At 38.5% G+C, this 72,089-nt stretch overlaps 1 protein-coding gene across 1 annotated transcript; it reads right to left on the bottom strand.

Moving 5' to 3' along the window:
• Nucleotides 1–8,681: 8,681 nt before the first annotated feature.
• Nucleotides 8,682–33,588, bottom strand: LOC150092032 (uncharacterized). The gene is made up of 2 exons (XM_090371067.1): nucleotides 33,383–33,588; nucleotides 8,682–8,946 (listed from the first exon to the last, which is right to left on the bottom strand). Exons 1-2 carry the CDS (start codon nucleotides 33,586–33,588, stop codon nucleotides 8,682–8,684), a joined length of 471 nt encoding a protein of 156 aa, XP_090227193.1.
• Nucleotides 33,589–72,089: the final 38,501 nt, after the last annotated feature.

A 72,089-nucleotide genomic window follows, 5' to 3' on the forward strand; every position in this document is an offset into this window, starting at 1 on the left:
AAATATACCAAGGGCACATCAACTCCAACAGTGCCTTGAGTAACAAAATTTTGGAAACCACTGTTTAAACACGTTGATATTTGTACATAAGCACAGAACACTCCTTTTGTAATAATGCTTAGTTCATTCTAAACATTTTTAATGTATTATACAGGTGTTTGGAACAAACACTGAGGGGCTGGTTTATTAAGTCCACTAATCTAATAGCGAGCAGTGCCTCCTCCTTTAGCCTTCATGACATGGACTCACTGAAGTCACAAAAACATTGCTCAAAGATGCTAGCCTATACGAACTACACTGCAATCTGTACCAGATTGGGTGGAAGCAGGCCAGTGAAGCATGATAAAGCCATTCTCTCGCTCCTGGAACCATACCCAAATTTGTGACATGGAATTTTCATTATCCTGCTGAAAGTAACTGTTATCAGATGGAATAACTTGTTATCATATAACTGGTAAGCAATTGTTCAATTTTACTGTGGCATACAGGCAGTGAACCACTGATACACTAGACTCTCGATTTTCCAGGATAGATAGTTAAAAAAAAAAAAAAAAACACCCGGATAATCAATTTTATGGTTAATCCAAAAATACAGAAATCCCTGACATGTGTAAAAGATACATTCCAGGACTTTTTACGTAAGTCGAGTTTTACTTAACTCAGGAATGACTAATAACATATTCTACTATATTATTATTGACAAATCTGAATTCAGTGTGATACTTCTTCAGAAAGGCCTCTAAGGTACATATCCAAAATTTAAAACAAATACACCAACCGTTTAACTATAATGGTTTAATACTGAAAATTATAAAATGTACCAAACAATACTACACTGTAAAATAATATATGCAAAAAACTGATTTACAAAATAAAATATGTGATAAAAATTTTAATATACAATACAATATAAATAAAATATTTAAAATACAATAAAATTAAAAGCGATAAAACATTGACTGAAGCTTTCGGAGGCTTCCGCCTCCTTTCTCAACAACGATGTTTACGCAACACATCCTTAAGTATTTTATATTTTATTTATATTTTATTGTATATTAAAATTTTTATCGCATATTTTATTTTGTAAATCAGTTTTTTGCATATGTTATTTTACAGTGTAGTATCATTTGGTACATTTTATCATTTTCAGTATTAAACCATTATAGTTAAACGGTTGGGGTATTTGTTTTAAATTTTGGAGAAGTGCGATACTTGTTAATGTTTGACCATACTGTGGATTTTAGTGTTTTGCACCAACCTTGCGTAGAAATAAAACAAAGGAAACTGGACTTTTAATAACTGTGTTTATAATAAATTATAATAACCTGTATTTACAATAAATTTAACTTTACGATAAACTATACATATAAAATATTAAAATCTGCTACATTATGAACAATAAAATGCATTAAAATATACTAAGTTAAAAGCGATAAAAAACCATAGCTTTCAAAGGCTCCAGCCTTCTTCTTCAGCGGTATTTTCTTATTCTGCAGTACATCTTTAAATATCAGCAGGTTTATGTTACTCATCACGTGTTTCATTCTCACGTGTTCCGTTCTCTTGCGTTGTGGAACCGGAAGTGGCTCGAGCGGGAGTCATACGGAACCGTTCATCCCTTCTGAGGATAGTGGCCTCAAAGAGGGGATGAATCCGCGTACCTCTATCTCTATTAATGTTGATTGTAGAACAGATCCGCAAACTCTCGAGCCACTTACGGTCCCAGAACTTATGCACCCGATCGGTGATGATAGCATCGTCTGGGGAGATCTGGTGCTGCTTCTCCCAAAAATGCTCGGCCACGGCGGACTTGCCATACTCCGCATTTCTTATTGCCTTAGTGTGTTCCCCCAGACGATCTTTGAGATGGCGTTTTGTTTCCCCTACATAACATTCCCCACAATCCGGGCATCTAATGCTATATACGACCCCACTTGTGTTCTCTTTTTGAATGGGGTCCTTAACCTGAGACACGATTGTGTGCAGCCTCCGCCCCGGAAGCTGCACACAACGTGTCTGGTACTTTCTTAGTATTCTGGCTATATGATCAGTCAGACCCGGATAATAGGGAATGTATGCAGTGGATGTCGGTGTAAAAGACTCGCCTCTCCTCTGGTTTCCTTTAACATATTTTTCTATAATCCTCTGGGGGTAGCCACATTTTGCAAGATCCGTCGTGACACGTTCATACTCTAATTTCCTATCATCGGAGGTACTGCAATGTGATTTTGCTCTATCAACTAATGTTCTTATCACACTGTTCCTATGATGGTTGGTCTGAGCTGAGCTGTAGTGCGAATACTGCCCTTTACACATGGATTTCCTATATACCTTAGTCTTTAGCTGTCGATCTTCCCTACAGACCAACACATCTAGGAACGGCAAAACTCCTCCTTCTTCTGCCTCCGATGTAAACTGTATGAATGGGGAGAAGCCATTTAAGATGTTTAACACCTGATCTTCACTCCCCTTCCGAATAATTGAAAACGTATCATCTACGTACCTTTTCCAGGGGCGCATAGGGAGAACACTAACATTAAATATTCTGGCCTCGAGCTCCTCCATAGCTAAATTAGGGGTTATGTAGGGGAAACAAAACGCCGTCTCAAAAATCGTCTGGGGGAACACACTAAGGCAATAAGAAATGCGGAGTATGGCAAGTCCGCCGTGGCCGAGCATTTTTGGGAGAAGCAGCACCAGATCTCCCCGGACGATGCTATCATCACCGATCGGGCGCATAAGTTCTGGGACCGTAAGTGGCTCGAGAGTTTGCGGATCTGTTCTACAATCAACATTAATAGTGATAGAGGTACGCGGATTCATCCCCTCTTTGAGGCCACTATCCTCAGAAGGGATGAACGGTTCCGTATGACTCCCGCTCGAGCCACTTCCGGTTCCACAACGCAAGAGAACGGAACACGTGATGAGTAACATAAACCTGCTGATATTTAAAGATGTACTGCAGAATAAGAAAATACTGCTGAGGAAGAAGGCTGGAGCCTTTGAAAGCTATGGTTTTTTATCGCTTTTATCTTAGTATATTTTAATGCATTTTATTGTTCATAATGTAGCAGATTTTAATATTTTATATGTATAGTTTATCGTAAAGTTAAATTTATTGTAAATACAGGTTATTATAATTTATTATAAACACAGTTATTAAAAGTCCAGTTTCCTTTGTTTTATCTCTACGCAAGGTTGGTGCAAAACACTAAAATCCACAGTATGAATATACCCAACCTCAGAGGCCTGTTTGAGGAATGTTTGACCATTTTTCATACTTATTTTGCATTTTTTTGCTTGTTACTCCGTATTTCACTTGTGCAATTTGTGTGTGCCATGAGCATCGCTATTTATTGCTTTTTTTTTTCTCTATTTTGTTTGTTTTAAATTTTACAATCCTAAAAGAAGAAAAAAAAAATTGAGTGAAAAATTATAAAAAAACTTGCCACGCACTACTCACATGTCCAACACGATGCTTCCCTTTATTTTTTACGATGTTGTGTATGGTTTGGTCACCAACATCATAATGGTTCATTAGAGATTTAACGGATGCACCGTTTTCAAACTTTGAATAATTTCAAGTTTCTGTTTAACTGAAAGCGCAACTCTTTTGTGTTTACCCATCATTTTCGTGATCCCTGACATAAATAATGAAACAAAATTTGTTATTTATTTAAAACTTGCAAAACATCTGTTTGTACCTATTCTAGTTATTACTTGAATTTTATGATTTTGGTTGATTTTTTTTTTTTTTTTTAAATTTGGAGCCTTGAACTGTCCCGGTAAATCGAGAGTCTGCAGTATTATTAAATGTAATGTGCCACTAAAACACTCCCTGTACCATTCATCACACTACCACCAAACAAAATAGGTCCATTGTTTAGTTGTTGTTACACCCTTATTCTGATGTCAATATGAGCAACCAGAACTGGAATTTATTGGACTGGACAACCTTTATCCATCCCTCACATGGTCAATGTTGATGTTCCTGTACACAGTGTACCTGCAGCCAACAAGAGTGGAACGTGCAGATATTCTCATATGTCTGCTGCTCATGTTCATCTGCTTTTTATTGTGATCACAGCACAAGGAGCTCATCACTAGGCCAACCTTAAAGTTATTCCAGTAAAATTAACATCTGTTATATCCCCAAATGTGACGGGATCTGATGCACTACACATTCTGATATACCACCTTGCACATCACTGTTGTACTGTGCCGTTATTTCACTGTGAGTAGCTAATCTATTAGAATGCATGACATTTCTTACCCTTTGTCAGCCTCTCACATCAACAAGCTCACTCCAGCCATAGGGCTGCCTTTATCCAGATATTTTCTGGGGTCGATGGCCCATTCTCTGTATAGACGTCATGTGCAAACACTCCACAAGAATATCAGTGTCATAGTGGACATAGTGTGTTTGTTATATGGTGTGAGTGGTTCCCACAAAACTGCACTTTGTGGTACTGAAAATGCAAGACTGCAAAGCCAGATGAGTGAGTTGTGTTGGGTACTGTGAGTAATGTTTGTCTGTTGTTTGTGTTTTTCATCTGGCCACTTAGTTACCAGGAAGCATAATCACCAAAGAAGTCCCTCCTAGCATCCATCCATGACACAAGGAGCCAGGCCAAGACAGAAGAGGGACATTTACAAGGCTGGCCAGGACAAGAGCAGAGGTAACCTAATGAAAGGCATAAAACATAGAGAAGAACTGATAAGGTAGAGGAGAATGATGATAGAGAAGGCATTCTCCTGGTGAGTGTGGAGTTTGAACCAAAATAGGTGGGAGCCATGAAAACAGCAGGATAGGGTGCAAAGAAAAGCAGAATGCCAGTAAAGAGAAGAAAAGCTGTTAAGGGAAACAGTATATACATCTTGTTTTGAATTTGCAATTTCTTTGTGATAAAATTATTATGCACCATGTGTGAATGCATGACGTCTTGAAGACTGAAGCTATGGTTCTGTTCCATAAATTTAATAACCATTTCAATGGACTTTTCTGCAGTAGACCAAGATATCTTTTCTTCTTCAACTTTGTCATTTTCTTCACCAGATTCTTCTGAATAATTCTTTTCTATCTTATCAGGAGTTATGCTTTGAATAATTTCTTGATCAGTGAAAGTTGCTGCAACTTCAACATCATCTTCAATGCAGATCCACTCTTCTATGTCATCAGCATTAAGTTTGCATAGAGGGTTGTCTTCCATACATAAATTAACAGTTTCCATCAGTTCTTTCACTTCAGATACCTTCACAGCTTTATGTGAAATTCTTCAAAATCTTTGTTTCGATCAGATTGTAGATCTGCAAACATCATGTTAGGCCATAACTTTCGCCATGCTCTTAAAAGAGTTACAGGCTTGACTGCACTGCATGCAGTCGCGAGCAAAACTGTTGCATCTTTGATTGTAAAACTGCATTGAAATTCTGAAGTGTCCACATTCTTATGCATCATTTCATCATAAAATCATTTTTATAGTGATTTTTAAAGTTTCTAGACTCCTTGATCCATGGGTTGAACAGTTGTCGCGAAGTAGCAGGCACTTTGTATTTGCAGGCTTTCCCAATTTTCTCAAGTTTTGACAAACTGATGGAATAAAATCATGAAAACAACAATTGCGAAATATACCTTTGTCCATCCAAGCATTCTTTTGGGCTTTATAGATCACAGGTAAGTGCACAATTCCTTTAAAGGCCCGTGGGTGCTGAATTTGCCAATCACCAAAAGCTTAATTTTATGCTGACCCGAAGCATTAGCACACATAAGAACGGTTACTCTTTCCTTATTAGGCTTAAACCCTGTTGCATTTCGTTCTTGGTTTCCAGCCAAAGTTTTTGTGGGCAGACACTTCCAGTAAACTGCCGTTTCATCAGCATTATAAATTTGATCAGCTGTAAGGTCATAGATACAATTTTTTCAAATGTTGCACTATATTCTGTTGCTGCTTGTGTATTAGCCAACTGTCTTTCTCCAGCAATATCTATGTAATACCATGAAGAGTTGAAATTCCTAAGCCATTCATCACTAAATGCGCACTCTGATTGAATGTTCATTTGCTCCTTAAAAGACCTTGCTTTGGCAATAAACATTGGCCCAGAAATTGCCATACCTTCCGGTTGTTTTAACAAAAACCATTCCTACAACACTTTATCGAGATTCTCTTAATTTTGGCTGATGTAAACTTTTTCTCTCAGCAATTTTATTGTAAGGCTCAGGTGAATTCTAGAATTTTATTCTTTGCCTTTTTTATATCATAAATTGTAGACTTTCCGATGTATGTTTCCATTAGAACAGCACTAAAAACGAAACTAGAAAGTGGTGTGAGCACTGCTCACACCACTTTCTAGTTTCGTTTCTTAATTATTTTGAGTTTGCCACTCAATTTCAGTGTGTTCTTTCTCTTCACACCATGAAATTTATTTTAGGAGCCATTATAATGGGCTTGTAAATGGAAAGAGTAGGACAAAAATTATATCGTTGCCACGGTTTGATTGCTCATTTCAAAATGGCAACCATAAGCTCGCTTGTTGTCGCTGGGCATCTGTGGTGCTTACGCATGTACACACACAAACGTCCACTGAATTTAAAAAGTTTGTGAGTTTTCGAAAAGTCTGGATTTCTGGCATCCGGATTTTTGGACTTTCACTGTAGTTGCAACTGACTTTTTTTAAATTTGAGTCATATGATTAAAATAGATGGAGATAAAACAAAATTAATCACATGATGGAGATAATTAAAACAAAATGGAGTTCCAATTCTAATTACAAAAATTCCAGTTCAAATTCTGAAAGAGGTGAAATCAATGATAAAAGAGAGGCAGAGAGTCATTGCATACAGTTCCTGATGGCAATTTAATTTTATTGGCATTAACTTTATAGACAAACACACATTTTTTTTTTAGAAAATTGTGTAAAGATTTTCTTTTTATTTTACAGTAAAAAAAAGGTAAGGGTATAGTTTGGGCTCAGATAGATTAAGTCTGCTTGTTATAGATATCAGTTTAAAAAGGCTATATACATGTATTTGTTTCATTACTTTAACACATCCACTGCCAGAACACAAACTTGTATCAAAATGAACTGCATTTCAGTGCCTTAATGCAAATATCCATTCAATTGCAGTCAGTAAATGGATGCCTAAAAGGAGAGGCATGTGAAATGAACAACTAAGCAATATCAGCACAATGACTGAACCATGGGCTATTGCATTATGGCTAGGATTTTGCTTATCAATCACACTGTCTGTAGAACACTATAAAAGCCAATGTTGTATCCAGGTATAATCGTAAGTGGGGCATGACAGCCAGGTTTTTGAGTGTTTTTTATTTTTAGCTAGACCTAGGAACACTTTACACATGGTTAAGGGGGTTTATGCCCCCTGCCTTCCCCTGAATATGTCCCTGATAAAAGCTGTATACTTGATTCACAGTTCATATGTTCTTTGCTTATATTGAAATTATTTTATCTTTAGTTTTTTCCACAAGAAGAAAATGAAAGTTTTTGAAGATTATGCTTTAAAATTTTTTATATTTATTTATATATATACAGACCTTTCACACACAGGGCACATAGACCCTAAATAACAGTGAGAATGCCGAGAGTTACAGAATCAATACAAAACTAGAATTAAAATATATACAAAATTTAGATTAAGAAAACAGAGTAAGGAACAAATTCTTGTACTTAGATGGATTAAGTGTAAAATCTTCAGGTATTAGTATTAAATAATTTTATAATTATTCAATATCTGAAGGAAACAAAACAGGACTACCAAGTAAGCATTGAGTATGAGGAACAGGCAGTGAGAAATTAGTTTTGTAAAAGAATTCAAACGGGGTACAGTGAAAGGTATTTGTTCAAGATGGAGAACTGATAACAGAATTTGATATTGTAGACAGTATTCTAAAGGATTGTCATAATGGATCCAAAATGAATTTGTTGATGTTAGAACACAACACTACAAACAACAGATTCCAGCATTACTTGGAGTAATCTTTTCTTCACAGATGAAATCCATTTACTAAAAAAAAGTGCCTATTTCTTTCATTTCATTTTTAGCCAATTAATGCATCAATGATTATGTATGGGAAAACATAATCCACAATTATGGATTAAAGGTATACATAACTTTTGTATGTGCCTAATTGTAATTTTTTTTTTCTTTTCTATACACCATTTGGCTGATTACTTAGATTTCACATATATTCACCAGTCAGAATAAGTTTGCAAAGAAAAGCTACCCTGTGATCTGGTGAGAGACCAGTAAGTCTTACTATTGGTAGTGGCAAATAAAGCAAGGGTGCTACAAAAAAAAAAAAAAAAAAAAAACTTTCTGTCATCTGTCCATCTTCTCTAATAATTTATCTGATTCGTCTCTAACTTATTCAAACTATACACTTCCACAACATCAGATGGTAGTTTGTTCCAACAATCATTCACTCTCTGGCTGAAAGCAAATTTTCACATATTTATCCTGTGATTACCTTCCTTAATTAAATTTACGTTTCCTCATGTGTGTTATCCAAAGGAAGGATACTATCAATAATTAGTTTACTTAATTCATTTAAAGCCTCAAAAACTTCAATATATCCCACCCCCACAACTTTAATACATATTTTATTTTAATTTTAGTTATATGAATTTTTCACTTTATTAAATGGATTCAGTTAGCCCTACTATTAGTGCATATTCTTATATTCACATACAAGTATGAAAACCATACCATATGAACTAAGTTTCTTAAATTGTACAATTATAAAAATATATATGGAACTTATTGGCAGTATCATGCAAGTTAGCAGGATATTATTGTAATTATTTGTCATGGTGTTTTTGCACTGTTTGAAGGCACATATCTTCCTTTTCTTCTTCCTCAACTCTGTCATTTGTTTCTTTATTTCTTTCACTTCTCTTCTTTGGATGAAAGTAGATGTAATACATTCTCTAAAGAAAAACGAAATAATTTAAAAGATATAATTAACCAAAAATTAATATTATACAGGTAGCCACACTGTACAATAATTCACTTTTACACTTCATTTATACATTTTTTATTTTTGCCCATTGCAGCAAAAGCCTGTGGCTTCCTTGCATATTAATAAAGAAAAAAAAATATTTATTTTTTAAAAGAACAAAATTTTTCTTGTATATTATAAGCTAAGAAGAATTTTTTAAAATTTGATTTTGTATCTCCTTTTGTTATTTATAATTGAATAAATCTTGCTGTCAAGAATTAGGTTTTTTGCTGTCTGTGATTACATACTCAATGCAATGCCAAATTTAGGCAGTCTGGAGCACAAATTTTCAGAAGCCCCAAAAGATAATGTCCATTCATTCAGATCTATGCTCTCACCAGTACAGTAGAGGATGAAGAAATTTAAAACTTTTATCAAGATCTTTACACAGCAATAGACACCATTCCAAAGGATATTACAATCATCCAAGGTGACCTCAATACAAAAATAGGAGAGACAAAGCATGATAGTCGCATAAGAAATGTGATCGTAAAATTCAGGCACTTTGATAACAAAAAAAAAAAAATTTATATAGCAAACACAATTTTCAAGCATCACCCAAGAAGACTGGAGCTGACTGCAATTCAGATCAACTGCTCATAGCAGATTTAAAAATTCACCTTAAAATCATCAAAGATCATCGATATTGAGATTTGACATAAATAGAATAAACAATGAATTCATAGCTGAAACAGAAAATAAATTCAGAGAATTAACTAATACAGCAGACAAAACTATTCCTAAAAGGAATAGAAGAGTTAGCTGATGGATATCATCAAATACAGTTAGTCCTCGTATAGCACGATAGTTGTGTTCCCAGAAACCCTCGTGCAATGCAAAATCATGCAATATAAACAACAGGCCCTATGGAAAAAATAGGGTTAGGTGCCGACCACCCAAGATTGAACGCACATTTGTAACCAAAACATTACCAAACACAATAAATAATCGTAATAAAATACGTATTTTATTACGTAATAAAATATTGCTAATGCTTTTATCGTAAGCAAACTTGATTTTTGTTTGATTTTCTATCCAAACAGATGACAGCAGTTCCATCTCTTCCAATTCTTTGTGTCTTAATCTAATGAATTTTAATTACACTTTGAGTTGAAATGAAAGTTGTTTTTATTTTCTCTGCATTCTTTCTAATTCTCGGAGTTGCCTCATTTAGATCTGTAGCACATTAATATCACATGGTCTTTCATTTCACTCAAAGCGTTTCACAATTTCATATTTTTTCTCAATCGACAGACGGCCATAAGCCTTACCGAGGAAACCCCGGTGGGCCGGCGCGTGATTTTGGCCATAAACCATAGTATGAGGCCACTATAAAAATTTTCCCGGGTAAGAATTTTTGACCCAGTCCGCCTCTGTTTATCGATATTGCTTTTCTTTTTCTCTCTGAATCTGCAGTGTCTTCACTAGGATGCTTCCTTTTCAAACATTTTAAGTATTTTACTCATTTTTAGGGAATAAAGAACAATTACAAAACAAGGAGGCACGCTTGATACACATAAACAAAGCTGCACTCGTGTAGCAAGTGAATAAACAACACCGTAAAAGCAGAGATACACTATTAACACCTCACATTTTACTAAAGCACATTTCTGGGGGTTACTACCATAAAACAATAAAAACAATTTCCAGTTTCGTTTCTGCTAGTGGAATCTGTTATAAACTGGTAGTAAACTCGATCTAATTGCATTTGCGATTATACCGATAGCTGGAATTGTGTTGGTTTTTACGTTATTATGGTGAAATGTGTTTCCCCTTCACTGATATAAAACACAAATACGTTTTCAGAATCTTCTCTTCATTCCTATCGTGTTGCGTTCGGTTGGGGTGATTCTGCGTTCGACTGCCATTTCTTGTAAACACAAAGGCGAATCGTGCGTAAGCGAATTCGGTTCGTGTTATATAAGATATCATTCCCCTATTTATAAATCGTGTATGATCCAATTCGTGTAATGTAAACACATGTTATACGAGGACTGACTGTTCACTGAACACAATCAAGAAAAGAAAGATGGTAAAAGATGCTACTGACATCTTCAATTGGAACCAGACATCAATAATAAAAATAAGAAAAGCCATAACAAAACTATGGACAGGAAAAGCCCAAATCTGATGATACATGTGCAGAAATCTTAAGACATTTGGGTAATGTAGAGCTAAACACAATTCATAATCAACGTAACAAAATCTGGAGAACTGGATCTTAGCCTGATGACTGGACCAAATCCATATTTATCCCAATACACAAAAAAAGGAGATGAAAACGAACGCACTAATTATCAAAAAATTGCCTTTATCACATGCAAGCAAAATCCTACTTAACATATAAAGGACAGGATTACATATAAAGGATCCATAAATACACTGATGCTCAGCTGCCCAAAGAACAGGCTAGGTTCAAGCTCAGAAGGGGATCAAGACAGCAAACATCAGATATTTGATTAAAAAGGCAAGAGAATTTAACATGCCTTTTCATATGTGTTTTGTTGATTACACCAAGGCTTTTGATTTTGTGAGATGGGGCATTCTTTGGGTTGGAAACTATGACCAACATGGGCATCCCAGCTCACTTGGTGAATCTAATTAGGCAACTCTATGACGACAACAACAGCACTTAGGACAGAAAACTCATTCTGAATGGTTCAAAACAGAAAGAGGCATCAGACAGGGTTGCATCCTCGTTCCAGGACTACAATCTGTATGGAGAAAGCATCATGAGGAAGGCTTTAAGTTGGACTGGAGGTGTAAACATCAACCAAAGGTAATCACAAATTTGAAATAAGCAGATGACACGGTCTTAAATGGTAAGACCATATCATCTGCATATCTCAGATTTGTAATTACTTTCTGGTCAAAGGTGACCAAGAACTAAAGTCTTTACTTGACAGGGTAGAATGGGAAAGCATTTTACCCTGTTAAGTAAAGGGTAGAATGGGAAAGCATCACTTATAGCCTCAGAATTAACTGAAATAATATGAGATGTATGAGAATTAACTGCAGAGTAAATCACCTAGCTGGCATTGACATAATGGATGTGGATCATTTTGTGTAGCGAGGGGTGATGATCGACAGCAAAGGAAGATGCCAAAAGGAAATCTCAAGGCTCTCCATGGGGAGATGAGCCATGACTGACCTACAAAAAATAGTAGTAGTGGTGGTGGTGGTAAATGATGCAAGAAAGCAAGCTTATATAGCATCAACCAAAAAAAAAAAAAAAAAAAACCGCTTCATCCATCCATAACCTCCAAGAATTTGTCTAATTCTTCCCTGAACTTCCACACATCTGGCCACCAATCATCCTTCCTCAACTTAAATTTGTCCCTCTCATGTGCATAGTCTCAGCAAGAGGAAGAATGCCATCAATATATAACTTAATTCTTTCAAGGCCTTAAACACCTCAGTCAGATTTTCCCCGCAGGTGCCTAGTCTCCTGATGACATGGTCTTGGTCATATCTGCTGACACCAGAAGGCAACTTGAAATGAAATCTGTGCTAATCAAGTACTCAGTACACTCCAAAGCTGGGCCAACGTACACAGGCTCCTGATTTCAAAAGAAAAGACAGTCAATCCTCCTCAAGGGTCCCAGATAACTAAATTTCCAACCATCAAGACTGCCAACATACCTATCAGGAAATCAAATTTCTTGGTATAACCATTGATACGAAGCAAATCTTTTATCCACTTTTACTAAGATCAAAAAATATGCTACAATGATAGGATAAGTCCAGCAGACGGGCCTCAAGTGGAGGGCACTGGCCCTAATATACAAAGCCATTTTTCTACTTATAGTATGGTGCATTAATGCCATCCTGGTTAGAAATAAGCTGAAATTAGACTTGATACAGTGGGACAATGCTTCTTACTGTAATGAGAGCCTGCCGCACTGTGAGCATGCCCGCTCTCCAAATACCAGCAGGTTTGATGCTGCTACATTTTCAAGTAGTCAAAAGGGGTCTATACCGTCTAAAAAAGAAATTGAAACAGAGATCTTGCAAATCCATTTGGACATAGCAAATGATTTAAAAAGAAGGATAGCTGAGAAGCTCTGAGATAACTGGCAAGGGTCATGAAAGTCCACAAAAAAGGTGAAATCACTAAAAAAAAAAAATTCATACCAGCAGTTGCATATACCATCCCTAAGCCCCCCCCCCCTCCCGGGACTCCATATCACCTTCCTACTAACAGGGCATGGTCCCTTCAAGCAAAAGTTAATATCCTTGGGCGTTGAGAAAAACTCACTCTGTATGTAGTGAGTCAGAAAGCTGGGACCATGTCATGTATTCCTGCCCTGACACAAGTTTTGACTCAGAATAATAACAAAAATGCAGGATCACCCCAACATCGTGAGTACCTCTACTTACAGGACAACCTCAATTAATAACGCCTTTGGTAAATTCACCCAAGCTGTGTTCTTACATAGACAAGCTTGCAGAAACAATGTAGGGAAGGCTGAAGCACTTAGTCCTCCAGTGGGTAAAACCTACTGTGTTACACTGCCAATAAATCATCTTTGCTTGAGCTCTCAGTTCAGAATCTATATATAACTTCTGACTTGGACTTGACAATTTCACCAACTTCACAATCATGTGACTGTAGGCAGAATTTAGAGACTCAACTATTGCTTCTATTGACACTATGGCACTACTGGACTTGCCACCCCTGAATAGTGAGAATGACATTTCTACCTTGATAAGTAAGACACTAATCTAAACCATACTAATTATGATGAACCACTGGCACTAACTCAGTAGTGTGAGATCCTTTTGCATAGTCAACTTTTGGAGTATACATAAGGACCCCTGCTCCCTGACTCCCCCGGGCATATGCTGAAAACCCACTAACCCCTCTTTGCCCCAACATAAGAGTGAACCATCTTCCCTGCAGCCCGCTTTTAATTACTCATTCTGACACCCATCTTCACTATATATCCCTGATTCCTCAGTTCGATAGAAACTTTTTTGTCTCCATCCAGGAAGCACAGGTGACACTGGCAGAGACTACAGGTGACTCTAGCAGAGAATGCCTTTCCCTACTGCCTGACTCATCTCCACGTGGTGATGGATGGGCAATGTGGGGTCACTATTAGGGGGCCTGCAGCCAATTAACCAGAAAAACAACAAACCAACACACCATACAAATTACACATATTTCTGGCATTTACAGAGATCTTTTTCTCTACAAGAGTAGTGGAAGACCACTGGTTCTGCCCTATCCTCACAACTATACACTACATAAGCATGTGTGGTACCTGTTTTTTCTCCTGATAACCCTAACAGAACCCATATACTTTCTTGTCCCGTGAGAAGCCCCCAGTAGTCACTGTAATCCCCCCACACCATGCTCTACATATCAATAGAAGCACTAAAGAATCAGTCAGCTCTGCTTGTGGCTGCTGCTAAACTATTAGTCTGTGTATCCCACAACACTAACCTAACCTAATTTATTCAAACTGTTAGCCTCAACTACCTGCAAGGGCAACTTGTTCCAGTTATCAATGACTTGCTGGCTAAAATAAAACTTCCTACAATATGATCTAAACCAAAAGCCAGGTAATTTGAATTTATGACCTAGTTCTGGAATTCTTTAGAACAGTGAGAATTCCACCTTCATTTGTTTTACTAATCCCTTTCAGAGCTTTATAAACCTTAATCAGGTCTTCAGACCTCATATATTGAATCCCACAGACCTTATAAACCTGATTGAGGTTTATATTGAGATTTATAATTGTAGTCTTTCCTCATACGGTCATCATTCTTCCTATTTCACCATTTCGAGTTGCCATCTTTGGACCCTTTTAAAGAAGCGTGAGGTCTTTTTTCAGATGACCATACTTGAATACAGTATTCCAAATGAGGTCTTACAATTGCCTTATATAGTGGGATTATGACCTCCCTATTTTTACAGGACAGCATTCGATAAATCATTGACAGGACACAATGGACTTGTCTGGCTGCCTGTTTACACTGTTCAGAAAACTTCATATCTGCCCATATTGTAACTCCCATTACCAATCAGTGCACCTTCAGGAGTGCTGATTAGCAAGGTCATTAACAACTCTGCCAATCGATACGTCATCTGCAAATTTTGACATCATGCCTTCTATCCCTGTGTTAATGTCATTTATTAAAATGAGAAACAACAGTGGTCCAAGAACCAATACTTGAGGGACTTCACCCCTGACATTACACTAATCTGAAGAATATCTATTAATCACAACCTTCTGCCCTGCAGCCACCCAGCAATCCATAATAGGTTTAGTTAGTTTAGAAATAAAAACACTAAGTTGTACTTATGTGTATTTATTCATAGGTAACAAAACAATTGGAACACTTATGTATAGGCCTTTAATGAAAATAATTTATTTTTTGCTGCACTACAAATTTACTACACCATTTTCGAACTTCATTTCTTTGTTGCCAGATCACTCACTCTTTTCAGCAAGAGTAGTTGAGTTGGACAGCATTTAATTTTTAGCTCGTAACTAGCCTTTGTGGGTAGCACAGTTGGTAGAATCACCATCCTCACCACCCTGAGTGTAAAAGACCTGAGTTCGAGTCCCATCGATGACAAGAGGAATTTATGGGCCTTTTTCACATGGCTGAGTTAGTCGGTATGTCTCCCGGAAACGCGTTTTTTTTTTTTTTTTTTTTCATCCAGCAAACAGAAAATTGACCACAGAACACACAATTTACAGATAGCACAAACGGAGCAATATGGCCTTAGTCACTGATGCTCCCAGAACCCAACTATAACAATGACAAACAGCATATTCGAGGGATGGGTCATTAGCTGTTCTCATAGTGTTTCTTATTTTTTTGCACCATCATCTGAATCTAGTTTCAATGCAAACTTTGAAATTTTCTCGTTTTTAATTTCTGTTATGGTTGACTTTCCAACCTCATAAAATCTTGCTAACTCCCTTTAAAAGTCTGTTTAAAATCTCAATCTTCAATTTAATTATTAAAAATTTCTGCTTCTTTTTAAAATAGGAAGACCATAACTACAGTATGGTAAAATAAAACTCTGTAAATGTTCAAAATCTCTTCATTCCTATATCTAAACTTCATAAACTTTTTACTCCTCTATACCTCACTTGCGTATATTGCATTCGTTGCAATTTCTGCGTGCCACATTCTTTGTTATTGATTGACACTAGAGTCGGACTGGGTCAAAAATTCTTACCGGAGAAAACTTGTAGCGGCTTCATACTAGTGTTATGGCCATATGATATTGAAAATCACACTGGCCTCTGGCCCAATGGGGTTTCCCAGGTAAGTCTTATGGCCAGTCCACTTCTGATTGACACATCTTTTTTTACTGTTTTAGATTTTACAACAAAAAAAAAAAAAAAAAAGTCAGTGAACAGAACAAAGTAAGCATATATTTATTTCTATTTTGCTAAACTGTGGATAATATTCTCCTGATTTTCATGTATCATTTAATTTTGTTAATTGGCAAGGTAAAATAAAAGTATAAATTTGTGCTTTATGTCTTCATTTTTATAGCCTGTGGATAATATTCCTCCGATTTTTGCTTATTACAATTGCCATTTAATAGAATCAAAATTCAATTTGCAAACACGATCACAATAACCAGCACTTATTGTAATTATTTTATGGCACCAGTATAAAAAACATAAATGCCGTCTCATTCAGATTATTGAAGTTTGGATTGCGAAGCTCTACTTGTATATTGAAATTATTCGCTAAATCCAGCTCGTGAGTAACTGTGTTAAAATAGCCTACTAAGTTAGTTAAGCATGATTTACCCTTTTCAGATAATTGACGTTGCTGTACTTCCTCATAATAAAGTAATTTAATTTTAACATAAATATAACAGATTTTATTAAAAGAAGTTTGATCATTTCTAAATTAGCCCACTAATGAATGGTTCACTTTAATCAGAAATAAAAATGAACTTAAGTTTCAGACCTCCAACATGAAAGAACATACCATCATGATCAATCCGATACCATAGAGTGAAACACACACTGCTGGTACCCAGTTTCTGTACCATATACAAGGATCAGAGTACATAAACCACACCACCATTAGGCCAAAATTCTCCACAGTTATTATGCAATAAAATGTGCATAGTCTGCATCTAGTTTCACCATCTTTGGGATTAATGAAGCAAAATATAAATATTTCTGCAAGAATAATATTGTAGAATACTTCCAAGCATCTGCAAAAAAATAAAAAAATAATAAACAAACACACATTAAATGATAGGAGAGAAAACAATGATTTATTTACAAATATAATTAAATGTACTTGATAAAGGTATGGGGGTTTTATGTACATAATTAGTCTTGAAATAGCTGTCATGGCAGTAAATTTGAATTGTTAAAAGACCAGTGGACTTGCCTCCTTTGGAAATGCTATTCATTTTAATTAATATTCCTAATTTTATGAGGGCTCGATAAATTGTGTGTCCCACAGAAATTTAGAATGCTACTGGCAAATAACAATTTTAAAATCAAAATGTGAGTTGATAGAAGTTAATGAAGGTTGATGTTTTCAATTATTGGACATCCCAAAAAATTCAAGTAGTTAATATGTTGTTTAAAGGCTGGCATTTTCTGTAGATTGTACCCTTGAGGAGGAAGATACAATGAGAAGAAAGTGTCATCATTTTTGATTTAAAAAAAAAAAAAAAAAATTATAAATATCTGTGCTTAAGAATAATTTTCAAAAAGGCTAATAATAATCTGGAGATATGAATATAAATTTTCCAATGAAGGTAGTAAGCCAAAGTTCAGACTATATTAAACAAAGTAGGGTGGAGATGTCTAAGAAAGCCTATATGATAGGAGGAATTCATTTTGCAGTGTATACATTTCAATAGAGAAGCTGCTGCTTCAGAAGGGAACTTTAAGGAAGTTCAATGAAACCATTAGTGTGTATGGGGGGAAGTTGAGAGAATATATAAAACTGGTTAAATGACAAGAGTAAAAATCATATTTCCACTCTCCTTGAGAGTTTGAGTGAGAGGCTTCCAGAGTCCAAGGATGAATAACAAAAGTCCACAGATCAGTCATCATTTAATTATGTAAAAGAATTGATGAAACCAAGATATGACAGTATAACTGCATAAAATGTTGCAGTGATTAAAAGGGGTGTATAGTGTTGGCCCCTTGTGAGTAGCACAGTTGGTAGGATCACTATCCTCCCTATAGAGTGGGCCAGTAAATCAGAGAGTCTTATAATGGGGGATTTTAATTTCCCAGATATAGACTGGAATTTGGGGGCTGGTCACTCACACAGTAGCAAGGCTTTTGTGGATTTATTGGATGATTGTTTTCTACATCAGCATGTTCGGGAGGCAACTAGAGGGAGTAATACTCTTGATTTGATTATCAGTAGTGATTCTTCATGCATTAAGAATCTGCAGATAAATGAACCACTTGGTGGCAGTGATCACAGTGTGCTGAAGTGGGAGTTACTCAAAGAGGTAACTACCATTAGGGGTAAAGGGAAGGGGTATTGCTTTCGTAAAGGCGACTACAATGGACTGAGACAATATTTAAATTCTATACAGTGGGATCAACTGATGATATTGCCAACAGCAAGTTCAAAATGGGAAGCATTCAAAGAACTTATCGTGGAAGCTACTAGGCTTTACATACCAACTAAGAAATATTGTTCAAGGTTTAGGCCTAAATGGTTGTCAGATGAACTAATGAGGCATATGGCAGAGAAGAAAAATGCATGGGATACATACAAATTAACACGTGACACGGACGCCTATGATAGATACAAGTTGATCTGTAACCAAGTTACAAAGGAGGTTAGGCAGGCGAAGGCAGATTACGAGAGATCCTTGGCAAGGGATGCGAAGAAAAACAGCAAAGAGTTCTTTACTTATGTAAACTCTAGAAGGAAGGGGATGAATCAGATTGGTCCACTTGAGATCGATGGGTCAACTGTTGATGACCCTGCTCGGGTAGCTAACAAACTAAATGAATATTTTGCATCGACATTCACACATGAGGAGTTATTCAGCGAGGGGAATGCCAGAGGTGTATTCAAATCTAGCAGTAAGCTAGAGAATCTTGTAATAACTGAGAGCAAAGTGGAGGAGAAATTGTTGAAGATAAACACAAGAAAGGCACCTGGGGTGGATGGGATCTATCCAGTTATATTAAAGGAGGCAGCAAAGGAGGTAAGCAAACCCTTAGCCATAATTATGAGAGCTTCCTTGGACTCAGGGGAGGTACCCATTGACTGGAGATGTGCAAATGTGACCCCAATTCACAAAGGGGGATCAAAGGCTGACACAAGTAATTATAGACCTGTGAGTTTAACTTCTGTTCCCGGAAAATTAATGGAGGCACTGGTGAAAGAAGCACTGCAGGATCATCTAGACAAGACTTCAGTTATAGCTAGGACACAGCATGGTTTTGTTAAGGGGAAGTCTTGCCTGACCAATTTGATTGGATACTATGATGCAGTCACAAAAGAACTGGATGCAGGGAATAACTTTGATATTATATACTTGGATCTTAGAAAGGCTTTTGATACTGTTGCACATGGAAGACTGCTGCACAAATTGGAGCAGTGTGGCATTGGAGGCAAGTTGCTGCTATGGATAAAGGGGTGGTTGAGGGGGAGAAGACAGAGAGTGGTAATCAATGGACACTGCTCATCGTGGACTAATGTTATTAGTGGAGTCCCTCAGGGTTCAGTATTGGGGCCTTTATTGTTTTCTGTATTTATAAATGATATTGATGATGGTATATCAGGCTTAATGTCCAAGTTTGCAGACGATACGAAGGTTGGCAGGGTTGTCAAGGACACTACTGACACTATGCTGCTGCAACAGGATTTGGAAAGGTTGAGCAGATGGGCTTCGAGGTGGCAAATGAAGTTTAACATTGACAAATGTAAAGTACTACATATGGGAAACGGCAACCCCAGAGCAACGTATCAACTCTGTGGTACTACACTGACAGTGGTAGAGAATGAAAGGGACCTGGGGGTGGTGGTGCAGGCAGATATGAAGTTCTCTGAGCAGTGCAGACGAGCTGCAAGAGTAGCTCATGGTGTATTGTCAATGATATATAGGAATTTTTCTAGCAGGGATAAGGAGGTGATTATTCCCTTGTATAAGGCAATGGTCAGGCCACACCTAGAGTACTGTATACAGGCCTGGAGGCCTCATTTCAGGAAGGATGTAGAGCTGCTGGAACGAGTACAGAGAAGGGCAACTAGATTGGTGAATGGGACAAAGGGGTTCTCTTACGAAGAAAGGCTTAAGTTTTGCAAATTACAATGTCTGGAAACTAGGCACCAGCGGGGTGATCTGATAGAGGTGTACAAAGCCTTGAATGGTTTGAGCATGCTCAATGCTGATGGGATTCTTCCTCTAGCTCAGAAAAATCACCTGAGAGGGCATAAATTCAAATTGAGGAAAGACAGATGTAGGATAGATGTGCGGAAATTTGCCTTTAGCCAGCGGGTGGTTGGTGGGTGGAACAGACTTCCATCCCTTGTCGTGGAAGTTGATAGTCTAAATAAGTTTAAGGCTCAGCTGGACAGGTATTTCGAACGAACAGAGGGGTGAAGTGGAAGTGGTTATTTTTATTTATTTATGTTACTTTTTTTTTTTTTTTTTTTTTTTTCTTTTTTTTTTTGGCTGATGCTGCATAAGCTTGCTTTCTTGCATCAAATGCCTCTACTAATGCTAATGCTAATGCTAATGCTAATACCAGGTGGAAAAGACCTGTATTCAAATCCTGTTGATGACGAGAGGAATTTTTATGGACCTTTTTCATAATGTGGCTGAGTTAGTCGGTCTCAGATGAGGGTAGCATGGTATTTTATCATGGAAACTTGGGTTTTTGTCCGAAAACTGACCTCAGAACACAAGCAATTTAAATGGAGCAATATGGCCTTAGTCACTGACGCTCCTTAAACCATACTACTACATACTGTTTTGTTCGGATTTTTTTTTTTTTTTTTTTTTTTTTTGGCTGGTGCAGCATAAGCCATAGGCTTTCTTGCACCATACGGCCGTTACTAATACTAATACTAATACCATGGAGGAGGGAGCAGTATCACTTAACAATCAACACCTCCCCAACTTGTATACTGTGTCGCAGTACAAACTCTGTAAAAGCCAAAGACAGTGTGAGTACAGTGGACCCCTGCTTTACGATATTAATTCATTCGAGATAGATACCATCATATTGTGAAAATATCATAATGTGAACTCAATAACACACTGGTTTTTGATAATTCGTTCCACGTCCTCAAAAGTTAAAATTTTCGCTATATAATTAAGCTATTTATCTCTCTAAAAGGCGATTTTTATAATGGAAATTGTATTCTTTTTTATATACAATGCTGAATACTGTATTTTCCAGTGTATACCACACACTTTTTATTTAAAAAAAACTTGCCTTAAAATTGTGGTGATCTTATACACCAGAATAAGCAGTAGAACATGATACAAATTTAAAAAAAGAAAAAAAGATAAAAAAATGCTGATGGTGCCACATTTCTGCTTATTCTCCTTCCCCCGAAACTGTTGTTTAAAATGATAATTGATAATTATAAACATTAAAAAAACAAGAATGGTCATTTTCATTTAACTTACACTGGAAAAGCTGTTTCAATGGTGGTGTGGTGATGGAGTACACTGTGATCACTATCACCTAGTGGTTCCTTTATTTGCAAATTCTTAATGCACGGATAATCACTGATAATCAGATCAGGAGTCTTACTTGTTCTGGTTGCCCCTTGAACATGTTGCTGTAGGATTGTGGAAACCCGACCTTCTGTGTACAAGAGATGGTTCACTGTTCCTTCTCGATCCCCAGATAGTAGACATGGGGCAAGATCTTCTGATTTGTCATTGTATGAAGAAAAATAAATATAAATATAACTTAAGTCTCAAAGAAGCAATAGCCCAGGAATTTGGTAGATAGCCTATTGTCTCTACAATAACCTTATCGTATAAGGGTGTCTGGTGCAAGACTTCGGCATCACTACTTCAAGTAATGGGCATTACCACTACCTTAAAGATAATTGCAGTCAGGGCACTTCAGGAGACACCGAGCTGCTGGGGAGGCTCATCAGTGGATGACTACTACAGTCTGCTGTTGATGGCCTCTCATGTCGGTAGGTTGAAAGGTACCTATGTAATATTTAAACCTTCTACAATAAGTAAGGGGATAAAGTAATCTATATATAAAAGAATATTTTGCTTTTTCAGGTGCACACTTTTTGATTTCGCAAGGCGGGGCTAACTGCTCTTGCATCATACTACAAAGTGATTGACAGGCCTGTCTCAAAGACACTTTTACAAACTTAATTTTTTATAGTCTTTAAATTTTTCTATATATAAAAGAATATTTATAGTGTTTATAAAAGAATATTTATGTCTCACGGCAACAATTCAATTTTTTCAAAAGTTGTTTCAGCTATTAGCAATGTTGTTAATAATGGCAGAAATAGAAAACAGAAAGATTGTATCACAAAGGCTAAGAAGAAAAGAAAAGATCCTGAGTATGAAGCAGCACTTAAAAATCCTGATATCAAAGAAAATGAATTATTGAAAAATATGAAAATAATCAGTTAAAGGCTTCACAATTAAGAAAGGAAAGATACAAAAAATGAAAGACTACTTTTATATCATAGGACTACGTGTAGGGGAAATAGGGAAGAAATGTTTGGTTTGTGAACATGTCACAGATGACAGAGCTGGATCGAAAGCATATATTCTATGGATTCATATGTATTCAAATGAAGGGGAATATAACTTTGTTTTTCAGCGAACACAGTTTCTTGTGAAATTGGCTTTTAGTATGACAATAAATAAAAGTCAAGGTCAAACATTGAGCCAGACATGTTCAAAACCGCTAAGTGGATTTTTCTTATTTATTGATTTGAAATTATTGTTTTTCTAAAAACTTTTGATTTAAATTTAGTAGTATAGCATTATTTTGTGATTTTCTGATTAATCTGGTGTATTTATTCTTTACTCGGCCTTGTAATTGCATAAAAGTATCGGTAAGGGTATCAAATCCACGTGTTATAAGTTGCAACTCCACTGAACGAGAAGTTTATTAGCCATATTTAGCCACTTTATTCAATATTTTTTACATCAAATTATTTTCTGTAAGTAGCTTATAGACCTAGTAAGGATTGTTAGTTTATTCTGAATTGAGACAGTGAGATTTGAAAGTTAATTAATACTTAAGTGTCCGTAGATTTACCGTTCGTAACTTGCCACCTTTGTCATACGATACGTTATATACCGAACTAGATAGCATTAGTATAGTATAGGTTATAATATTGTCAGTTGATCGGTAGACTCTATTAAACTTGTTGAACTTCGTTGTCAATTAAATTGTACTTTTAACTAAATACATATAACAACTTAGATTACAAACGTAACATAATTAATTAATACATAACTGATACGGAAGTTATATAAAGGGAACTCTTAGATAATTAATACTTGACACTGAAAAATATATATACCGTTATAACTGTGTAGGGATACAAGTTTAGGGTTATAATTTTGAACTGAAATTAATAGAAATCATGACTCAGACCAGAGCAGCAAAGCAAAAGGCTCAAGCTAATGAAAGTACTGTGGCTTAGAGGAGAACCGAGAGGGGGGGGCAGTTGCCTTCTGAATCACAGCCTTTTGAAATGCACTGCTTGCATGATGTTTGTGAAGCAATCAGGTATGGGACAAAATATTGCCATTGGGGATGTCTTTGTGTGTGCGCGATGCAAGGAGTGTATCAAAATCAGACAACAACTCAGCGTTGTTATGGGCCTATATGAGAGCTTGAAGGACAGGGTGGATGCACTCGAAGGAACTAAATTGAGGGGCCCATCAGGCTCTCAGCTGCCCACATCAACGCCAGAGCTTGCACTAAGTCATCACGCAACACAGCGGAAACCACCAAGGCAGAATGCACTGGTCCCACAGGAACTAGTAGTTGTTGGTGACTCTATTGTCAGGGAAACAAAGAACATACTTTGTAAAAAGGATAGGTGGAACAGGACCAGGGTATGTCTGCCAGGGGCAAAGGCTGATGACGTTGAAGAGCGGTATCATCTTTTAAGGACACAAATGGTGATATAGTTGTACATGTTGGCACTAATGATATCAAGAGTAGGAGACCGGCAGAATTACTTAACAAGTACAGGTCATTGTTGAAAAAAAGTCGTGAACTAGGGTTGAATTTGAAAGTGTCTGCAATTCTGACCAGACACAATAGGAGGGAGTATATGATGAGAGCCTTGTTGATCAATTCGACCCTGCAAAGATTGTGCAAGGCTCAAGGGGTAGAATTTTTTTTCAGCCTGGTCTGTACTTGTTAACAGGAGAGACAGCTTCTACAGGGATGGGATACACTTAAATAGAAAGGGTGCAAGAATATTTGCTGATGCTATCGAGGCAGTGTTAGGTGGGTCAGAAAACTACTAGCTTGGGGGGAGACAAAGACTAATAGATTAACAGTAGCCACTGGCAGAGGTGAAAGAGATTCTTGCACTGCTTATATTCGAATGAGCAGCAGCCTCAAAAACAAGATGCAGGATATTTCAGAGACTGCTGGGAGTCATTGCGGTACAAGTAAACACATGGGTTGTTAGGGTAGCTAAGAATAGCAACAGGTGCATGTATACTTGTGAGTACACCAATGCTAGGAGATTAGTAAATAAATTTGATGAATTTGACTTATTGCTCAAAACATCAAAGGCAGATATTGTTGGGATATCAGAGACGTGGTGTCACACAGATATAAGGAATGCAGAACTGGAATTTGGGGAGTACAACGTCTACAGAAAGGATACACAGGATAGGAAGGGAGGAGGGGTTATGCTATTAGTTAAGAAACACATAAAATCCAAGGAAGTGAAGCCAGTTGACATCGCTGGACAGTGCAGTGTCGAGTCAGTTTGGTGTGACATAAGCATAGGTAAATCGAAATTGAGAGTAGGAGTGTGCTATAGGCCTAATGACTCTGATGAGTATAATAAGAAACTGTACGGGGAAATAGAGTGGCCAGTAAATCACAGAGTCTTATAATGGGGGATTTTAATTTCCCAGATATTGACTGGAATTTGGGGGCTGGTCACTCACACACTAGCAAGGCTTTTGTGGATTTATTGAATGATTGTTTTCTACATCAGCATGTTCGGGAGGCAACTAGAGGGAGTAATACTCTTGATTTGATTATCAGTAGTCATTCTTCATGCATTAAGAATCTGCAGATACAGGAACCACTAGGTGGTGGTGATCACAGTGCGTTGAAGTGGGATTTACTCAAAGAGGTAACTACCATCAGGGGTAAAGGAAGGGTTATTGCTTCCGTAAAGGCGACTATGACGGACTGAGACGGTATTTAAATTCTATACAGTGGGACCAACTAATGATGTTACCAACAGCAAATTCAAAATGGGAAGCATTCAAAGAACTTATCTTGGAAGCTACTCGGCTTTACATACCAACTAAGAAATACTGTTCAAGGTTTAAGCCTAAAGGGATGTCAGATGAACTAATGAGACATATGGCAGAGAAGAAAAATGCATGGGATACATACAAATTAACACGTGACACAGAAGCCTATGATAGATACAAGTTGATCCGTAACCAAGTTACAAAGGAGGTTAGGCAGGCGAAGACAGATTACGAGAAATCTTTGGCAAGGGATGCAAAGAAACACAGCAAAGAGGTCTTTACTTATGTAAACTCTAGAAGGAAAGGGGATGAATCAGATTGGTCCACTTGATATCGATGGGTCAACTGTTGATGATCCTGCTCAGGTAGCTAACAAACTAAATGAATATTTTGCATCGACATTCACACATGAGGAGTTATTCAGCGAGGGGAATGCCAGAGGTGTATTCAACTCTGGCAGTAAGCTAGAGAATCTTGTAATAACTGAGAGTAAAGTGGAAGAGAAATTGTTGAAGATAAACACAAGAAAGGCACCTGGGGTGGATGGGTTCTATTCAGTTATATTAAAGGAGGCAGCAAAGGAAGTAAGCAAACCCTTAGCCATAATTATGAGAGCTTCCTTAGACTCAGGGGAGGTACCCACACACACTGGAGATGTGCAAATGTGACCCCAATTCATAAAGAAGGATCAAAGGCTGACACAAGTAATTATAGACCTGTGAGTTTAACTTCTTTTCCAGGAAAATTAATGGAGGCACTGGTTAAAGAAGCACAGCAGGATCATCTAGACAAGAATTCAGTTATAGCTCGGAAACAGCATGGTTTTGTTAAGGGGAAGTCTTGCCTGACCAATTTGATTGGATACTATGATGCAGTCACAAAAGAACTGGATGCAGGGAATAACTTTGATATTATATACTTGGATCTTAGAAAGGTTTTTGATACTGTTGCACATGGAAGACTGCTGTACAAACTGCTGCAAGAGGCAAATTGCTGCTATGGATAAAGGGGTGGTTGAGGGGGAGAAGACAGAGAGTGGTAATCAATGGACACTGCTCATCGTGGACTAATGTTATTAGTGGAGTCCCTCAGGGTTCAGTGTTGGGTCCATTATTGTTTTCTATATTTATAGATGATATTGATGATGGTATATCAAGCTTAATGTCCAAGTTTGCAGACGATAACGAAGGTTGACAGGTTGTCAAGGACACTACTGACACTATGCTGCTGCAACTGGATCTGGAAAGGTTGAGCAGATGGGCTGAGAGGTGGCAAATAAAGTTTAACATTGACAAATGTAAAGTACTACATACGGGAAACAGCAACCCCAGAGCAACGTATCAACTCTGTAGTACTACACTGACAGTGGTAGAGAATGAAAGGGACCTGTGGGTGGTTGTGCAGGCAGATATGAATTTCTCTGAGCAGTGCAGACGAGCTGCAAGAGTAGCTCATGGTGTATTGTCAATCATATATAGGAATTTTTCTAGCAGGGTAAGGTGATTATTCCCTAGTATAAGGCAATAGTTAGGCCACACCTTGAGTATTGTATACAGGTCTGGAGGCCTCATTTCAAGAAGGATGTAGAGCTGCTAGAACGAGTACAGAGAAGGGCAACAAGATTAGTGAATGGAACAAAGGGGTGCTCTTATGAAGAAAGGATTCAGTTTTGCAAATTACAGTGTCTGGAGACTAGGCACCAGCGAGGTCATCTGATAGAGGTGTATAAAGCCTTGGATGGTTTGAGCATGCTCAATGCTGATGGGATTCTTCCTCTTGCTCAGAGTAATCACCTGAGAGGGCATAAATTCAAATTGAGTAAAGACAGATGTAGGATAGACGTGCGGAAATTTGCCTTTAGCCAGCGTGTGGTTGGTTGGAGGAACAGACTTCCATCCCTTGTCATGGAAGTTGATAGCCTAAATAAGGATAAGGCTCAGCTGGACAGGTATTTTGAACGAACAGAGGGTTGAAGAGGAAGTGTTTTTTTTTTTTTTTTTTTTTTTTGGCTGTTGCTGCATAAGCTTGCTTTCTTGCATCAAATGCCTCTACTAATGCTAATGCTAAAAGGTTGGTGTTGACTTCACATCACCATGTTTTTTGCATGGACAATTGAAGGCAGCTAAAAATCTCTTTATGTTAATGGAAAATGAATCAATAATTCTGATTCGTGTGGCAGAAGGGAGCGAAGCGACCTTTGACTTATAAATAAAAATAAAAATCTAGCATGCCCTGATTACTCGCATTAGCTGTGTCCACCTTTGCATCACAGGAAACTTAGGCATCAATAGGGGTATATAGAGGAAACAGAGGCATCAATAGGGGTAAAGTTAAACAGATGGGCTGAGAGGTGCAAATGAAGTTCAACATTGACAAATGTAAAGTACTACATATGGGAAGCAGTAATCCCAGAGTAACGTATCAACTCTATGGTACCACACTGACAGTGGTAGAGAATGAAAAGGACCTGGGAGTAATTGTGCAGGCAGATATGAAGTTTTCTGATCAGTGCAGACGGTCTGCAAGAGTAGCTCATAGTGTCTTGGCAATGACATACAGGAATTTTTCTAGCAGGGATAAGGAGGTGATTATCCCCATGTATAAGGCAATGGTCAGACCACACCTTCAGTACTGTATACAGATCTGGAGGCCCCATTTTAAGAAGGATGTAGAACTGTTGGAACGAGTACAGAGAAGGGCAACAAGATTAGTGAATGGAACAAAGGGTTGCTCTTACGAAGAAAGGCTTATGTTGTGCAAATTACAGTGTCTGGAGACTAGGCACCTGCGAGGTGATCTGATTGAGGTGTATAAAGCCTTGAATGGTTTGAGCATGCTCAACGCTGATGGGATTCTTCCTCTTGTTCATAATCGCCTTAGAGGGCATAAATTCAAATTGAGGAAAGATGGTTGTAGGATAGATTGTGCGGAAGTTTGCCTTTAGCCAGCGGGTGGTTGATTGCTGGAACAAACTTCCATCTGTCGTTGTAGAAGTTGACAGCTTAAACAGATTTAAGGCAGAACTTTACAAACATTTGGAGCTAGTGGATGGGTGAAATAAAGGATTTTTTTTTTTGGCTGATGCTATATAAGCTTGCTTTCTTGCATCATGTGCCTTTGCTAATGCTGCCATATGATACAAGAAAGCAAGTTTATACAACCAAAAAATAAAACCCCTTCTCATTTCACCCATTCATTCACTCCAAATGTTTGTCTAGTTCTGCTTGAATTTATTTAAGCTGTCAACTTTCTCAACAACAGATGGAAGTTTGTTCCAGCAATCAGCCACCCGCTGGCTAAAAGCCAATTTTCACACATCTATTCTAGAACTGTCTTTCCTCAATTTGAATTTATGTCCTCTCAGGCGATTAATCTGGGTAAGAGGAAGAATCCCATCAGCATTGAGCTATTAATAAATATTAAAAGACAGTAAGGAGCCCAACACAAACCCCTCTGAAATCTCTCTCATCACATGTAGAATCCATGAAAAGTAGCGGCCATTTATAACCACTCTGTCTCTTACCACAGTGGTAACTTCCTCCTAATGCCTATTGTTCCAATTTAGAAAAATCTACATGTGGTCTATAAATGGCAAAATTATTTTTTGCATCCGGTTACTCAGGGAGTTAGGCATGCTACATCAGATTTTGAGAAGTCTTTGGCTAAGGGTGCAAAGACAAGTAGAAAAGAATTCCTTGATTATGTTAGAACTAGAAGGAAAGGAGTGGATCACTTTGGTCCACTTGATATAAATATCATAACTACTGATGATCCTGTACAATATGCTGATAAACAATAAATATTTTGCATCTATTCAGTGTGGTCTCAAATTATTTCTTCAATTGTTCTTAGTTGTAAATATTTCTCAGTGTGTAGCTTTGCTTTGAAACTGCACGATATTAACATGGGATGAAAATAATTTTTCCAGTTCCTGTGTTCATTGAATTATATGTGGAAAACAGCAGCAGATAGTCAGCTGTTAAGTTCTGGCTGGACTCACCAATGGCAATTTCTTTTACACAGCTTCATTTTTTAAACAGAAACGGAGTGCTGATACACAATTGATTTGAATAATAACTAACCAAGAGACCCATGTGGTCTCTTGGGAGAAAGTCACATAGAATTAACTAATTCTAATGAAAGATTAAGAAACATTAAACTGCACTCCATGTAATTTTTTAAAGGAAAAAATTGACCAAGTATTTTTATTGAGACAAGCTGGAAAGAAACTTTACAGAAAATATCCAATAACCCAACCAGTCAGAGGCCAATTTGACATTTCAAAATCCTTATGGATATTGCAATGTGTGTGTGTGTGTGTGTGTGTTTTCCTTGTGGATATTGCTCTCAAGTCTAGTGGAAGGAAAAGTAAGGCGATCGTTAAGAACTGTTATATAAAATGTTGCACTATATTAAATCAAAAATTATGTGAATTATGAGAAAATACTAGTGGTGAAGTAATTACTGCTGCTTTATAACAACTACTGCTTTTTTTTTTTTTAATTTTTCTTAACTTGACAATGACAAGTTCATAATTATCATATAATGATTAAAAAGCAGCACAGCATATCTTTCCAACTAATGTTTTCTCATAATTCACACAATTTTTCATTTGAAGATAGTGCAACATTTTAAGCATTTTATGTAACCAGTTGTTACAATCACTTCCTTTTTCCTGCATAAACCAGTTCTTAGCCACCTCATTTTTCCTGCCTCCAGATTTGACAATGGTATCCACAAGGCTTTTGAAACGTTATCAAACTGGCCTTTAAATGTTGGGTTATTGGAATGTTTTCTGTAGTTTTCTTTCTAGCTTGTTTCAATAAATAATCTTTTGACTTTAAAAAATGTGGAGTGCAGCAGTGATTTAAGGGATGCAGATATAAGGGATGCAGAACTGCAATTTGGGGAGTACAACGTCTACAGAAAGGATAGACAGGATAGGAAGGGAGGAGGGGTTATGCTATTAGTTACGAAACACATAAAAACCAAGGAAGTGAAGCCAGTCGACATCGCTGGACAGTGCAGTGTGGAGTCAGTTTGGTGTGACATAAACATTGGGAGATCAAAATTGAGAGTAGGAGTGTGCTACAGGCCTAATGACTCTGATGAGTATAATAAGGAACTGTACAGGGAAATAGAGTGGGCCAGTAAATCAGAGTGTCTTATAATGGGAGATTTTAATTTCCCAGATATTGACTGGAATTTGGAGGGCTTTTGTGGATTTATTGGATGATTGTTTTCTACATCAGCATGTTCGGGAGGCAACTAGAGGGAGTAATACTCTTGATTTGATTATCAGCAGTGATTCTTCATGCATTAAGAATCTGCAGATAAATGAACCACTAGGTGGCAGTGATCACAGTGTGCTGAAGTGGGATTTACTGAAAGAGGTAACTACCATTAGGGGTAAAGGGAAGGGTTATTGCTTCCTTAAAGGCGACTACGATGGACTGAGACAGTATTTAAATTCTATACAGTGGGACCAACTGATGATGTTACCAACAGCAAATTCAAAATGGGAAGCATTCAAAGAACTTATCTTGGAAGCTACTAGGCTTTACATACCAACTAAGAAATATTGTTCAAGGTTTAGGCCAAAATGGATGTCAGATGAACTAATGAGGCATATGGCAGAGAAGAAAAATGCATGGGATACATACAAATTAACACATGACACAGAAGCCTATGATAGATACAAGTTGATATGCAACCAAGTTACAAAGGAGGTTAGGCAGGCGAAGGCAGATTACGAGAAATCCTTGGCAAGGGATGCAAAGAAAAACAGCAAAGAGTTCTTTACTTATGTAAACTCTAGAAGGAAGGGGATGAATCAGATTGGTCCACTTGATATTGATGGGTCAAGTGTTGATGATCCTGCTCAGGTAGCTAACAAACTAAATGAATATTTTGCATCGACATTCACACATGAGGAGTTATTCAGCGAGGGGAATGCCAGAGGTGTATTCAACTCTAGCAGTAAGCTACAGAATCTTGAAATAACTGGGAGTAAAGTGGAGGAGAAACTGTTGAAAATAAACACAAGAAAGGCACCCGGGGTGGATGGGATCTATCCAGTTATATTAAAGGAGGCAGCAAAGGAAGTAAGCAAACCCTTAGCCATAATTATGAGAGCTTCCTTGGACTCAGGGGAGGTACCCATAGACTGGAAATGTGCAAATGTGACCCCAATTCACAAAGGAGGATCAAAGGCTGACACAAGTAATTATAGACCTGTGAGCTTAACTTCTGTTCCAGGAAAATTAATGGAGGCACTGGTTAAAGAAGCACTGCAGGATCATTTAGACAAGACTTCAGTTATAGCTCAGACACAGCATGGTTTTGTTAAGGGGAGGTCTAGCCTGACCAACTTGATTGGATACTATGATGCAGTCACAAAAGAACTGGATGCAGGGAATAACTTTGATATTATATACTTGGATCTTAGAAAGGCTTTTGATACTGTTGCACATGGAAGACTGCTACACAAATTGGAGCAGTGTGACATTGGAGGCAAATTGCTGCTATGGATAAAGGGGTGGTTGAGGGGGAGAAGACAGAGAGTGGTAATCAATGGACACTGCTCATCGTGGACTGATGTTATTAGTGGAGTCCCTCAGGGCTCAGTGTTGGGTCCATTATTGTTTTCTGTATTTATAAATGATATTGATGATGGTATATCGGGCTTAATGTCCAAGTTTGCAGACGATACAAAGGTTGGCAGGGTTGTCAAGGACACTACTGACACTATGCTGCTGCAACAGGATCTGGAAAGGTTGAGCAGATGGGCTGAGAGGTGGCAAATGAAGTTTAACATTGACAAATGTAAAGTACTACACATGGGAAACAGCAACCCCAGAGCAACGTATCAACTCTGTGGTACTACACTGACAGTGGTAGAGAATGAAAGGGACCTGGGGGTGGTTGTGCAGGCAGATATGAAGTTCTCTGAGCAGTGCAGACGGGCTGCAAGAGTAGCTCATGGAGTATTGTCAATGATATACAGGAATTTTTCCAGCAGGGATAAGGAGGTGATTATTCCATTGTATAAGGCGATGGTCAGGCCACACCTAGAGTACTGTATACAGGTCTGGAGACCTCATTTCAAGAAGGATGTAGAGCTGCTGGAACGAGTACAGAGAAGGGCAACAAGATTAGTGAATGGAACAAAGGGGTGCTCTTACGAAGAAAGGCTTAAGTTTTGCAAATTACAGTGTCTGGAGACTAGGCACCAGCAAGGTGATCTGATAGAGGTGTATAAAGCCTTGAATGGTTTAAGCATGCTCAATGCTGATGGGATTCTTCCTCTAGCTCAGAAAAATCACCTGAGAGGGCATAAATTCAAATTGAGGAAAGACAGATGTAGGATAGACGTGTAGAAATTTGCCTTTAGCCAGCGGGTGGTTTGTTGGTGGAACAGACTTCCATCCCTTGTGGTGGAAGTTGATAGCCTAAATAAGTTTAAGGCTCAGCTGGACAGGTATTTTGAACGAACAGAGGGGTGAAGTGGAAGTGGTTTTTTTTTTTTTCTTTTTTTTTTTGGCTGATGCTGCATAAGCTTGCTTTCTTGCATCAAATGCCTCTACTAATGCTAATGCTAATTAGAATTAGTCCATAAGTTACTATGTCATGTGACAGTCTGAATTTTCAACACACCATATTAAATATCCACCTAGATTCACACAATTATATGAACAGCAAGGTATATGTAGTGCTTATAAAGCCCAATGTGGATTTGTTCTAATAAGCAAAAAAAAAAAAAAAAAAAAAAAAAAAGACAAGCACTATTCATTATTCGTCACATGGATTAAGCTGCAAAGCTTTGTGGATATTATGTTGCATTAAGATGTCGCCAATATGTAAAATGATTACTTTTGTTAAATTCACTCATAAATATAACAAAAATTAAAAAATTACTTACTTTTCTGTTTTACTATGTTCGGTTCCTTTTCGGAAAAAAATTGTCTTCATTTTTAAAATCCAAATAGTCATTGCAAGCCAATGAATTATACAGCCATAAATCAATAAAACAGAAAATACTGTAGCAAAAAGGGCCATGGAAAATATGCGACAAGAAACCAAGCATATACTAGATATAATGTACACCAATGTTCCACAAATTGTCATGTTTCCCTTTTCCTGTTGAGTTTTGCGTAGACTTCTTTGGTAGCTGCCTATGCCTGATCCAACAGATATCAAGGAAAAAATGACTGATATCTTTTGAAAGAAACCTGTAATCAGATAATTAGTATTAATTTTGACTGCACAATATACAGATGAACAATAAGTTTTATTCATATCTAGAAGAATTCTATTGTATCTTATCATTAAATGAACCAACTTTCAAAAGGAGTGCACAAATGATGGGGATATAATACTTGTACTTGGGGGGGGGGGAAGAGAGAGAGAGAGAGAGAGAGAGAGAGAGAGAGAGAGAGAGAGAGAGAGAGAGAGAGAGAGAGAGATATACAAGTGAGCTTTTGCTATGTCATTTTTTTTTTTTTTTTTTTTTTTTTAAGTTATGTTTAAGGATTCTAAAGGGAAAAAATGAGGGGTGGAATTTTTTTAAAATTTCAGCTTTATAAGATATGTCTGTATGAAAATTTATCTTATCATATTCGGAGCACTCTAATATGATTCTTAAATGACATCACATATGATAATATATTAACTAGTTAAAAACAAAATTCACACTTATGCAGATTTTATATTGTAATGTAATGGGTAAAACAGAAAACATGATGTGATAACTATAGTATATCAGGAACTTTGTTTTCCACTAAGCATTCATTAAACATAGTGGCTATCACTGTTATACACAACTGTCCATCAAATCATTTTGTGTGCAGTTTTACTGAATAGAGTTTTGTTTACACTTTCCATAATATTTTACAAAAACAGGACCCATGGAAATTAGAAGTTCATATACCCTCAAAAAATTTCCAACAATGGTGCAAGAGGATAGAGGAACCATCTTAAAACAAGGTATCTCTTTATGTTGTTTTTTACCATAAGCAGAAACTGCCTTTCATATCTGAAAGGAGACCTATCACCATCTTTCTGATATTTTGGAGTTTTCCTGTTTCTTCTTATTACTTTATTTCAGTGGTTCTTAACCTGAGGTACATGTACCCACTAATAGTACGTGAAAGTCTTTCAAGGGGTATGCAAGATATGTAAACATATGTAAAATACAATATTTCTTATAATAAAGGCTTCAAAGCTCTTTTGGTAATTCTAGCTTCAAAGTTCTTTTGATAATTATTTTTGTTCTGATGAATTAACAATGGCAACGTGGATCCGTAATCCTTTTATTATTAACATTGATGATATTAAGGATGAGGAATCAATTAAAGATGGCCTTATTGATTTAAGATCAAAAGAATTGCTAAAACAAAAATTTAATTCTACATGTTTAGAAGAATTTTGGACTTCCTTAAAAGAGGCCTATCCTGCATTACTAAGAAGAGCCGTGAATCTTTAAATTCCATTTGACAACTTATATGTGTGAAGCAGATTTTCGACACTCGTTTCATTAAAAAAGAAGAAACGAAATAGGCTTCTTATGGAACATGATATGCGTGTTTCTTTATTGAAGACAGTTCTCCAGTTCACTGTTTTAACAAGGAACAAACAGCAATGATGCTCACATTAAACTTCTGGTTTTATTTTTTCTATTTTCTTTTTTATTTATTTTATTTGTATACATTATTTATGCTTGTTAAATATTTAAGATTACTAAAATAAGTAAATAAAGATATTTTATAATGGGGGTATGCAATTGATGTTAAATTTGAAAAGGGGTACGCAGGTAGAAAAAAGTTTAAGGACCACTGCTCTATTTGCTTTATTTAAATGGCGTCTCCGTAGCCAGGTGGGAAGGAGCAACAGTGCGTAGCACACGTTTCTTGATTAGACCGGGGTTCGAGCCCGTCACCACCAAATACGGAGGATGTGGAAAAGTCAGCGAATGACCACCGCATATCCCGGAGCAATATGGCCTTAGTTGCTAATGCTCCTAAAAAAAAAAAAAAAAAAAAAAAAAAAAAAAAAACCAAAAAAAAAAAAGCTTTATTTAACGGCTGACTTTATTTATCACCTTAAAATTTGGTATTACTGATGTTAAACTTTCTTAGGCTTCTTTTCCTGTTTGGCTGATGGCTGCAAGAATATCATTTGCTTTTTCTGATCATAATAAAAGGGTATTTATCGTTCTGAATTTTTCACTTTATCTCCTCAAACTATTTGCATTTAGAACACACAAATGCAGCGTCTCTTGTAGCTCTATTATTTCCAGCTATAGTCAGCTCTGCATACACACCACAACAAACACAAATGCTGCACCTTTATTCACAGAACTACCCTCAGCAATTCCTCCCTTGAGCCAAGACATTCCCACTGTTCTGAGTTCTTTGCATTGTTGGCCTGAGGTATGGTTTTAACTAACTAAAATTTAATATAAAAATTGCAGTGCTAAACCTTGATACTACCATTGCAATACTAAGAGATGCATAAATCTAAAAATTGTGTTGCATATTTTAAAAACATCCCCAAGAATATTATTCATGTACATGTACCAATGAAATTGGTACATGTATGTGAATTGAACTGGTACTATATGCTAAAACCACCACTTTTTGGTTTGAGTATATAGCTTTGGTTTGTGCAATACCACCACTTTGCTTATTGATGGAAGAGATGGGGAAGTCAACACTTCACCATCTCTTCCATCATGCAGTATGATTGATGACTTTTGAGGTTATGATGAACATCACGGCAAGATCCAACCTTCCTTACATTTCGAGGGTACAGCTCTAAAATGGTGTTCGCAGGCCGGCCATTAGTTAGTACACCGGACCGAACCTATTGGCAACTTTCTAGGAGGCTTATGGATCAGCTAGTGTATAATCTTGCTACCTCTACTCTGCCAGATAGTGACTGGAGGGAGTCCGAGTACTGTGTATACGTGGGGAAGGGGCATTGTCGAGGCCACATTATGTCAAGGATCTGGGTATATTCTTACCACGTGTATGCCATATCCAAAAATTTCATTACTTCATACAGCATGTCTCACCCACTTTTTCTTACTATTGAATACACCATGAGTTGTCAAACTAATAGAGTAAGCTGATCTGCGAAAAGATCTAAACATCCCGAACACTTCCTAATTCATTTCACATATATATACGTGGTCTGAATTCTAATCTCAACGATGTCCATTTCTACTTGCAGTCTGCCAAACCCCATGTACGTTTTCTTACAGAATCTCAGTTATTGGTTGATTCAACTACTGCTCATCTCAGTTGTACAAATTATTCGCTATACGATTCCTTTCACCTCAAAGGTGGTACTTGTGCATAAGTCCGTTCCAATATTCCCTGTCAGAGACTTGGTAATTTGGAATCTCCTCTTTTCGATCTTCTCTGGCTTAAAATCTCTCTACCTCTGTGTCAAATTCATCTATTGTCTCTACTGTTCTCCCAACTTCACTAATCACTTGGAGCTCATAGACTTCCTCTCTTTGCAACTTGTCTCTCTCCAGTCCAACTTTCCTAACAGAGAGATAATTTTCCTTGGTGATTTTAATGTTCACAACTCCAGCTGGCTTCCATTTTCAAGTCACACCGATCCAGCTGGTCGAGATGCTGAGGCTTTTGCAATTACTAATGACCTTGCACAGATTGTTCATTTACCTACAAGAATACCAGACAATCCTAATCATACAGCCAATACGCTTGATCTTTTTCTCACAAACAACCCTTCTACGTACACGGTCGAAGTGAGATGTCCTTTAGGCACCTCAGATCACAACTTGGTGATTGTCTTTTCTCCAATAGAGCCTTTATCTCGTGGGTATTCCCAACCCTGTGTTGTTTGGCATTACAAGAATGCAAATTGGGATCACTTGCAAGATTTTTCTTCTTTTTCTTGGTCGGATTACTGTTTTAAAACTTCTGATGTCATCGTTTGCACAGATCGTGTCAGTGAAATTATTCTTGCAGGAATGGAATCCTTTATAATCTCGTGGAATCCTTTATAACCTCCACTTTAAAATCTCGTCCTTCATCCAAACCTTGGTTTTCCAATAAATGCGCTAAGGCTTTTCAAAAGAAGAACGTTACATATCGTAATTGGCTTGTTTCTAATTCTTCAGTTTCATTTTTTGCCTACACCAAATCTCGTAACAATTGTAAAGCAGTTATTAATCAGTACAAACTAGAGTTTGAACAGGCTAAGAGTAGATGATGTTGTTATTTGGTTTTTAGGAGCATTAGAAACTAAGGCCATATTGCTCCGGGGATATGCGGTGGTCATTCCCTGACCTTTCGGCATCCTCTATATTTGGTCCTCACGGGCTCGAACCCCGGTCTAATCAAGAAGCGTGTGCTATGCACTGCTGCTCCTGCCCACCTGGCTATGGAGACGCCTGCTAAGAGTAGAAAACTTGCTTCTTGCCCTAATGGTATACGAGCGTTCTGGTCTCTTGCTAAGGCTATTGGCCGCAACTTTTGCCCGCTTCTGTCCAAACTAGATTGTTCTGTTGTCAATTCAGCCAAGGATAAAGCTGACCTGCTTGCATTTCATTTTTCTTCCAACTTATGTATTAATGATCTTGGTAAAACACCTCCCACCATTCCAAGCATGCTCCGATGCCTCCTGTAGTCTTCCGTCAAAAGGATGTCAGAAGGATTTTGATGAATCTTGATGCTAAGAAAGCTCCAGGTCCCGACGGTATTTCTTCACTTGTTCTCAAAACCTGTGCTCCTGAACTTACTCCTGTTATTTGCCGCCTTTTTTCACTTTCTTATTCCAAAGGTGTTTTTCCTTCTGCTTTGAAATTTGCTCATATCCAGGCAGTTCCTAAAAAGGGTGACAAATCCCTCCCATCCAATTATCGTCTCATTGCAATTACTTCTACTCTTTCTAAAGTAATGGAGAAATCAATTAACTGCCAACTATTAAACTACCTAGAAACCTTCCGTCTGATCAAGGATCGCCAGCATGGATTCCATCAGTGGCAATCCAATGGTGATATTCTGGCTTACGTTACCCATTTATGGACTAATTCAATGGAAACGTTCGGTGAAACACAAGCAGTTTCTCTTAACATCTCAAAGGCTTTTGATTGTGTTTGGCATAAAGGTCTTAAATGAGCTTCCACCTTATGGTTTGCCAACTGTTTTTTGTAATTGGTTGTCCAGTTTTCTCTCTGATCGCTCAATGAGGGTGATGGAAGATGGCTCTCTGTCTTCTAACTTCTCTACAAATGCTGGTGTCCCCCAAGGTTCAGTTCTTTCCCCCACTCTTTTCCTCTTGTATATTAATGACCTTCTTCCATTGACTGGAAATCCTATCCATAGTTTTGCCGATGATAGCACACTGCATTCCACTTTCTATTTTGAGAAACCTTCAATTGCTCAATCAGCTTCAATTTCTCGAAAATCTGCTACCAATTCCTTAAATGCCGATCTCCAGTCTCCAGGTAATTCTCCAGTGGGGCAAAGACAATTTAGCTGATTTCAATCTGTCTAAAACTCAGTCTTTTCTTATATCTCACAAAAAGGATTCTACTGCTCCTATGCTTACCTTTGGTGACACTTTGATTTCTAGGCAAAATGATTAGCATTAGTAGAGGCATTTGATGCAAGAAAGCAAGCTTATGCAGCATCAGCCAAAAAAAAAAAAAAAAAAACCACTTCCACTTCACCCCTCTGTTCATTCCAAATACGTGTCCAGCTGAGCCTTAAACTTATTTAGGCTATCAACTTCCACGACAAGGGATGGAAGTCTGTTCCACCAACCAACCATCCGCTGGCTAAAGGCAAATTTCCGCACGTCTATCCTACATCTGTCTTTCCTCAATTTGAATTTATGCCCTCTCAGGTGATTATTCTGAGCGAGAGGAAGAATCCCATCAGCATTGAGCATGCTCAAACCATTCAAGGCTTTATATACCTCTATCAGATCACCTTGCTGGTGCCTAGTCTCCAGACACTGTTATTTGCAAAACTTAAGCCTTTCTTCGTAAGAGCACCCCTTTGTTCCATTCACTAATCTTGTTGCCCTTCTCTGTACTCGTTCCAGCAGCTCTACATCCTTCTTGAAATGAGGCCTCCAGACCTGTATACAGTACTCTAGGTGTCGCCTGACCATTGCCTTATACAAGGGAATAATCAACTCCTTATCCCTGCAAAAAAAATAATTCCTATATATCATTGACAATACACCATGAGCTACTCTTGCAGCCCGTCTGCACTGCTCAGAAAACTTCATATCTGCCTGCACAACCACCCCCAGGTCCCTTTCATTCTCTACCACTGTCAGTGTAGTACCACAGAGTTGATACGTTGCTCTGGGGTTGCTGTTTCCCATGTGTAGTACTTTACATTTGTCAATGTTAAACTTCATTTGCCACCTCTCAGCCCATCTGCTCAACCTTTAAAGATCCTGTTGCAGCAGCATAGTGTCAGTAGTGTCCTTGACAACCCTGCCTACCTTTGTATCGTCTGCAAACTTCGACATTAAGCTTGATATACCCTCATCAATATAATTTATGAATACAGAAAACAATAATGGACCCAGCCCTGAGGGACTCCACTAATAACATTAGTCCATGACGAGCAGTGTCCATTGATTACCACTCTCTGTCTTCTCCCCCTCAGCCACCCCTTTATCCACAGCAGCAATTTGCCTCCAATGCCACAGTGCTCCAATTTGTGCAGCAGTCTTCCATGTGCAACAGTATCAAAAGCCTTTCTAAGATCCAAGTATATAATATCAAAGTTATTCCCTGCATCCAGTTCCTTTGTGACTGCATCATAGTATCCAATCAAATTGGTCAGACAAGACTTCCCCTTAACAAAACCATGCTGTGTCCGAGCTATAGCTGAAGTCATGTCTAAATGATCCTGCAGTGCTTCTTTAACTAGTGCCTCCATTAATTTTCCTGGAACAGAAGTTAAACTCACAGGTCTATAATTACTTGTGTCAGCCTTTGATCCTCCTTTGTGAATTGGGGTGACATTTGCACATCTCCAGTCTGTGGGTACCTCCCCTCAGTCTGTGGGTACCTCCCCTGAGACCAAGGAAGCTCTCATAATTGTGGCTAAGGGTTTGCTTACTTCCTTTGCTGCCTCCTTTAATATAACTGGTTAGATCCCATCCACCAGGGTAATCCCCAAAAGAGATATGATATATCTCTTTTGGGGATTACCCTGACTTCTAATCTCTCTTGGCACAAGCACATTACAAATATTGCTTCCTCTGCATCTAAAAAACTTGGTTTTCTCTTTTGCTCTTGGCGTTACTTTTCTTCCAAACAGTTGTTCACTCTCTACAAATTGCAAATCAACACTACCATAGAATATTGTTCCCACATCTGGGGTGGTACACCCAAAACCTCTCTCTCAGGCTTATTGATTCCCTTCAGAAGAGGGCAATTTGGTTAATTAATGATTCATCTCTAACAGAGTCTCTCCACTTGCTGTCTCATAGACGTACTGTTTCTGCTGCATGCTTCTTCTACAGATATTTCCATGGGCACTGTTCTTCTGAATTGGCGCCTATAATTCCTGCTCTCTCTTTCAAAACAGTCCAAATATGCGCTGTCACCAGCCAACATTCATGTACTGTCCAACTTCAAACTCACAGAACCAACTTTCCATCTTTCTCATTTATTCATTCAACTACCGTTTTCTGGAACAACCTTTCTTCATACGTATTTCCTGAAAATTAGTCTACAGAAGTTCAAGTCCAATGTCAACAAATATCTTCTTTCATCTTCTCAACCTCCAACTCAAGCACGATACTAAGTACTATAGGTTCTAATACCTCTCGTGTTTGGGGTTTACCTAAAAAAAAAAAAACAAACACGCACAAAATGCTGCACTATCTCAATAAGGGGCTTAGAGGGGAACAGGTATCCTGTGTGTTATCAGACACTCAGCCTAAAACACTGACGGATCCAATATCTCTCTATTACAGAAGATTTAGGAGAAGTCCGGTTGGCCTGCCTCCCTGAAATCCACTCATGCACACCTTCTCGATGGTAAGTCCTGTTACGTCACTTAGGTGGCAACGAACGTGTAGAGTGGTTCTCTTCAAGACGCCTGGTCAGCGTGAAGAGGAAAAGACCAAACCCTCCAGCAATGAGAGCACAACAATACAAATGGCCCTCAGTCCCCAGCAGCTTTCACTCTCCCTCTTACGGCAGCGAGAGGATCAGAGTGGAAGCAGAGGGTGCTAAGAATCTCTGGGTACGACCAGGCTGCCATGCACGGAAATTGAACTTGGCCTGTTATAACGTACGATCACTCATCGGTGAAGACAGGATATTAGAGTTGGAAAAGGAATTAGAAAATGTGAATTGGAATATTATCGGTTTGGCTGAAACAAGAAGAAGAAATGAATCACTTATAAGTTTATCAAGTGGAAATCTGCTGTACACCAATGGAAACAGTGAAAGGAGTGAAGGTGGAGTTGGATTTCTGGTCCATAAAGATTTTAAAAACAACATTCTGGAATCCAAAAGTACATCACCAAGAGTGTCAAGACTAATACTCAAGATTTCTAAGAGATACAAGCTAAAGATTATAATGATTTATGCTCCAACATCGAGCCACGATAATGAAGAGGTTGAAGAAATGTATACCGAAATTGAGAGTCTTCTAGATGAGCATAAAACCCACTACACTATTATTATGGGAGACTTCAATGCTAAGGTTGGAAAAAGACAAAACAGTGCAGAAAGGGGAACAATAGGAAATTTTGGAATTGGTGAAAGAAATGAAAGAGGTGAAAGACTTGTGGAATTTGCAGAATCTCAAGGATTGTCAGTAATGAACACTTTTTTCAAGAAAAGGGTGAACAGAAAGTGGACATGGAAGAGTCCAAATGGATTAACAACTAATGAAATCGACTTCATCCTCACTAACAGAAGATATATTGTGAATGATGTTACTGTCCTGAATAAGGTAAATGTTGGAAGTGATCACAGAATGGTAAGATGTACACTTGATATAGATGTAGGAAAGGAAAGGAAAAAACTGACTCGAGTAAATAATACAAAGGTCTTTGAGATAACAGAAGAGGAGAAAAAGCAGTATGTACTGGAACTTAGGAACAAGTATGGGCTTCTGCAGACTGCTCAGGACCAAGATATCGACGAGGAATATTACAACTTTCTGAAAGTGATAAAGCCCAAGAAACCTATAGGGAAACAGAAATCCAAAGAAAAAATTAGTCAAGAAACACTTGTCATGATGAACCGAAGACGACAAATGAAGAGCGAGAAAAACACTGACAGGGAGAAAATTGAGTATACTGAGTTATGCAAAGCCATTAGAAAGAGACTCAGAGAGGACATAAGAAGATTTAACACAAGAAAAGTAGAAAAAGCATTAAGGGAAAACAAAGGATTTAAATCAGCAGCCATGAGCAGTAATACAGAAAGACAAATGATACTGAAACTGAAGAATAGCGATGGTGTACTTATAAACAGCAGAGAAGGCATAATTCAAATAGCAGAAGACTACTATAGAGAATTATACAAGGAGCGAGGGAATGATACCAGCAGTGGGGAAGATGGATTGCAAAGTAGCAACACATACGACATACCCGATATTCTTCCTGATGAGGTAGAACATGCATTGAAGAAAATTAAGAATCGGAAAGCCCCGGGGGAAGATGAAGTTACTGTAGAGTTGTTAAAATTGGGAGGAAGAGACATAACGCAAAAACTGGCAAGGCTCTTCACAAAGTGCATTAGAAAAGATGCGATGCCTAAGCAGTGGAATAATGCAATCATAGTTTTGCTGCATAAGAAAGGAGATAAATCAGAAATTGGAAATTATAGACCAATTAGCTTGTTATCCCACATCTACAAGTTGTTCACAAGGGTCATTACTAACAGATTAGAAAGAATACTTGATGAGAATCAACCGAAAGAGCAAGCTGGCTTTAGGACAGGATTCTCAACTATGGATCACCTTCACGTAATATCACAGCTAATGGAGAAAGCAAATGAATATAAAACACCATTATGCCTGGCATTTGTGGATTATGAAAAGGCATTTGACTCCATACAGCATAAGGCAATGTTTCGGGCACTGGAAAGACAAGGCATAGATACTCCATATATTATGATTTTGAAGAAAATATATGAGAGTGCTACATCCTTTATTAGACTAGACAAAGACAGTAGCAAATTTAAAATCGAGAAAGGAGTTCGACAAGGAGACACAATATCTCCGAAGCTGTTTACTGCTGCCCTTGAGGAAGCTTTCAGAAGATTAGACTGGTCGCAGAAAGGAGTCAATGTGAACGGAGAGTACCTAAACCATTTACGATTTGCAGATGACATTGTGGTCATAAGTCACGATCCCAAAGAATTAGAGGAAAATCTTAATCAGTTATGCACAGTTAGTAAGGATTTTGGACTAAAGATGAATATGGCTAAAACAAAAGTAATGATGAACAAGTATGCCACGGAAAGGGAAATAATGATTGAAGGAGCAATAATTGAAAAGGTGGAGTCATATACTTATCTGGGACAAGTTATTAGCTGTAATAATGATAAATGGCTGGAAGTCAAGAGAAGAATAAATTTTGGATGGATAGCATTCAGGAAATATAGTCACATACTGAAGGGCAATATCCCAGTTTGTCTGAAACGTAAAATAATGAATCAATGTATACTCCCCACCATGACTTATGGAAGTGAAACTTGGGCACTCACCAAAAGAATGGAAGAGAAGCTAAGAACTACACAGCGAAGAATGGAACGAATTATATTGGGAATCAGACTGTTAGATAAGAAGAGAAACACATGGATTAGGCAGCAAACTCAAGTAAAGGACATTCTTATCAAAATTAAAGAACTAAAATGGTCTTGGGCAGGACACATAGCTCGAAGACATGATGACAGATGGACTAAGAAAATAACAGAATGGTACCCAAGAGGAGCTAGAAGAAAACCTGGAAGACAAAGGCGGAGATGGATAGATGAAATTCATGAGTTTTTGAGTAGTAAATGGATGGCCAGTGCTCAAAACAGAAGGAACTGGAAAGTTGCTGGAGAGGCCTTCATCCTGCAGTGGATTGAAAATGGCTGATGATGATCTCAATTTATCATAATGTGAGATGTGAGATGATTCAGCTTAAATTTTATTTTATCTGATATGGGAATGAGAGATGATTCAGCTTGAATTTTATTTTATCTGACATGGGAATGACTCAAGAAACTTGTCTATAATAGAAACTTTTTGAGCTATTCCATGAAAAAATTATATGCAGACATGAGAGTTTCTAAATCAAAATGTCTGGAATTAAGAAAAATTTTACTTTTAGTGGAAGTTTTCAATAAAATAAATGTTACTAGTTTATTATCCTCCTACCAGTAGTTAGGATGTGACCAATCTAGCAGTGCAACATTCATTGGCAATTAACTTACGAACTACAAAAGGTAAATATACATACACACAAATAAATATATTAACATAAATAAATATTTTATTATTATTATCTTTATTTCTCCTAGGAGACACTCTGTTACAGCCATTGACTAAGGGGTGTAGATACATATTCTGTTATGCATCAGAGAATAATATTATATACAATTTTACATTATATGTAACACTTGTTACTAAATTATACAATACATGTAGTACTTCTTATCAGAATTATAGGATACATTAATAACTTGCACTCTGCTTAAGACTTAATAAATAAACAACAAAAATTTTATACTGCTGCGTTTCAAGCATAACATCACCATATTTACATTAGCATGGATATTTGCAGCAGAACAGTATACAGAATACAATATAATACAAAATAAAAAAGCATAAAATTCATTTTTACTGTTTTCGGCAGTCTGTTTCTTCTGTGGGAGTAGGTAAGACATATCCAGGAGAGTGTTTCCAGATGAGGTCGGGGTTCCTGTTGGCTACTGTATGGAGGTTCATAGTGCTATTTATTTTTTCTTACATCTGTATCTGCAGGTAGCAGTTTTCGAGAACTTCTTTTCTGTATGTTTTGCTTGTGCAGAGTTGTTCAGGGTTGATTTTTAGGGTAATTTTTTTTTTTTTTTTTATGAAAACCCCAAACACGAAAGGTATCAAAACCTATAGTACTTAGTACCGTGCATGGGTTGAAGGAGAAGTATGGGGGGGGAGGGAGATGCCGGAAACTTTGCTCTAGAGACTAAACGTGGGTTTCACCACTTCAAGCCTCCAATAAGCAAAGTAGTGGTATTTCACCAGTTGATGAAAGTCATCTACCACCTACCAAACTGCCCGTTTCAAGCGTATAGTTCAAAGAATGTCCAGTTTTTATTGCTGAAGAACGAGTTATTGCTGTCAGGACTTCTTGGAACGGATTGCCTTGATTCTGCCAAAGTGCACTAATCTTATTTACAATTGTCTCAATTTCTCTGAGTGCAACATCAAAAGAAAGGATAGATATACTGAGAGGGACAACAGGCCGGGAAAAGGAAGCAAATTTGTGCTAAACACCAAAGTAAGTAAGGCTTTGAGGTGTTTAGACTGTTTCTGTAAATTACTTGTATTCTGTTGTCGATTTAGTTTAGACCATATAGTGCATAGCCACATGTTTTTGCTGAACATGTGCCAGAAAAATGGTAGATAATAAAATACAAATTACGCACTTCCCTCCTCATGAGTAACTGTCCAGTTTATCCTTAAATTTACTTACAGAGGAATCTTGTTCCAGTAATCAACAACTCGCTGGCTAAAAGAAAACTTCCTACACTCTAATATAAACCTCTCCCCTGTACTTTGAATTTATAGTCCCTATTTCTGAACTCTATTTAAAGTCCATACAGTAGTCTCCTGAGACCGATTAACTCGGCCAAGTTTCAAAAACATTGATAGGATTCGAATCTACGCCTATTGAACCCAGTGTGGGGAGGGCGGTGATTATAACCATTCTGCTATCCAAGCAGAAGGATAAACAGACAAAGAAAGAGAGCTGACAGCTTTAGCGAGTTTGCTGGAAAGAATCTTCCAAGACTATCCAATTGCGTAAATGTGGGCTTAAGTTGCTGTTCCTTACCTGCAACTCGTCTTTGTTAGTGATAGTGCTTTAGGGAGCTTAAGACCAGATTTGTGACGCGTATAGAGGAATAGGGATAACACATCTATTGATATACTGAATCATTAAATTGGGGTTTCTAATACTGGTGAGCTCCTGCCTGGTTGTCAAGAGCACTGCGTATGTTTTCCTAAGGAAGTAAGCATAATGCAGAAGGAAGTTCAATCCTTCATCCCACTTGAGTCCAAGATCAACATGTGACTGAACCTTTTGGACAAGGATGTCGTTCAAGTATATTGTTATTTTGTTTGGATTTATTTTATTTGTGAAGTTCATTTGCGCAGTCTTGTCTTCATTTAGGTGTAGGCCGACAGAGTTGAGGTATTTTTGTAGGAAGCAATTTCATATCAATCACATATGTGACGAATTGCTTCCTGTTTTGAGCTAAGAAGGGTTCGAGGGCTATGGCAAAGAGTGTGGCGGACAATACGCTGCCTTGTGGGATTCCTTTATCGACTTGGTACGTAGCGCACACATTCCCGTTTGTTATTAGCATTAGCATTAGTAGAGGCATTTGATGCAAGAAAGCAAGCTTATGCAGCATCAGCCAAAAAAAAAAAGAAAAAAACTTCCACTTCACCCCTCTGTTCGTTCGAAATACCTGTCCAGCTGAGCCTTAAACTTATTTAGGCTATCAACTTCCACGACAAGGGATGGAAGTCTGTTCCACCAACCAACTACCCGCTGGCTAAAGGCAAATTTCCGCACGTCTATCCTACATCTGTCTTTCCTCAATTTGAATTTATGCCCTCTCAGGTGATTTTTCTCAGCTAGAGGAAGAATCCCATCAGCATTGAGCATGCTTAAACCATTCAAGGCTTTATACACCTCTATCAGATCACCTCGCTGGTGCCTAGTCTCCAGACACTGTAATTTGCGAAATTTAAGCCTTCTTCGTAAGAGCACCCCTTTGTTCCATTCACTAATCTTGTTGCCCTTCTCTGTACTCGTTCCAGTAGCTCTACATCCTTCTTGAAATGAGGCCTCCAGACCTGTATACAGTACTCAAGGTGTGGCCTGACCATTGCCTTATTAGCATTAGCATTAGCATTAGTAGAGGCATTTGATGCAAGAAAGCAAGCTTATGCAGCATCAGCCAAAAAAAAAAAAAAAAAAAAAAAAAAAAGTAACATAAATAAATAAAAATAACCACTTCCACTTCACCGCTCTGTTCGTTCGAAATACCTGTCCAGCTGAGCCTTAAACTTATTTAGGCTATCAACTTCCACGACAAGGGGTGGAAGTCTGTTCCACCCACCAACCACCCGCTGGCTAAAGGCAAATTTCCGCACATCTATCCTACATCTGTCTTTCCTCAATTTGAATTTATGCCCTCTCAGGTGATTTTTCTGAGCTAGAGGAAGAATCCCATCAGCATTGAGCATGCTCAAACCATTCAAGGCTTTGTACACCTCTATCAGATCACCCCGCTGGTGCCTAGTTTCCAGACACTGTAATTTGCAAAACTTAAGCCTTTCTTCGTAAGAGAACCCCTTTGTCCCATTCACCAATCTAGTTGCCCTTCTCTGTACTCGTTCCAGCAGCTCTACATCCTTCCTGAAATGAGGCCTCCAGGCCTGTATACAGTACTCTAGGTGTGGCCTGACCATTGCCTTATACAAGGGAATAATCACCTCCTTATCCCTGCTAGAAAAATTCCTATATATCATTGACAATACACCATGAGCTACTCTTGCAGCTCGTCTGCACTGCTCAGAGAACTTCATATCTGCCTGCACCACCACCCCCAGGTCCCTTTCATTCTCTACCACTGTCAGTGTAGTACCACAGAGTTGATACGTTGCTCTGGGGTTGCTGTTTCCCATATGTAGTACTTTACATTTGTCAATGTTAAACTTCATTTGCCACCTCGAAGCCCATCTGCTCAACCTTTCCAAATCCTGTTGCAGCAGCATAGTGTCAGTAGTGTCCTTGACAACCCTGCCAACCTTCGTATCGTCTGCAAACTTGGACATTAAGCCTGATATACCATCATCAATATCATTTATAAATACAGAAAACAATAAAGGCCCCAATACTGAACCCTGAGGGACTCCACTAATAACATTAGTCCAGGATGAGCAGTGTCCATTGATTACCACTCTCTGTCTTCTCCCCCTCAACCACCCCTTTATCCATAGCAGCAACTTGCCTCCAATGCCACACTGCTCCAATTTGTGCAGCAGTCTTCCATGTGTAACAGTATCAAAAGCCTTTCTAAGATCCAAGTATATAATATCAAAGTTATTCCCTGCATCCAGTTCTTTTGTGACTGCATCATAGTATCCAATCAAATTGGTCAGGCAAGACTTCCCCTTAACAAAACCATGCTGTGTCCTAGCTATAACTGAAGTCTTGTCTAGATGATCCTGCAGTGCTTCTTTCACCAGTGCCTCCATTAATTTTCCGGGAACAGAAGTTAAACTCACAGGTCTATAATTACTTGTGTCAGCCTTTGATCCCCCTTTGTGAATTGGGGTCACATTTGCACATCTCCAGTCAATGGGTACCTCCCCTGAGTCCAAGGAAGCTCTCATAATTATGGCTAAGGGTTTGCTTACCTCCTTTGCTGCCTCCTTTAATATAACTGGATAGATCCCATCCACCCCAGGTGCCTTTCTTGTGTTTATCTTCAACAATTTCTCCTCCACTTTGCTCTCAGTTATTACAAGATTCTCTAGCTTACTGCTAGAGTTGAATACACCTCTGGCATTCCCCTCGCTGAATAACTCCTCATGTGTGAATGTCGATGCAAAATATTCATTTAGTTTGTTAGCTACCCGAGCAGGGTCATCAACAGTTGACCCATCGATCTCAAGTGGACCAATCCGATTCATCCCCTTCCTTCTAGAGTTTACATAAGTAAAGAACTCTTTGCTGTTTTTCTTCGCATCCCTTGCCAAGGATCTCTCGTAATCTGCCTTCGCCTGCCTAACCTCGTTTGTAACTTGGTTACAGATCAACTTGTATCTATCATAGGCGTCCGTGTCACGTGTTAATTTGTATGTATCCCATGCATTTTTCTTCTCTGCCATATGCCTCATTAGTTCATCTGACAACCATTTAGGCCTAAACCTTGAACAATATTTCTTAGTTGGTATGTAAAGCCTAGTAGCTTCCACGATAAGTTCTTTGAATGCTTCCCATTTTGAATTTGCTGTTGGCAATATCATCAGTTGATCCCACTGTATAGAATTTAAATACTGTCTCAGTCCATTGTAGTCGCCTTTACGAAAGCAATACCCCTTCCCTTTACCCCTAATGGTAGTTACCTCTTTGAGTAACTCCCACTTCAGCACACTGTGATCACTGCCACCAAGTGGTTCATTTATCTGCAGATTCTTAATGCATGAAGAATCACTACTGATAATCAAATCAAGAGTATTACTCCCTCTAGTTGCCTCCCGAACATGCTGATGTAGAAAACAATCATCCAATAAATCCACAAAAGCCTTGCTACTGTGTGAGTGACCAGCCCCCAAATTCCAGTCAATATCTGGGAAATTAAAATCCCCCATTATAAGACTCTCTGATTTACTGGCCCACTCTATTTCTCCGAACAGTTTCTTATTATACTCATCAGAGTCATTAGGCCTATAGCACACTCCTACTCTCAATTTTGATCTCCCAATGCTTATGTCACACCAAACTGACTCGACACTGCACTGTCCAGCGATGTCGACTGGCTTCACTTCCTTGGATTTTATGTGTTTTTTAACTAATAGCATAACCCCTCCTCCCTTCCTATCCTGTCTATCCTTTCTGTAGACATTGTACTCCCCAAATTCCAGTTCTGCATTTCTTATATCTGTGTGACACCACGTCTCTGAAATCCCCACAATATCTGCCTTTGATGTTTTGAGCAATACCTCAAATTCATCAAATTTATTTACTAAACTCCTAGCATTGGTGTACACACAAGTATACATGCACCTGTTCTTTTTCTTAGCTACCCTAACACAACCCATGTGTTTACTTGTACCCCAATGATTCCCAGCAGTCTCTGAAATATCCTGCATCTTATTTTCCAGGCTGCGGCTCATTCCAATAGAAGCAGTGCAAGAATCACTTTCACCTCTGCCAGTGGCTACTGTTAATCTATTAGTCCTTGTATCCCCCCAATCTAGCAGTTTTCCGACCCACCTAACATTGCCTCGATACAGTGTTATACAATGGAATAATCACCTCCTTATCCCTGCTGGAAAAATTCCTGTATATCATTGACAATACTCCATGAGCTACTCTTGCAGCCCATCTGCACTGCTCAGAGAACTTCATATCTGCCTGCACAACCACCCCAAGTCCCTTTCATTCTCTACCACTGTCAGTGTAGTACCACAGAGTTGATACGTTGCTCTGGGGTTGCTGTTTCCCATGTGTAGTACTTTACATTTGTCAATGTTAAACTTCATTTGCCACCTCTCAGCCCATCTGCTCAACCTTTCCGGATCCTGTTGCAGCAGCATAGTGTCAGTAGTGTCCTTGACTACCCTGCCACCCTTTGTATCATCTGCAAACTTGGACATTAAGCTTGATATACCATCATCAATATCATTTATAAATACAGAAAACAATAATGGACCCAACACTGAGCCCTGAGGGACTCCACTAATAACATTAGTCCACGATGAGCAGTGTCCATTGATTACCACTCTCTGTCTTCTCCCCCTCAACCACCCCTTTATCCATAGCAGCAATTTGCCTCCAATGTCACACTGCTCCAATTTGTGTAGCAGTCTTCCATGTGCAACAGTATCAAAAGCCTTTCTAAGATCCAAGTATATAATATCAAAGTTATTCCCTGCATCCAGTTCTTTTGTGACTGCATCATAGTATCCAATCAAGTTGGTCAGGCAAGACTTCCCCTTAACAAAACCATGCTGTGTCTGAGCTATAACTGAAGTCTTGTCTAAATGATCCTGCAGTGCTTCTTTAACCAGTGCCTCCATTAATTTTCCTGGAACAGAAGTTAAGCTCACAGGTCTATAATTACTTGTGTCAGCCTTTGATCCTCCTTTGTGAATTGGGGTCACATTTGCACATTTCCAGTCTATGGGTACCTCACCTGAGTCCAAGGAAGCTCTCAAATTATGGCTAAGGGTTTGCTTACTTCCTTTGCTGCCTCCTTTAATATAACTGGATAGATCCCATCCACCCCGGGTGCCTTTCTTGTGTTTATCTTCAACAGTTTCTCCTCCACTTTACTCCCAGTTATATCAAGATTCTGTAGCTTACTGCTAGAGTTGAATACACCTCTGGCATTCCCCTTGCTGAATAACTCCTCATGTGTGAATGTCGATGCAAAATATTCATTTAGTTTGTTAGCTACCTGAGCAGGATCATCAACACTTGACCCATCAATATCAAGTGAACCAATCTGATTCATCCCCTTCCTTCTAGAGTTTACATAAGTAAAGAACTCTTTGCTGTTTTTCTTTGCATCCCTTTCCAAGGATTTCTCGTAATCTGCCTTCGCCTGCCTAACCTCCTTTGTAACTTGGTTGCATATCAACTTGCATCTATCATAGGCTTCCGTGTAATGTGTTAATTTGTAAGTATCCCATGCATTTTTCTTCTCTGCCATATGGATGTCAGTTCATCTGACATCCATTTTGGCCTAAACCTTGAACAATATTTCTTAGTTGGTATGTAAAGCCTAGTAGCTTCCAAGATAAGTTCTTTGAATGCTTCCCATTTTGAATTTGCTGTTGGTAACATCATCAGTTGATCCCACTGTATAGAATTTAAATACTGTCTCAGTCCATTGTAGTCGCCTTTACGGAAGCAATGACCCTTCCCTTTACCCCTAATGGTAGTTACCTCTTTGAGTAAATCCCACTTCAGCACACTGTGATCACTGCCACCTAGTGGTTCGTTTATCTGCAGATTCTTAATGCATGAAGAATCACTGCTGATAATCAAATCAAGAGTATTACTCCCTCTAGTTGCCTCCCGAACATGCTGATGTAGAAAACAATCATCCAATAAATCCACAAAAGCCCTGCTAGTGTGTGAGTAACCAGCCCCCAAATTCCAGTCAATATCTGGGAAATTAAAATCTCCCATTATAAGACTCTCTGATTTACTGGCCCACTCTATTTCCCTGTACAGTTCCTTATTATACTCATCAGAGTCATTAGGCCTATAGCACACTCCTACTCTCAATTTTGATCTCCCAATGCTTATGTCACACCAAACTGACTCAACACTGCACTGTCCAGCGATGTAGACTGGCTTCACTTCCTTGATTTTTATGTGTTTCTTAACTAATAGCATAACCCCTCCCCCCTTCCTATCCTGTCTATCCTTTCTGTAGACGTTGTACTCCCCAAATTGCAGTTCTGCATCCCTTATATCTGTGTGACACCACGTCTCTGATATCCCAACAATATCTCCCTTTGATGTTTTGAGCAATACCTCAAATTCATCAAATTTATTTACTAAACTCCTAGCATTGGTGTACATGCAAGTATACCTGCACCTGTTTCTATTCTTAGATACCCTAACACAACCCATGTGTTTACTTGTACTGCAATGGCTCCCAGCAGTCTCTGAAATACCATGCATCTTGTTTTTCAGGCTTCTGCTCATTCTAATAGAAGCAGTGCAAGAATCTCTTTCACCTCTGCCAGTGGCTACTGTCAATCTATTGGTCTTTGTCTCCCCCCAAGCTAGCAGTTTTCCGACCCACCTAACACTGCCTCGATAGCATCAGCAAATATTCTTGCACCCTTTCTATTTAAGTGTATCCCATCCCTGTAGAAGTAATCTCTCCTGTTAACAAGTACAGTCCAGGCTGAAAAAAATTCTACCCCTTGAGCCTTGCGCAATCTTTCCAAGGCCGAATTGATCGACAAGGCTCTCATCATATACTCCCTCCTATCTTGTCTGGGCAGAATTGCAGACACTTTCAAATTCAACCCTAATTCTCGGCTTTTGTTCAACAGTGACCTGTACTTAGCATTAGCATTAGTAGAGGCATTTGATGCAAGAAAGCAAGCTTATGCAGCATCAGCCAAAAAAAAAAAAAAAAAAAAACCACTTCCACTTCACCCCTCTGTTCGTTCAAAATACCTGTCCAGCTGAGCCTTAAACTTATTTAGGCTATCAACCTCCACCACAAGGGATGGAAGTCTGTTCCACCAACCAACCACTACTTGTTAAGTAATTCTGCCGGTCTCCTACTCTTAATATTATTAGTGCCAACGTGTACAACTATATCACCTTTTGTGCCCTTAAAAGATGATATTCGCTCTACAACGTCATCAACCTTTGCCCCTGGCAGACATACCCTGGTCCTGTTCCACCTATCTTTTTTACAAAGCATGTTCCCCGTTTCCCTGACAATAGAGTCACCAACAACTACTAGTTCCTTCGGGACCAGCACATTCTGCCTTGGGGGTTGTCTCTGTGTCTCGTGATGCCCAAGCACACGCTCTGGCGTTGATGTGGGCAGCTGAGAGCTTGATGTGGCCCCTCAATTTAGTTTCTTCGAGGGCATCCACCCTGTCCTTCAAGCTCTCATATAGGCCCACAAGAACGCCGAGTTGTTGCCTGATATCGATACACTCCTTGCATCGCGCACACACAAAGACATCCCCCTTGGCAGTATCATGTCCCGTATCCGATTGCTCTGCAAACATCAAGCAAATAGTGCATTTTATAAGGCTGTGAGTCAGAGGACAACTGCCCCCCTCAGTTCTGCTCTGAGCCACAGCACTTCCATTAGCTTGAGCCTTTTGCTTTGCTGCTCTGGTCTGAGTCATGATTCTATTAATTTATTAATTAATTATAATTAATTATGTTATGTTATTAATTATGTTAAATATAATTAATTATATTACGTTTGTAATCTAAGTCGTTATATGTATTTATTTAAACATACAATTTAACTGCTAACGAAGTTCAACTAACGCTATCTAGTACGGTATATAACTATCGTATCACAAAGGCGGGAAAGTTGCGAACGGTAGCGGAGTTGAAAACACTTGGAAACCCTTACCGATACTTTTATGCAATTACAAGGCCGAGTAAAGAATAAATACACCAAATTAATCAGAAAATCACAAAATAATGTTATACTACTAAATTTAAATCAAAAGTTTTAGAAAAACAATAATTTCAAATCAATAAATAAGAAAAATCCACTTAGCGGCTTTGAACACGACTGTCTCCTAGTGGCCTCGTCAGCAGACTCGCTGATGCTTATTGTCATTTGTCTGCACAGAAGAGTGTTCGTTAAAAAATGGAGGACATTTCCCATAACGAGGAAGTAGTCCCTTAGAATAACTATTAGAGCTGGAATGGATATGTTGTCGAATGCGACTGCTGCATCTAGAAAAACAACATCCAGTTGCTGCTTGTTATTTAGCCCTTGCTGGATCCTTAGTAGTGTTCCCATGAGGTTGGTGATGATCGATCTCTGCGGAAGTACTGAGCACAGGTATTCAGGTCTGTGTTTGAAGCAATATTGGATGATGATGTCCAGGATTGATTTTCGAATGTTTTTTGCAAAGAGCATCCAACAGCAATTGGTCTGAAGTCTTTTACAAATTTATAGTTACAGTAGGCCCCCGTTATAACACGGTTCGCTTTACGCTGATTCGCTATAACGCTGTTCTTACATTATAACCCGTATCTGATTATAACACTGTTAAAACTCACTGTAACGCTATTTTACTAGCATACAGATTGAATTTTTGGCAAATCCGTCTTCAGTCCAGTCTGTTTTGAGCCTTTTTTTTTTTTTTTTTTTTTTTTTTTGGCAAAAGGAGAAAATAGCCACCATGAAATTAACTACAGTAATTATTTTTTATAATTTCTACTCTATGTACAAAATTGAAACTTTCAATATGCTCTTATTTTCTTGGTGTGGATAGTTTCAAGGGAGAAATTCTTTTTTAGTACTGTACTCAAGTTGAAAAAATTTACCATACAGTGTCATATGTTGTTACGAAGTCTGCATTTTCTGTTCTGACCTGTAATAGAAAGATACTAAAAATAGATTTACCCCCTATCTCTTCTTTTGTTTTACTGTGGGAACTATAACTTGCGAAATGTTTTTCACACAATCAATCCCATCAGTGCTAAATGCGGTGCTGTTTCTTGTACAGTATTCTCTTGTCTTCTGAACTCCTCTGACCTTGTGGTTACCCGAAGTACATAAAATTTGTTTGTTTTACTGTTTTGGAAATTCCATAAACATTCTCCATGAGTCACACCATAATTGATTTACAGTACTTTTCTTGCAATAAACAACCATTTGATTTTACTGCACGGTAAAATCGGACTTTTCAGAGAAATAAAACATTTGTCACCGTCTTCAGCTCACTTGCCAGAGGAATTCTAGATATCATTCAGTGCATTCAGTGTTAGACATACAGACAGTTAACTGTACTCGAACATCGTATCATAATCAGTGCAACGCAGTTACATTTGCAGAGAGTTATGGCGGATAAGAATGAAAAAGCAACAATGTCTGGACACGGTGCAAAGATTGGAAAGGTAAGAAAAACATTGAGTTTGAAAATTAAATTAGACGTTTTGAAGAGAATTGATTCCGGTCAAAGACAAGTGGATGTGTGCAATAATTTAGGACTGGCAGGTTCAACTGTAAGAACAATCATAAAAAATAAAGAATCAATTTTAGCAGCTGGAAAAACAGCTGTTCCCCTGCAGGCAACTAAATTGACCAGGGCTAGGCCAGCTATTATGATTGAAATGGAGAAACTTCTACATAATTTTATTGAAGACAACATTCAACGTAGAATTCCTTTAAGTTCAATTATTATTAAAGAAAAAGCGAAGAGCCTACATGAAGATTTAAAGGAAGCTCACCCCGAAAAAAATGTGGAACCATTTAACGCTAGTAAGGGCTGGTTTGATAGATTTAGAAAGCGCTATAACCTGCACAACGTAGCAATACAGGGAGAAGCTGCAAGTGCAGATCAACAAGGAGCCGAAACTTTCAAAAAAGAATTTGTTAAAATTATTGAAGAGGGATGTTATACTGCTCAACAAGTTTTTAACATAGATGAAACAGGTCTTTTTTGGAAACGAATGCCTAAAAGAAGTTTCATATCGAAAGAAGAAAAAAACATGCCAGGCTTCAAAGCGGCGAAGGATCGGTTAACTTTGTTGTTGGGTGGTAACGCTGCGGGGGATTTTAAATTAAAACCCCTTTTAGTTTACCATTCCGAAAATCCAAGGGCTCTTAAAGGTTTATCTAAATCAAACCTACCTGTAATCTGGAAGGCTAATAAAAAAGCTTGGGTAACCAGGCCGCTTTTCATTGATTGGTATGCTGAGTTTTTCTGTCCTGCAGTGGAAAAATATTGTGCAAAAAATAACATTGGTTATAAAGCTATTCTAATCATGGACAATGCGCCAGGACACCCAAGCAAAGAGAGCTTAGAAGACTTGAACGATCACATAAAAATTTTTTACATGCCTCCAAACACTACGTCTCTGATCCAACCAATGGACCAAGGAGTAATTGCAACATTTAAAGCGTACTACATAAGGAACACCTTTTCCCAAGCTATTAAAGCCATCAACACTGAAAATGTACCGAGCTTAAAGGAGTTTTGGAAATCCTATAACATTAAAACCGCCATCTACAACATTTCAAGTGCCTGGGATGAGGTGGCTCAGAAAACCATGAATGGAGTGTGGAGGAAAGTTTGGAAAAATTGCATAAAGCATTCCCAGGAACCTGATGATTCCGTTGAAAATGTTAAAACACAAATTGTTGAGCTCGGAAAAGAAGCAGGATTACACGAAATTAACGAAGACATCGTACAAGAGATGATCGACAACAACAGGGATGGCCTCTCTAATGAAGAACTAATGGAAATTATAAAAGAACAAGAGCTTGCTATTGAGGGAGATGATGATCAAGATACTATAGATGAAGAACCGATGAAGTCGCTGACTGCAAAAGGACTTAGTGAAGCTTTTGAACACTTCGAAAAAATGTGTGATTATTTCCGGGAGAACGACCCTGACATGGAACGAAGTGCTAAGGTAATAAGAAATTTGAAAAAAGAAATGAATCCCTACATGATGTTGTACAATGAGAGGAAGAGGGCCAAAGCACAACCCAAAATTGACACATTTTTCAGTCCAAAGATACGAAAACTCGAGAGCACAGGGCCATCGAATTAATAAATTCATGATTTTCGTTAGTGAATTACCTCATAATTATATATGTATATAATGTAGAATATTTTATATGTACAAAATTTTGAATATTAAATATTTTTAATCGACATTGGTGCATATTTTCACTACCATTTATTATTGATTAGAAAATATCCTATGGAATAGACCGCAACTCACAAATACATATGTTACCTTATGGGAATATGGCGCTCGCTTAGCGCGGATTCACTTAGCGCTCTGTTTTCCAGGAACGAACTATCAGCGTTAAGCGGGGGTCACCTGTATTTATTTTGCAGATAGGTTTTACGTAATAGCTTTTCCATAGCTTCAGGAAATCTTCTTCCACCATTATTCTCTGAAATAGATGTAATAATATATTCGATGATGAAACAGCTACAGATTTTAATCATAAAAAGTGGAAATTTGTCTGGCCTGATCGTAGCTTTATTTGGGAGACTGTTGATTGTTCTTTTTAAGTTGTCTCTGCTGATACTGATTTCCTTCAATTCTTCGTTGTTAGTCACAATTTGATTAGTGTAGATAACATCTTTAATTTTCTTGATTACATCCTGCATTTTGTTAATGTTATCTTCACTGTTAACTTGATTTTCCTTGAGGGGTGTTACAAACTTAGCTTCAGCCCAATCCTTAAAGGTTTTCTCAGTCATTTTATGCATGTAGATTTTTTTTATTGGCAATTCTTTTGCCCTTTTTTAATTTTGTTATAATCATTTCAAGGTGTGCCTGTTTCTTAGCCTTTGTGAAACGTGCTCTTTCATACTTGTACTGGATGTGATCCTCTGGATGGCCTGTTCGTTTCCATTTCCTGTACAGTTTTTGTTTATTTTTGAAAATTATTTTTAATTGTGGGCTGAACCAAGGGTTTGCTCTCTCTAACACTTTTCGTTCCTTAGAAACTCCTTCTTGTGCTGTATGTAAAAGTGATTGCGAGAGTGTTGTTAAGGCAGCATCGGTGCTCAAGAGGTATAGGTTTTGCCAGTTGTATTCGGTAAGGTGTTTTACAATGATGTCATTTTTGATATATTTTGTTGAGAAGATTACCTTTGTTATACTTTTTGAATGCGAACCAGATTGTTGGATGTCTGGTTGTCTTCTTAATTAGCTTGGGGAGAGACAAAGACAAATAGATTAACAGTAGTCACTGGCAGAGGTGAAAAAGATTCTTGCACTGCTTCTATTGGAATGAGCAGAAGCCTGAAAAACAAGATGCAAGATATTTCAGAGGCTGCTGGGAGTCATTGCGGTACAAGTAAACACATGGGTTGTGTTAGGGTAGCTAAGAATAGAAATAGGTGTATGTATACTTGCGTGTACACCAATGCTAGGAGTTTAGTAAATAAATTTGATGAATTTGAGTTATTGCTCAAAACATCAAAGGCAGATATTGTTGGGATATCAGAGACGTGGTGTCACACAGATATAAGGAATGCAGAACTGGAATTTGGGGAGTACAACGTCTACAGAAAGAACAGACTGGATAGGAAGGGAGGAGGGGTTATGCTATTAGTTAAGAAATACATAAAATCCAAGGAAGTGAAGCCAGTCGACATCGCTGGACAGTGCAGTGTCGAGTCAGTTTGGTGTGACATAAGCATTGGGAGATCAAAATTGAGAGTAGGAGTGTGCTATAGGCCTAATGACTCTGATGAGTGTAATAAGAAACTGTACAGGGAAATAGAGTGGGCCACTAAATCAGAGTCTTATAATGGGAGATTTTAATTTCCCGGATATTGACTGGAATTTGGGGGCTGGTCACTCACACACTAGCAAGGCTTTTGTGGATTTATTGGATGATTGTTTTCTACATCATCATGTTCGGGAGGCAACTAGAGGGAGGAACACTCTTGATTTGATTATCAGCAGTGATTCTTCATGCATTAAGAATCTGCAGATAAATGAACCACTAGGTGGCAGTGATCACAGTGTGCTGAAGTGGGATTTACTCAGAGGTAACTACCATTAGGGGTAAAGGGAAGGGTTATTGCTTTCGTAAAGGCAACTACGATGGACTGAGACAGTATTTAAATTCTATACAGTGGGACCAACTGATGATGTTACCAACAGCAAATGCAAAATGGGAAGCATTCAAAGAACTTATTTTGGAAGCTACTAGGCTTTACATACCAACTAAGAAATATTGTTCAAAGTTTAGGCCTAAATGGATGTCAAATGAACTGATGAGGCATATGGCAGAGAAGAAACATGCATGGGATACATACAAATTAACACATGACACAGAAGCCTATAATAGATACAAGTTGATCTGTAACCAAGTTACAAAGGAGGTTAGGCAGGCGAAGGCAGATTACGAGAAATCTTTGGCAAGGGACGCAAAGAAAAACAGCAAATGGGTCAACTGTTGATGATCCTGCTCAGGTAGCTAACAAACTAAATGAATATTTTGCATCCACATTCACACATGAGGAGTTATTTAGCGAGGGGAAAGCCAGAGGTGTATTCAACTCTAGCAGTAAGCTAGAGAATCTTGTAATAACTGAGAGTAAAGTGGAGGAGAAATTGTTGAAGATAAACACAAGAAAGGCACCTTGGGTGGATGGGATCTATCCAGTTATATTGAAGGAGGCAGCAGAGGAAGTAAGCAAACCCTTAGCCATAATTATGAGAGCTTCCTTGGACTCAGGGGAGGTACCCACAGACTGAAGATGTGCAAATGTCACCCCAATTCACAAAGGAGGATCAAAGGCTGACACAAGTAATTATAGACCTGTGAGTTTAACTTCTGTTCCAGGAAAATTAATGGAGGCACTAGTTAAAGAAGCACTGCAGGATCATTTAGATAAGACTTCAGTTATAGCTCGGACACAGCATGGTTTTGTTAAGGGGAAGTCTTGCCTTACCAATTTGATTGGATACTATGATGCAGTCACAAAGGAACTGGATGCAGGGAATAACTTTGATATTATATACTTGGATCTTAGAAAGGCTTTTGATACTGATGCACATGGAAGACTGCTGCACAAATTGGAGCAGTGTGACATTGGAGGCAAATTGCTGCTGTGGATAAAGGGGTGGCTGAGGGGGAGAAGACAGAGAGTGGTAATCAATGGACACTGCTCGTCGTGGACTAATGTTATTAGTGGAGTCCCTCAGGGCTCAGTGTTGGGTCCATTATTGTTTTCTGTATTCATAAATGATATTGATGATGGTATATCAAGCTTAATGTCGAAGTTTGCAGACGATACAAAGGTAGGCAGGGTTGTCAAGGACACTACTGACACTATGCTGCTGCAACAGGATCTGGAAAGGTTGAACAGATGGGCTGAGAGGTGGCAAATGAAGTTTAACAGTGGTAGAGAATGAAAGGGACCTGGGGGTGGTTGTGCAGGCAGATATGAAGTTCTCTGAGCAGTGCAGACGAGCTGCAAGAGTAGCTCATGGTGTATTGTCAATGATATATAGGAATTTTTCTAGCAGGGATAAGGAGGTGATTATTCCCTTGTATAAGGCAATGGTCAGGCCACACCTAGAGTACTGTATACAGGTCTGGAAGGCCTCATTTCAAGAAGGATGTAGAGCTGCTGGAACGAGTACAGAGAAGGGCAACAAGATTAGTGAATGGAACAAAGGGGTGCTCTTACGAAGAAAGGCTTAAGTTTTGCAAATTACAGTGTCTGGAGACTACGCACCAGCAAGGTGATCTGATAGAGGTGTATAAAGCCTTGAATGGTTTGAGCATGCTCAATGCTGATGGGATTCTTCCTCTTCGATAGATGTGCGGAAATTTGCTTTCAGCCAGCAGGTGGTTGGTTGGTGGAACAGACTTCTATCCCTTGTCGTAAGTTGATAGCCTAAATAAGTTTAAGGCTCAGCTGGACAGGTATTTTGAACGAACAGAGGGGTGAAGTGGTTTTTTTTTTTTTTTTTGGCTGATGCTGCATAAGCTTGCTTTCTTGCATCAAATGCCTCTACTAATGCTAATGTGGCTTCAAATGTGAGTGGTCGGTGATCTGACGCGAATTTCATAATGTTCTCCTGCAACCTTATATCTGAAGTGTTGTGGTAAATCAAGTCCACGCACTGAGTTCCTCTTGTTTCTGGTGTTTTCAATTGCTTCATATTTAAGGCTTGCATTGTACCATCCAATTCACTTTTTGCCTCCCGATGTTTTGGTAGTGGCATATTGAGGTCTCCCATTATTACTGTATCTGTATTCACACCTCATGTTTGAGGCAAGCCACATAAAAAGCTCAGCTCTGTTTTCTTTAGGATGCTCTGGCGGTAGATATATTAAGCATAATTGAAATCTCTTAATTTCTGTTCCAAAAATGGCAATGATAGCCTCAAAATTTTCCAATTGCGATTCATGTTCAGTGACTACTGAGAATCCTCTTTTGAACAGAATCATTACCCCTCCTCTTTTATTTTCTCTTCCACTTGCTAGGCAATTGTAACCGGAGGAGTGCGCAAGGGCATCAAGGTACCTGTTATTTTGGAGCCATGTTTCTACTAAACATATGCAATCATTCTCCGAATTAAGCAATAAACTTTGTAGTGTGTGCAGCTTATTCAAAATACTTCTTACATTTTGCAGGAAAATAATGATCCCATTAGATTCTTTTTTCGTCAGCTGAGTTGTTTGCTGATGGCTATTGGGCAGTTTGCAAGTTCGCTGCGTTGTTCCTACATGTAGGATTCCCAGCCCTTTCTCTGTATGGTTTCACAAGCGATCCTACTGGCCAGACGTTTCTGTCCAAGAGACAGTCTTCACTGCTTACTGGGCAGGTGTTTAAAAAAGAAGCGTATGCCAGATGTCTTGTGCAAATTTTCTTAACTTCTACATCGATCGCTATTCCTCTGTTGCACATTTCTTTTATGAGATTTGGCTTCGTCTGCGGGTCGAGTCTTGAGATTAATATTTTTCCTCTGGTTTGTACAGAGGTTATGTTGAATCTGTCCGCTAGTCTTTGACTGTGTCCTAACAAACATTTTGTTGCGGTGTCAGGTCTATTGTGCTCATCATTGCTTTGTGATATGTTTTGATGCTTGTAGCCTACAGGATGCTATGTAAAGTGGTTTGCTGTGTGTGTGTGTGTGGGAAGGCATCCACGCGGCAGATTCACTTGATGCGTTTTCTTGCAGTGACTTTGGAGGGGTCCACAATTTGCGCGAACGTAGGTTGTCTAGCGAGACCAATATCTATTTCTGTCGTCTTTGGGTTCTGGGTTGGTAGGGGATTAGGAAAAATTTTGGCAGGGTCTGATCTTGTTCCTGGCTTAGACATGATGTCTTTCTCGGTGGATATTTTGGGACATTTTGGCTACTGATACTCTTTGTCGAAGTGTCTCACCACCCTTATTATGTAAGATATTACTCCTATCATTCCTTATTTTTCCTTCTATATCACTCTGCATCCGTATATGTTGTTCTGTCTTCATCGTGTCCGCATCACTGGTTATTGCCCTATTTTGCTGTTTCTTTATAGTCAATACTGCATTGTGTTTGTTATTTCTTCTATCTATTAATTGTAATTGTGCCAGTACTGTATTTAATTTTTCCTCCAATAATTTTGACACATGATAATTTTAATATTTTTAGCATTAGCATTAGTAGAGGCATATGATGCAAGAAAGCAAGCTTATGCAGCATCAGCCAAAAGAAAAAAAAAACTTCCACTTCACCCCTCTGTTCGTTCGAAATACCTGTCCAGCTGAGCCTTAAACTTATTTAGGCTATCAACTTCCACGACAAGGGATGGAAGTCTGTTCCACCAACCAACTTCCCGCTGGCTAAAGGCAAATTTCCGCACGTCTATCCTACATCTGTCTTTCCTCAATTTGAATTTATGCCCTCTCATTTTTCTTCCTTAGTTCGTTGTTCTCCTCCTGGATCTCCCACAGGGCCTTGTACATTGGAGAGAGGAGTTCTGTTAAGTGATATTCATGTCTGTTCATGTTCAGTTCCAAGCTGTAGAGTTCATTTTCCCCCGTTGCCTCGAACTCTTAGTCTTTTTACAACAGCCTGTACTGGGAAGTCTGAATTTCTATCACCGCCCGGGGTTCTTGTATCACATTTTTGATGTTCGCAGTCATCTGGGCATGCATCACGCCCGAGAAATTCTATTATTGTGTCATTAATATTATTTCGTTTTCCGGATATCCGAAAGCAGTTACCTTGCAAGAAGTTTGTTGGCTTGGGATCACTGCAGTTGTCAACACCTGACTTGCCTTCACTAGACACTTCCTTAGATGTCTTATTTCCTGGCTCTTTCCCATCATTCTCTCTCTTGGTTTTACACGATAAACAGAGAAATTTTTTCTTTCTACTTCGGTTCAGGTGAGATATGTCAACCGAAGAGCAACATCTCCCAATAACTGCCTTACAACCCATGCATTTAATAGTATACTTATTTACTTTTTTGGCATAAGCTACATGTTTTTGTTCAGTTGCTTCTGATCCCAATTTATCCATTCTTTCTAAGTTAGACATCTGTCGCAATTTTGCTTTTAAGATATTTAATTCCCTGTGGGAAAACAAGAGAAGGTGGGCTACTGAAACTGTTCTAAAGCCTTTCAGCCCAGCTGCACTAATAGCAATATCTATTAGGATAGGTGAATCAGCAGGGTGTACGACTTTGTAGTGACTTAGCGTGGTCTGTTGCCTCGGTGGGCAGACATATTACAATTAAGCTATACTGGAAAATGTCCGATCGGATATTCGCGTTTTAATCTTAAAAATAAGATTTACCTGCTTATTTTAGTCTTCTGCTGGTATCTGATTCAGTAGTTGAAGTAGAGAGCTACCCGCTGATACCAAATGTGATTAGTTTGAGAGCCATTATTCTTACTAAATTAACTAAAAAGCAGAGCACCAAAATTCAGTTCTTTACAGACTTCTGTCAGCTGGCAGATATCTTCTAAATATATATGGTAGGAAGATAACTAACTACTGTACCGTGGATGGAGAAGAACAGACACGTATCAAATAAACTATCCATATGGATTCAGTAGATATCACTTAAAATTAAGAAAATCAAAAGTTATATACACACTCACTTGTTGAATTTGTCCATGAGCTGTTCGAAAGCAATAATATATAAAATTGCAATACAAGTTGAGGAGCTGCTTCCAGAAAACTCTCAAACACACGGAGAAGGTTTGTATCTGCCTCCTCCCAAAATACACGTAATTGGCGGTCTCTCTCTTCATGTTTTATAAACATGCATCTGTGGTAAATAGCAGTAAAATACCTGAAAGGTAAAGTGAAAATACAAAGTAATAAAAGCTGGTAAACACATTGTTTGCTATACACAGATACCATTAGCAATAATTGCAATATAAGTGTCATTTTTTACATCACTCACTTAGGCTTAGCAAACCTTTTGATGCAGTTTTACATGAAGGATTTTGCATTATTGGAGAAAGGTGCTAGAATGGGTAAAAGACAATACAGGACCACCTGCACTGTGTCTTTTAACCACTTTTAGCATTAGCATTAGTAGAGGCATATGATGCAAGAAAGCATCAACCAAAAAAAAAAACCCACTTCCACTACACCCCTCCGTTCGTTCGAAATACCTGTCCAGCTGAGCCTTAAATTTATTTAGGCTATCAACTTCCACGACAAGGGATGGAAGTCTGTTCCACCAACAGACTTCCACGACAAGGGATGGAAGTCTGTTCCACCAACCAAATACCTGCTGGCTAAAGCCAAATTTCCGCATGTCTATCCTACATCTGTCTTTCCTCAATTTGAATTTATGCCCTCTCAGGTGATTATTCTCAGCAAGAGGAAGAATCCCATCAGCATTGAGCATGCTCAAACCATTCAAGGCTTTTAATTCTAACTTAAGTTTTGCAAATTTTTAATTTGCAAAACTTAAGCCTTTCTTCATAAGAGTACCCCTTTGTTCCATTCACTAATCTTGTTGCCCTTCTCTGTACTCGTTCCAGGCTCTACGTCCTTCTTGAAATGAGGCTCCAGACCTGTATACAGTACTCAAGGTGTGGCCTGACCATTGCCTTATTAGCATTAGCATTAGTAGAGGCATTTGATGCAAGAAAGAAAGCTTATGCAGCATCAGCCAAAAAAAAAAAAAAAAAACCCTACTTCCACTTCACCCCTCTGTTCGTTCAAAATACCTGTCCAGCTGAGCCTTAAACTTATTTAGGCTATCAACCTCCACCACAAGGGATGGAAGTCTGTTCCACCAACCAACCACCCGCTGGCTAAAGGCAAATTTCCGCACGTCTATCCTACATCTGTCTTTCCTCAATTTGAATTTATGCCCTCTCAGGTGATTTTTCTGAGCTAGAGGAAGAATCCCATCAGCATTGAGCATGCTCAAACCATTCAAGGCTTTATACACCTCTATCAGATCACCTCGCTGGTGCCTAGTCTCCAGACACTGTAATTTGCAAAACTTAAGCCTTTCTTCGTAAGAGCACCCTTTTGTTCCATTCATTAATCTTGTTGCCCTTCTCTGTACTCGTTCCAGCAGCTCTACATCCTTCTTGAAATGACGCCTCCAGACCTGTATACAGTACTCTAGGTGTGGCCTGACCATCGCCTTATACAATGGAATAATCACCTCCTTATCCCTGCTGGAAAAATTCCTGTATATCATTGACAATACTCCATGAGCTACTCTTGCAGCCCATCTGCACTGCTCAGAGAACTTCATATCTGCCTGCACAACCACCCCCAAGTCCCTTTCATTCTCTACCACTGTCAGTGTAGTACCACAGAGTTGATACGTTGCTCTGGGGTTGCTGTTTCCCATGTGTAGTACTTTACATTTGTCAATGTTAAACTTCATTTGCCACCTCTCAGCCCATCTGCTCAACCTTTCCAGATCCTGTTGCAGCAGCATAGCGTCAGTAGTGTCCTTGACAACCCTGCCAACCTTTGTATCGTCTGCAAACTTGGACATTAAGCCCGATATACCATCATCAATATCATTTATAAATACAGAAAACAATAATGGACCCAACACTGAGCCCTGAGGGACTCCACTAATAACATCAGTCCACGATGAGCAGTGTCCATTGATTACCACTCTCTGTCTTCTCCCCCTCAACCACCCCTTTATCCATAGCAGCAATTTGCCTCCAATGTCACACTGCTCCAATTTGTGTAGCAGTCTTCCATGTGCAACAGTATCAAAAGCCTTTCTAAGATCCAAGTATATAATATCAAAGTTATTCCCTGCATCCAGTTCTTTTGTGACTGCATCATAGTATCCAATCAAGTTGGTCAGGCAAGACTTCCCCTTAACAAAACCATGCTGTGTCTGAGCTATAACTGAAGTCTTGTCTAAATGATCCTGCAGTGCTTCTTTAACCAGTGCCTCCATTAATTTTCCTGGAACAGAAGTTATACAAGGGAAGAATCACCTCCTTATCCCTGCTAGAAAAATTCCTGTATATCATTGACAAGACACCATGAGCTAAGCTTGCAGCCCATCTGCACTGCTCAGAGAACTTCATATCTGCGTGCACAATTACCCCCAGGTCCTTTTCATTCTCTACTACAGTCAGTGTAGTACCACAGAGTTGATATGTTGCTCTGGGGTTGCAGTTTTCCATATATAGTACTTTACATTTGTTAATGTTAAACTTCATTTGCCACCTCTCAGCCCATCTGCTCAATCTTTCCAGATCCTGTTGCAGCAGCATAGTGTCAGTAGTGTCCCTGACAACCCTGTCAACCTTTGTATCGTCTGCAAACTTCAACATTAAGCTTGATATACCATCACCAATAAATACAAAACACAACAATCGACCCAACACTGAACCCTGGGGGACTCCACTAATAACATTAGTCCACGAAGAGCAGTGTCCATTGATAACCACTCTCTGTCTTCTCCCACTCAACCATCACTTTATCCATAGCAGGAATTGCTATAATGCCATACACTTCCAATTTGTGCAGCAGTCTTCCATGTGCAACAGTATCAAAAGCCTTTCTAAGAACCAAATATATGATATCAAAATTATTCTTTGCATCCAGTTCCTTTGTGACTACATCATAGTATCCAATCAAATTGGTCAGACAAGACTTCTCCTTAACAAACACATGCTGTGTCCGAGCTATAACAGAAGTCTTGTCTATATGACCCTGCAATGCTTCTTTAACCAGTGCCTCCATTAATTTCCCTGGAACAGAAGTTAAACTAACAGGTGTGTAACCTATTTCTCTCTTTGACTCCTTTGTGGATTGGGGTCACATTTTCACATTTGCAGTCCATGGGTACCTACCCTGAGTCCAAGGAAGCTTCCATAATTATGGCTAAGGGTTTGCTTACTTCCTTTGCTGCATCCTTTAATATAATGAGATAGATTCCTTCCACCACAGGTGCCTTTCTTATGTTTATCTTCAACAATTTCTTCTCCACTTTACTCTCAGTTATTACAAATATTATCTAGCTTACTGCCAGAGTTTAATACACCTCTGGCATTCCCCTCCCTGAATAACTCCTCATGTATAAATATAGATGCAAAATATTCATTTAGTTTGTTAGCTACCTGAGCAGGATCATCAACAGTTGAACCATCGATATCAAATGAACCAATCTCATTCATTCCCTTCCTTCTAGAGTTTACATAAGTAAAGAACTCTTTGCTGTTTTTCTTTGCATCCTTGGCCAAAGATTTCTCATAATCTGCCTTTGCCTGCCTAATCTCCTTTGTGACTTGGTTACAGACCAGCTTATATCTATCATAGGCTTCGATGTCTATCCCATCAGCATTGAGCATGCTCAATGCTGATGGGATTCTTTCTTTTGCTCAGAATAATAACCTGAGAAGGCATAAATTCAAATTGAGGAAAGACAGATGTAGGATAGATGTGCGGAAATTTGCCTTTAGCCAACGTGTAGTTGGTTGCTGGAACAGACTTCCATCCCTTATTGTGGAGGTTGATAGCCTAAATAAATTTACGGCTCAGCTGGACAGGTATTTCTAACGAACGGGGGTGAAGTGGAAGTTTTTTTTTTTTTGGCTATTGATGCTGCATAAGCTTGCTTTCTTGCATCATACGCCTCTACTAATGCTAATGCCACCTATTAATTTATATGTATCCCAAGCATCTTTCTTCTCTGCCATAGATTTCATTAGTTCATCTGTCATCCATTTAGGCCTAAACCTTTACATGAGTTGGTATGTAAAGCCTAGTAGCTTCCAAGATAAATTCATTGAATGCGTCCCATTTTGAAGTTTCTGCTGGTAACATCATCAGTTCGTGCCACTGTATAGAATTTAAATACTGTCTCAGACCATCGTAGTCACTTTTATGAAAGCAAAAACCCTTCTCTTTACCCATGATGGTAGTTACCTCTTTGAGTAAACACAACTTCAGCACACTGTGTTCACTGCCACCTAGTGGTTCCTTTATTGCAGATACTTAATGCATGAAGAATCACTACTGATAATGAGATCAAGAGTATTACTTCCAAACATACTGATGTAGAAAACAATCATCCAATAAATCCACAAAAGCCTTGTTAGTGTGTGAGTTACCAACGCACAAATTCCAGTCAATATCTGGGAAATTACAATACCCCATTATAAGACACTCTGATTTACTGGCCCACTCTATTTCCCTGTACAGTTTCTTGTTATACTCATCACAGTCATTAGGCCTATAACACACTCCTACTCTAAATTTTGATCTCCCAATGCTTATGTCACACCAAACTGACTCGACACTGCACTGTCCAGCGATGTTGACTGGCTTCACTTCCTTGGATTTTGTGTTTCTTACCTAATAGCATAACAACTCCTCCATTCCTATCCTGTCTATCCTTTCTGTAGACATTGTACTCCCCAAATTCCAGTTCTGCATTCCTTATATCTATGTGACACCATGTCTCTGATATCCCAACAATATCTGCCTTTAATGTTTTGAGCAATACCTCAAATTCATCAAATTTATTTACCAAACTCCTAGCATTGGTGTACATGCAAGTATACATGAATCTGTTCCTATTCTTAGCTAACCTAACACAACCCATGTGTTTACTTGTACCGGAATGACTCCCAGCAGTCTCTGAAATAATCTGCTTTTTGTTTGCCAGGTTGCTGCTCATTCCAATAGAAGCAGTGCAAGAATCACTTTCACCTCTGCTAGTGGTTACCGTTAATCTATTAGTCGTTGTATCACTCCAAGCTAGCAGTTTTCCGACCCATCAATAGCATCAGCTTCCATTCTATTTAAGTGTATCCCATTCCTGTAGAATCAGTCTCTCCTGTTAACAAGTACAGACCAGGCTGAAAAAAATTCTACCCCTTGAGCCTTGCACAATCTATCCAGGGCCAAATTGATTGACAAGGCTCTCATCATATACTCCCTCCTATTGTGTCTGGGCAGAATTGCAGACACTTTCAAATTCAACCCCAATTTACGGCTTTTTTTCAACAGTGACCTATACTTGTTAAGTAATTCTGCCGGTCTCCTACTCTTAATATCATTAGTGCCAACGTGTACAACAATATCACCTTTTGTGCCCTTAAAAGATGATATCCGCTCTACAACGTCATCAACCCTTGCCCCTGGCAGAAATACTCTGGTCCTGTTTGACCTATCCTTTTTACATACCATGTTCCCCGTTTCCCTGACAATAAGATCTGATTGATGTGTATAAAGCCTTGAATGGTTTGAGCATGCTCAATGCTGATGGGATTCTTGCTCTTGCTCAGAATAATCACCTGAGAGGGCATAAATTAAAATTGAGGAAAGACAGATGTTGGATAGATGTGTGGAAGTTTTCCTTTAGCCAGCAGGTAGTTGGTTGGTGGAACAAATTTCCATCCTTTGTTGTGGAAGCTGATAGCCTAAATAAGTTTAAGGCTGGGCTGGACAGATCTTTGGAATGGTAGAGTTTTTTTTTTTTTTTTGGCTGATGCTGCATAAGCCTGCTTTTTTGTTTGCTTTCTTGCATAATATGCAAGAAAGCAAACAAAAGAAAGCTGGCTAATTGTTCCAGCAATTAGCCATCAGGTGGTTAATTGCTGGAACAAACTTCCATCTGTTGTTGTGGAAGTTGATAGGTTGAATAAATTTAAGAATGAAATGGGCAGGCATTTGGAGGAAATGGTGTGATTTTTTTTGGCTGATGCTGCATAAGCCTGCTTTTTTGTTTGCTTTCTTGCATAATATGCAAGAAAGCAAACAAAAGAAAGCTGGCTAATTGTTCCAGCAATTAGCCATCAGGTGGTTAATTGCTGGAACAAACTTCCATCTGTTGTTGTGGAAGTTGATAGGTTGAATAAATTTAAGAATGAAATGGGCAGGCATTTGGAGGAAATGGTGTGATTTTTTTTTGGCTGATGCTGCATAAGCTCATACACTTGTTTTCTTGCATCACATGTCACTACTACTACTACTATTTCCTTGACCTTCTGAAGCAGTAATAAAAGTTTTACGGTCTTTTGATCTTACCTGGGCAGTGGCTCTAAACCAAGTGGTAGAAAGATTGCACGAAATATCCACACAGGCCTGCACTTACATCTGCCACTATGATCTCTTGCAGATTTGTTATTTAAAAAATAATCTGTATAGTACCATAGCCAACTGAAACAAGTAACGACCAAAGGCGAAAGAAGGGTAAACGTCAACGTCATTGCAAAATATATCACATTCGAATTCTCATAATGTTTACAAACGAGCAAAATATCTGTAATAAAATCGGCAACGAAGAACAGTACAGAAAAAAGCGTCCACCCAATACACACACCTTCCACACAAGGAATAAGAATTGCTGGAATGATATCGTTGTTCAGTTCAACCATATTAACTTCATGGTCTGCTTCATCTTCTTCAACACTGATGGCATCCATCAATTCTAAGATTGGGATTATTTACAAGTATTTTAGTATAAAAATTCAACCTGAATAAATAAAATTATTAATCTATTATCTTCTCTTCATCGTTATTTTTCTAAAGATAAAACAACAATCAACAACCACCACAAAATTTATACGAGCTTTGACAATCACCGGTTAAGTTTCGTTTCGCGTTTCACTTCTCGCCACCTAACGGCATGAAGTAGTATTTGCAGCAACAAATGTACAATTAAAGATGGCATTGAATGATTAGTATTTTTTTTTGTTTTTTTAATGTAAACCCCAAACACGAGAGGTATTAGAACCTATAGTACTTAGTACCATGCTTGGGTTGGAGGTTGAGAAAACGAAAGAAGATATTTGTTGACACTGGACTTGAACTTCTGTAAACTGTACTTTTCAGGAAATATGTATGAAGGAAGGTTGTTCCAGAAAACGGCAGTTGAATGAATAAACGCGGAAGATGAAAAGTTGGTTCTGTGAGTTTGAAGTTGGGACCTAGAGCTTACCATCGGGACCTAAAGCTTTCTT

This window comes from Mastigoproctus giganteus, chromosome 1, assembly GCF_048544385.1.
Source record: "Mastigoproctus giganteus isolate SK-2022 chromosome 1, ASM4854438v1, whole genome shotgun sequence".
Classification (NCBI taxonomy): domain Eukaryota; kingdom Metazoa; phylum Arthropoda; class Arachnida; order Uropygi; family Thelyphonidae; genus Mastigoproctus; species Mastigoproctus giganteus.

What these genes read in the sequence shown, in the direction of transcription:
- LOC150092032 (XM_090371067.1), bottom strand. Translation starts at nt 33,588, where the DNA reads ATGACAATTTGTGGAACATTGGTGTACATTATATCTAGTATATGCTTG. An exon ending in GAACATAGTAAAACAGAAAA is followed by an intron (nt 8,947 to 33,382) that starts GTAAGTAATTTT and finishes GTTTTTCTTTAG; the next exon opens with AGAATGTATTACATCTACTT.